This window comes from Cuculus canorus, chromosome 8, assembly GCF_017976375.1.
Source record: "Cuculus canorus isolate bCucCan1 chromosome 8, bCucCan1.pri, whole genome shotgun sequence".
In the NCBI taxonomy this organism is placed as follows: Eukaryota; Metazoa; Chordata; class Aves; order Cuculiformes; family Cuculidae; genus Cuculus; species Cuculus canorus.
Genome location: NC_071408.1, coordinates 12,171 through 73,118, shown reverse-complemented (window position 1 = coordinate 73,118; position 60,948 = coordinate 12,171). Strand labels below are relative to the sequence as shown.

The 60,948-nt window shown below is 44.8% G+C and overlaps 1 protein-coding gene across 7 annotated transcripts; it reads left to right on the top strand.

Moving 5' to 3' along the window:
• Window positions 1-9,244: 9,244 nt before the first annotated feature.
• On the top strand, window positions 9,245-37,440 carry SOAT1 (sterol O-acyltransferase 1). Of its 7 annotated transcripts, none has more exons than XM_054073705.1 (16): window positions 9,245-9,576; window positions 13,531-13,660; window positions 22,044-22,102; window positions 27,215-27,360; window positions 27,452-27,511; window positions 27,928-28,035; window positions 29,815-30,097; window positions 31,184-31,262; window positions 31,889-31,970; window positions 32,656-32,701; window positions 33,427-33,556; window positions 33,954-34,051; window positions 34,535-34,633; window positions 35,141-35,276; window positions 36,256-36,401; window positions 37,275-37,440. In XM_054073705.1, exons 2-16 carry the CDS (start codon window positions 13,537-13,539, stop codon window positions 37,329-37,331), a joined length of 1,653 nt encoding a protein of 550 aa, XP_053929680.1. In that variant the 5' UTR covers window positions 9,245-9,576; window positions 13,531-13,536; the 3' UTR covers window positions 37,332-37,440. The 7 variants fall into 7 exon arrangements, with proteins under 7 accessions (XP_053929680.1, XP_053929678.1, XP_053929676.1 ...); XM_054073703.1 differs by having other exon boundaries at window positions 13,527-13,660; XM_054073701.1 differs by lacking the exon at window positions 9,245-9,576 and adding an exon at window positions 9,930-10,070.
• Window positions 37,441-60,948: the final 23,508 nt, after the last annotated feature.

Genomic DNA, 60,948 nt, shown 5'->3' with positions numbered 1-60,948 from the left:
AGGTGAGTGTGACTGGGTGCAGAGAAAGCCAGCTCACTACAGCATCTCAGGCACCCCAACTCTTTTTTTTTATTTGGTCCTGTGGGTTTGTGTTAGGCATACTGGGTAACTAACCACCCTCATATCATAACTGTGTGGCTGGTCTGTGTGTACTTATCTTTAACTGTAAACAGCAGCACGTTAACTGTTCTGTGGTTCTGCATGCACTATGCCCCTCATGGTATAACCCATAACCTTTTCACAGCCTCCATCAGAGTAAAGCCCAGAGACAAAGAGACACGGAACAGGCAGATTACAGCATTTCTTCAGTAATTGTTTTCCTTTTCTGTAAGTACTACAGCTGCACTACCCTTCCCAAGCATCTATTTAGTGCATGAAAGGTTGCAGAAGGTTATGCTAAATAAGAACATTAAGAATGTTGTTTGTTTGCCTTCTTCTCTGGAAAATGTTGACTCTAGCAAACAAAAATGATGAGAAGACTCTGCGTCTGCTGGGAAATTAGTACTCAGCTTGCACAGTGTGCTTACTGGTGAACTACATTTGCTGAGGTAATATGAGGTCCCTTGACAGTGCTGGTGATGACTCAGGCTTTCAGGCACTCATCTGCAGGTGGGTCAATAGGAGTGTTTTGCCACCAGACTTCCCGGGTTGCCTTAGTTCATGTTTAGGAGCCTAATTTGTTTGTTCCCAATTTGATACTTTACTAGCTTATTGGCCAGCAAAGGGGTTCTCTGGTTTGCAGATGGAAGCTTTTTTTCCTGTGTTTTTTGTTTTCTCTCCCTAAGACAACTGTAGCCAGGGAGCTGACATTTAGATAAGGAACAGCAGTTGCTTCAGAGCACAATACTGTACTGCAGTACCTCCATCAATGCCTCTGAGACCAACCTCATCCCATTTCAGACTCCCCTGATGACTACTGTACTGCATTTGACTTAGAATAAGCCCCATGACATACCAAAACAAAAAAAATGGTACGGAATTAGAATTATAGAATTATTTAGGTTGAAAAGACCATTAAGACTCCAGACCTTTCTCTCCGTGCTCTTTGCTTCATGTGCTAGCTTACCCTTATAGTCCCTTCACCTCTATATTCTTGCCTCCTCACACTGTCACTCATGGTCAGAACACTTTGCCAGACAGTGAGTTCCTGGCACCTTCACTTGCCTTTTCTAAATCACACTGAAAACCATGTCTGCCAGATTTGCCCTTATTACAATGATCGATCTCTCTGTTATTGCTTTCCTGGTATTGTTTTGAGTCGTACACACTTATGATTTTAGTCTTCCATCCTGTAAGGAAGCCTGAGGGTACAACTTTTTGCAGGGTTGGTGCTCTGTGTTATAAATTTAGGATGGCAGGGATCCAGTCTTGTTCTGGACCAGTTTGGTAAATGCACGTGTACTATGGCCATGAACGATCTCACGCTCTAAGCGATAGTCCTAACTAATTAAATCACTTTTAAAAGTCAGAGTTTGGTCTAAAATATTGTTGTTATTTCATTCTACAAAGTCCAGATAGATTCTTCCTTGTCAGGTTTTTTATTTAATTATGCAAGAATTGTAAGTGATTATCTTTTAAATGACAAGGTGTATGTTCCTGCCTCACAGTTATGTAGTATCAAATATCACGATAGAATAGGTTGGGTTGGAAGGAACCTTGGGGGAGAAAGGGATGGAAGATCATCGAGTTCCAACCCCCAGCAATGGGCAGAGACACCTCCCACTGGATCAGGCTGCCCAAGGCCCCATCCAGCGTGGCCTTGAACACCTCCAGGGACGGGGCATCCACAACTTCTTTGGGCAGCCTGTGCCAGTGCCTCACCACTCTCATTGTAAAGAAATTCCTCCTTACGTCTAGTCTAAATGTGCCCCCCTCCAGTTTAAAGCCATTGCCTCTAGTCCTCTCCTCTATGCCAAGTCCCTCCCCAGCTTTCTTGCACCCCCTTCAGGTAGGGGCTATGATGTTTCCTCAGATCCTTCTCTTCTCCAGGCTGAACAACCCAAATTCTCTCATCCTGTCCTTGTATGGGAGGTGCTCCAGCCCTTAGATCGCCCTTGTAGCCCTCCTCTGGACCCATTCCAATAGCTCCATCTCCTTCTTATGGTGAGGATTCCATATCCATGCTTTTCAGATTCCTGCTTTAACATTTTTTCTTTAAAAAATGCTCAGTAGCATGAAACTACTCTAAGGAAAAGTGTAATTGTACAACTGAAGTGGGAGAAAGCATCAGGGTTTTGTAAGATGTTTCTGTGAATGCATATGTATGTGTGCATGCGCACAGAATAGACTGGAACCCAAGAAAGCAGTGTATACATTTAATCAAATCTAACTGAAGTTTAAAACATGTTCCTTCTGTTAAACATGCAAATATTTAATTTCTTTTTTGGAAATTGTGCCTTTCTACTCATTACCAAACCTTTCAGAAAAGACATAAGCCCAAATCTTCCTCTAATTCATCTCTTAATGTGTTTTGTGTGGTCTTTAGACCGTAAACTTGCTGAAGTAGGAAACATCTTATAAAGAACTAACTACGCTGTCTCAGTTCACATCCAAATTCTTCTCCTGTACCAGCTGTGTGTGTTTGCCTAGCAGCAAGTCTTCTGTTAATGAATGACTTGTTCTCATTAGCTTGCCAGGCTGTAGTTCCCACTCACACAGAACAGTGCTCCTTCCCTTGTAGCTTCTGGTAAATCAAACAATGAGATATAACAAAGCCTTGTGTCTCTGAGCGTGACCTTTGTACTTGTAAAGATTAACTAACACAGACTGCCAAGATAAAGTAACCAGCTGCTGGTTAAATGTATTTAACATAAGCAGAGTCCTGTGGACTGCCTGGGTGGGGAGTTTTGCAGGCTTTATCATCGGCTGACACTTTAAAAGACGGGAAAATCAATTCTTTGACCTGCAGAGCAAAAGGAGTTGCACTTGAGACATTTGTTTTGTGAAGCCAAGGTCCAGAGTGGATTCTCTGACACCTCAGAGGTTTTCAAAACAAAGCCCTGAGCAGCCTCATCTAACTTGGAACCTGGCAGTGCTTTAAGCAGGAGATCGGACTAGATGGGCTCCAGCGATCTCTGCCAATTTAGATGCTTATTGTAATAAAAGCTGGGTTCCTCTGCAGGTTTCCTCCATTCAAAGGATTAATTAAGACTCTGTGCTCTAATTAGGCTGGATTTTTCACAAAGCTCGCGGGAACAGAATATTTCTGGAACCTCTGTCTCTCTGTCTGATTTGTATAAAATTGTCCAGCAGTGACTGGGAGGTAAAAGAGCTGGGGCAGACAGACAGACAGACACTCCCTTCCCCTGCACACGGGACAACTGTATAAGTCTTATTTTCTTAAGGAAACCTTTAAGTTTGTGCAGAAAACTTGTCAAGTGTGCACTTAATGAGGCCTGAAGTCATGCTACGTACACCCAGCTGCAGCCAACCTGAAATAATACCTCCCCAGAGCCAACAGTGCATTTCACACAGCTGAGGTATTCACTGCACAATCTGAACTATGCAGAGAAGTTGAGACATTGAGGAGTGAAACCCCAGCATCTTCTTTCTCATAGTCAGAAATGATACCGTCATGCTCACCCGAGCGTGTGTTTAAGTCTGCCTGGTGCCTCATCTGTCTCCGCTGGCAGACAGGAGAGTATGTCTGTTACCTCTCTGAGTTGTCCTCAACTCTCCCGTACCCGAGAGTGACAGAAAGGGGAATTTGACCTCAGCATGCAAGAGACTGCCTGTCTGTCTGCCTTTCCCTTTTTGTCTACTCTTTCTTCGGATGTAGTCACACAACAAAATTACCTAGAGTCATCTGCCTTGGAAGTGTGATAAAGGACAGATATACTAGGTGCATTAATAATCTGCACTGCTAGGGGAGAGGCTGATACAGAGTGAATCCACTGTGGATTGTATTGTGCTTCTGAGGTTTCCCTCTACCTGAGCCAACTTCACATCCCTCTCTGTCTCTTCTGCAAGGGACCAGTTCTATAGCTTCAGTCCACAAAGCTCAATTTATCAACCAAGATATTCCTTTAGCAGACAAGACAGCAGATTATTCCATTTCCTTTTCTCCCAGTTTGCAGAGAATGCACTTGTCTTCCTCTGCTTTTCATGGTCCCGGAAAACATTACTTCTGTGTTCATGCGAAAGAGCTTTGGAGCACTTATATTTTCTGCCTCACAGGGAAGCAGGAGCTGTGAAATTGTCAGCATCCTCTGTTTGTATGTCCCCTGGAGCTGTTATACTGCACAGTCTGAAATAGCAATCTGCCTTCCGGGAGTTGATAATGATATATTCGGTCTCAGCATGGCACATGCTCATTCCTGGGAAGTTACTGAGTTAGCATTTATAGTTTTACACTTTTCCTCTGAGTAGAGGAAACCCTCTGATTTTCCCTCAGCGCTGAGGTCTTGCATGTTGGATTCTCTCCTCATGACAGCTTACTTGGAATGCCACCAGAAAGCTTTCAGCCTGCAACTCTTCTCCTAAAACCACAGACTGCAGTAACATCACAGCAGTGATTCTTCTGTACCTTGGTGTCAGATAGGCAGGTGACAGGAAAATGAGGTCTTGTAAGACACAGTTTCAGAATTGTAAAACAAAGACTTCTGCTCAGAAGAAGGGTGATTGCTATTGTGGGCTCTGGAAGCCTTTTGCAACCAGGTGAACAAGCTCACAAATGGGAAGTAAGGAGCAAGCAGTGGGTGAGGAAAGCACAAGTGGAAAAGCTGTGGGAAGTGAGCACTGCTGGCTGCTTGATGATGCTAACGTGTGCCCCTGCTGTAGAGAGATGGCAGTGGCAAAGGATGAAGTGAATGCACTTGAGGTTTACCCTATTCTCTGGTTGGTTTGTCAGTTCATGTTTCTCCAGCCACTTTATACAATGAGGGATTTTTTTTTTTTTTTTTTTTTTGCATGGGCAAGGGTTGAACAGGACCATTTTACTGTATTTCATATTAACTTGCTAGTGAAGACAAGACCTCTCTTGCATGACCTACATGCCTGAACTCAGAATCTCTCTCTTGGGCCTGCCACCTTCAGATTTAAATCCTTAAAACAAGCTCAAGTTTTCATCTCCTCATCCCTATTTCCAAAGCATGTAAGCCTCAAGGCGCTAAGCCAACAACGGAATAGGGCTGAGCACAAAGATGTTTTTGTAACCACATCAACTGAGCCCAAAGCAGACCAACTGCAGCAAACCCTGCACATTGCTTCACCTCCCAGTGTAGTTCCATTATAACCTTCCATTTTTGCTGCTCCTCAGCTGAGGTTAGAGCAAAAGCTCCTCTTTCAGCTTTGTAACTCTAACTTTTTTTTTTTTTTTTTTTTTTTTTTTTGCTTTCAGTGAAATGCAAGAGAAATGCCAGAGACTCAGCTGCGACACAGAGCTATCTGAATTCAAGGTTTTGGAAGTGTTCCTTCTCGCTTGCCATCTCCTTCAGTAAGCACCGCATTGTATCAGGTTTGTACATTCTTTACTGCTCTACTTGTTTCTATGGTGAGAGGTGCTGAGTTTCAGTCCAATTCTTCTGGGAGACTAGACAAAAATCTGGATTTTCTTTCTTCCTGCTTTGTTTATGCTCCTGGCTCCTACTGTGTTCTCCCTTACCATCACCCAAAACTTCTTTCCAAGGCAGGAAAGTTGGAAACCACTGCCCCCTCCAGTCCCTCAACTTGTATAACCATCAGCAGTCCCTCAACTTGTATAACCATCAGCAGTCCCTCCTTGGACTGAATCATTGCAGAAGAGAAGTAACCGCCCTAATTTAAACAAACAAGCCCCCAAATATTACACCAGCCCAGCTGGCAATATTCATCCTATTACTTCGAAATGGATGGAAAAGGAAAAATCATTTGCTCCCCAGAAAATAATGTAAGTTTCTTTTTTCAACAATGGAATCACAGCAATTAAGTTGGCTGTTGCACTTCTTGCTCGGTTGTGGGAGTGCAGTGATAGGATGAGGGGGAACGGTTTTAAGATGAAAGAGGGGCGATTGAGGTGACATCTTAGGAAGAAAAATTCTCCTATGAGGTGGTGAGGCACTGGCACAAGTTTCCTGGAAGAGTTGTGACTGCCCCATCCGTGGAGGTGTTCCAGGCCAGGTTGGATGGGGCTTGGAGCAACCTGACCAAGTGGAAGGTGTCCCTGCCCACGGCAGAGGCATTGGAACTGGGTGATCTTTAATGACCCTTGCAACCCAAACCATTCTGTGATTCTGATTCTATGATTTCTGAGCTTGTAGAGGAAGGTAGCACCTGCTGGCTGGCAGCAGGGCTTCACTTCTTTTTTTCAAAGGATGATTTCAGTACAGTAGCAAAAAGTTGTACAATGCCTGAGTGAGGATACAACTGCCCTCTGCCGAGAGAGATGCAATTGTTCCTTTCCAACTGTTTCACATGCCAGCAAAACCAGCAAGTTCATTGCTTGGAAATTAAGAGTGCGAGGAATTGCTCACTGAAGTTGGAGTTTCATTCCTGCTGCTCTCTCTTTTCCCGAACGTCTGCTGATCTGAATCTCTTTCATCAAATATTTTGAATACACTACACCTCATGCAAAGTGAAGAAGAGCAAGGGTTGTTACACATGAAATCTTGACGCAATGATAGCAGGAACAGTGAAAACTTGAAGCAGAGTTTTTAAAAAGCAATCTTTATGATTTGTAAACACTTCAGGCACCCTCAATAATGTGATGTCTGCTGGAGCTAGTTTTCATTTTTCCTGCCAAAATTCAATCATGCATTAGCAGAACAGGCTGAAGTCCTCCAGTGTCTTAATTTTTAACTGCAGCACTTTCCTGGCTGAGTTTTGGACGTAGTCCTACATCCACAACATTTTTTCTGTTTATGAAAAAATGAAATATCATTTATTGCTATATTTATAACCAGCTTTACATTATAGATCTAACATTACTGTCAGTTTGGTTTGGTTTGATTTGGTTTAAAGAGAAAAAATATTAAGTGAAACTTGTTACAATATCTTGTAACCACCTGAGGGAGCTCTTTCATTTATATTTTAGGCTGTTGCTATAGTACATCATGTTGGGAAATTACAAACTGGAGTTTTAAACAGCTTATTATAGGACATACAACACTTTACTGAAATACGTGAAAGTATTGAGGCTCTCAGGTCACTGACTTTAAAGCCCAGATAGATGCTTTCAATGAACAAATCATTCTGGTCAATAAATGCAGGCATCAGAAACAGACACAGCTACTTGGTCCCAGGGCTGACTAGCACCAGAAATGTTAAAATAGAAAGTAAATTAGAGTTTTACAGAATTAAAAGTAGGCAGCATTGATCACATCTATTTTGCAGCAGTGCCAAAGATGATAGGAAGGAACAGGATCAGGCACAGATTTTATAGAGGGCTTGTGAAAGCCTCATCCCTCTGCCTTGCCTCCCATCATCCCAACCTCTCCATGAGAGGGGACACCACAAGCCACGCTGCTGCCTCCCCAGTGCCTCCCCTGGCCTGGACAGACCCTACCAGCATCATATGGATGTATCCATCCACCCTGGGCTGCACATAGGCATTAACAACAAGGGCTTTTCCTTGTGCTCCCACTGAGCGGATAGGCATAAGGCAGGCTTAGCCCTACAGCACTACATCAAGCATGTCTGCAGTCACCAGTACACAGTGCGCATATGAGATCTGTAAATTGTGATGCAGGCTGCCTGGGGAGGGGGGAATAGAGAGAGAAAAGAAGGAAAAGGGGGAAGCAAGCAGTGCTGCAGAAATCAAGTTGCTGCCTGGCACTGGATAGGTGAGAGCAAGTGAAGCTTAAGCAAAAGGCTGAGGTGTCAGGGCCACAGGCTCCCACGTCAGCAAACGACCACGCAGTGAGTCAGAAAGGAGTGCTTGGGAATGGCTGTGGTTAGGCAATGGTTGAGTAATGCAAGGACCCATGGAAAACACTCTAAAGCATCAAGATTTCAAGCACCATGGTGACAAGCAGAGTAAATGATGTAGCTGATGAAACACTGCAGTAATTTGGACCAGTGAAGACAATGGCAGAGGTGTAAGCTGGAAATGCCTTCTTCCAAGTTCTTGTGCAAAGGATGGGAAGAAAAGTAACAAGAGCGGCTGTTTTGATTTTCACCCTCAGCGAGCTGCAGTAAACAGCCTCCAAATGGGAAGGGAAGGTAGGCTGTGAAAGAGCTCTGCTGAGGAGAAACAAGGAGCCTGGGGGGGAAGCCCGGTGCCCATAGCACTGTGCTGCTTTGGCCAGGGAGGTTTGCCAAGAGTCATCAGTGAAATCTGATGGCACTTATCCATTGCCTCTTCAAGGCAAAATAACGAAATGAAACTGACCAGCTCTGAAGGTTAGGTGCACTTCACTTTGTATTAAAGGTACCTCATCTTCCCTCCACTCAGAGTTAAGGATTTGTAATTTTGATGAAGCACTCTCATCGACAATTTGTTGAACTCTAGGAGAGTTTTGGATGTGGTATTGTTTTTTGGTTTTTTTCCCACTGGTGCTGGCACCACATGACACTTCAGTGTAAGTAGCTAGCACAGTATTTTCAGCACAAGGGCAACAGCGATCACGTACAGCCTGACTTGAGAGCCTCTGTAAGCAGCATTGTGCTAAAATTGACTTCTTAAGAGCGGGGCAAAGTTATGTGAAAATTCCTGATGCTATCACCCATGCTGATGTTTGCACTTCAGCAATGACAGGATTTTTATTTTTTATTTTAATTTTTACAGCACCTTTCCTATTAAGCATCATAAAAGAGAGGTGGTGGGATAATTGTGTGAATGCACATTGCAAACCAAATCCATTCTAGACTGTCACTCCAAAGCTCTGCGTCTCCACAGGTTACTTAAAACCACTTTGGAACAGTTCCAGCAGTTAAAGCTGTGTCTTGGGTATGTGTTGGTCCAAACAAATTTATTTTATTCAAAAGTCTGACGAGATGACACGCAATAGAGATGTTTTAATACCTCACCGCAGCTTTGTACCTTGGTTTGGGATGCTCTTTCAAGGCACACGGGGTTACAGGCCGTGCACAGCATAGCCCTGGAGCCGTGAGGAGGAAAGACGTGTACCTGCCAGTAGGAAATTAGTGGCTTAGTCCTCCTGACTTTGGGAAAACGTTCCCGTTTGGGCAGTAAACGCGGCTCCCGAGAGGTTACTGGAGTTTGTTAGCTGGTGACGCGTTCCAGTGACTCACGGACTGTCACGAGCCTGGGGAGAGAGAGAAAGCTGGGGTACGAACCCAGCCCTACACCCAGCTTTTGGCCCTTCGGAGCACAGGACGGAAGGAGCCCTCCCCAGCCGGGGTCCCCACTCGCCCTTCGCAGCTCATGCTCCCCGGGTAAAACCCGCGAGGACGAGCACCACCCTCCGCTCCTCGGGAGGTGGGGACGCCCCTCAAAGTGGCAGCTGCTGTGGTTTAACTTTCCCCTATAAATAGCCCCTGGCTCCCACAGAGCCGCTCTGCAGACACTCCCTGGGGAGGACTCCCGTCTCGGCGTTTGTTGGACAACTCCTGCGATCCCTCTGAAGGAGAAGGACGGAGGAGGGTGCCAGGTGCTCAGCGCTCCCAGCCTTGACTCCCGTGTCCTCCCTGTTCCTGGCAGTGAGTTTTCTTTCTGCGGGGGGTGTAGGAAGGAGGGGTTTTCTCCTGCCCGTGGGTGCTGACTGACCCCGCCCGGGGTGGTCACGGCCGTCTCGTGTTCCCGGGGACGAGGCGCACCTCTCCCTCAGTTTTAGGACCGGGATAAAGTGCCGGGGAGCGACCCCATCCCGCAAAGCTGGGGGAGGGAAGGCAGGAAACAGCGGAGGGCGCGCGCCCCACGTGCGCGCCGCGCGCCCCCGCTACGCCGCGGCCCCCTCCCCCGAGGCCGCCTCGCAGCCAATGGGCGGCGCCGCTTCCGCCCCCGAGGCCGCCTCGCAGCCAATGGGCGGCGCCGCTTCCGCCCCCGAGGCCGCCTCGCAGCCAATGGGCGGCGCCGCTTCCGCCCCCGAGGCCGCCTCGCAGCCAATGGGCGGTGCTGCTCCCCCCGCGCGGTGATGCGCGCTCTGGGCAGAGGCCCCGGCGGGAAGCGGAGGTAGCGGCACGGCCGCCCGCAGGTGACGGTCCCGGGAATTTGAGGGGGGGTTCGGTTCCCGCAGCCTCTCCGCAGGGCTGGGCCGGGGGGCAGCGCTGCCGCGTGTTGGCAGGGAATCGGCCGGGCGGGAGCCGGCTCCGAGGGCTCGGGCGTGCCTGGAGCCCGCGGGTTCCCGTCTCATTTCCTTTCCCCTCCTGACGCCGCAGGTGAGCCCCGGGGTGACCTTAGCTTCGCTGCGGCGCGAGAGTGGTTACGGTTACAAAAGTGGAGTATTTGTGATTTAACCTAAAGCGGAGTTTCGCCTAAGTTATTGTATTTTTTGGAAGTTAGACAAAATGTCCCTCTGAGAGCTTGTGTTCTTTCTCTGATAGCATGTTGTACTTTTTCCTCTGAGAGCAGGTTTTCTTTCAAACAGTATTTTTCCAGACTCTGTTCATTCTCTGCAGGTGAGAATGCCTTGTATTCGGTGTGATCTGTGCTGAACAGAGGGATATTCTGCGATACCCTCTGTTCGCCGTTTCTCCCCATCTCAAATGCAAGGTCAGACAGGGCTGGACCCAAAGCTCCAAATCGGCAAGACTTTTGACTATTGTGAAGTTCATAATAACGTTTAAATTAGACCTTGGAAAGTAATAGAATATGCATACAATTTCTGGCAAAATTTATCCATGTGCGTTTAAGTGGGAAATATGTTCTGTCCTAGCTCTTGTTGGAGATCACTGCCTCCTGTTGCCCAGGCCTGACAAGGGATGCTTGCTTTCTAAAACTCCAAAATGAGTCATAGACAGTTCATTTGCTGGTATTTTCCATGTTGCTGCCCACCCCGGGATGGAGCACACTCGGTTAACGCTATGACCAGGGGCTGAAGGAAACGCTGGGAGACCTGGAAGGTGTTGGGATAAGGTTATTGTTTGGTATAAGTGGTGTTGGAGGGAGGAGGTGGCTTTCTGGCTCCCAAGCCTTTTGAAACGCAAAGATCTGCTTCCCATAGGATGTTGTTCTTCTCCTAAAGCAGGCTTGTCATTACGGGTGTTTGGAAAGGGAAGGTGGAGAAACTTAAAGTATCTCTACATCTTTTACGAGTGTGTAACACAATCACGCCTATAAAATCACGGAATTTCTGCTGGGAGATCTGATCGTGGGACGCGTTTGTGGCTCCATGTCCTGCAGAAGTGCACTGACTGGGGTGAAAGGAGCAACTGTGCAACTAGTTGTGAAGAGTGGTTTCCTTTTGGTGGAGAGCGTTTTGGACCTATTATGGCATGGCATTGTATGGTGGTTGATGTGGTTCTAGCAGAGATCTGAAGGAGCAAGGTCTAATGCCTTCTTTAGGTGCTGATGGCTGCTTAGGTACTGTAACGTTTTACCTCTAGTCTTATGTGAACTAGACTTGGAGAAATGTTCAGTTATGTAGATTCGCCCTTGAACAGTTCTTATTTCATGTGAAAAAGGCATTTTTGTGATCCCTTGGTCTATCTGAATTTAATAACTCTTAACTTAAACGACTTCATTTTATTTTCTCCCACACATGATTTTTCCTACCCCCTTCCTGTGACTCTTGAATTCCTTCCTGTTAGCCCTTCGGTCGAATACTCTAACCACTCTGCACTGGAGAGGAAGGAGTGATGCCGTCACCTCTTGAAGGGATTGAAAAGCATACTAAGAAGAGGATGAAACTTGTGGCCCACTGTTAGATCTGGAAAACCTACACCTTTAGGACAAATTTGGCTCACAAGCACAGGTTAAACTGGATCAGAGGGCAGTGGAGAGCTTGCCAGTGGTCTAGGGAGTAGCTTGTTAGTATGTGAACATGTATGGCAGCTTGATTTAAAGACTGAAATTCTTTCCTATCCCGATCTCTGCCTGGTTATAAGCCCCAGGTGGACAAAATGATCCTTTGCTCTCATGCTCTCTCATCATGTGGCTGTACCATGTCTGGGAAGAGCAATATCTTCATGATGGTGAGTGATCTGTGCTTTAAGAGGGTTGTTCAGGAGTGTTGCAGCAGTAACTGTGTACAGAGCTGATAGAAGTGAGTATGTCCTGCCAGCCACCTTTCTGTGCTGGTGAGCATGGTTACTGTAGGAAGATTTACCGTATTATCACCTGGGTCTTTCTGTCCTTCATGTAAATGCTTTTTGTGTTATGTAAATGTCATAATATGAGCTATCAGATACTATACAAAGCCAGCTGGGAGCAGGAAGTTTATTGTTTTTATGTTCTTTGGTTTATATCTGTAGACCTGGCTGTGATCTCCAGAGGCAGTGAGAGCTAGGAGGAGAGGCAGTGCTGCAGGAAATGGTGTTGGCTATTGTGTTAATGATCTGTTATTTAGCGTTGCAAAAGGGTTTTTCTGGTATATGCTGTGGTGCCTGAAAGGAGAATGGGAGACGCTTCTAGAGGGAAGAACATAGGAAACTGAGTCCTGAAAAACCTCTCATCCCAAGTCTTGTTTCCCTTTTGCAGAAGTGTCAGCCTGAGTAGTCTCAGGAAATCTGTCCTTATAAGTTCTGTAGCTTCTCCACAAGTGCATGAATTTTCTGTGCCCGTCTCTAACAGCTCGTCTGTGCTGGTGCATGTATTCTGTTCACTAGCAACAAAGCATGCGTCTATTTAAGAGTTTGTGCCAAGGTGAAAAAATACATCAAAAAGGAGAAGCGTTAGTTTGAAAATGTGGTTGCATACTTGTCTGTGTGGGGTTTAGGAAGTCCGATTCTGAAAATTTTCCCTGGTTGTAGCTACATCTCTGAGGTTCTTGAACTGAATTTTGTGGAGAGTGTGCGGGAATGTCACTTTGTGACCAAATTAGAATCTCTTTTCCCATTTTCAGTAACTGAGGACTTTGTGTTTTCAGCCACGCTGGGGTGATTCAGGTGTTCCCCGCTAGCAGCAGTGACCTTTGTCATTGAATCTGGCGTAGTTCACACCTGATCCTCTCTTCCTGAGTTCCCGTGGTTTGCAATGCAGCCGTTGTCTGGCCGAGCAGAGTCTGAGGAAGCTACTCTTTCAGGAACTGAAGACTTGGCAGGGAGGGGCTTGACTCAGGTGAAATAATGCCGGTGATTCTGCAAAGCAAACCTGCCAGAGCTACCTGCAGACAAACTGTTCTGTCTGACTGGCAATCAGAAAGCATTTTCAAGGGCTTTTTGGACTTATAAAGATTTCACACAGGCTTAAGTAATTTTAAATACTTAGGAGGACTGTAGGGGAAAGGAGAGAGCTGTGAGTAGGTGTTTTGGTGGTGGATTTTGCTTGGTTACATAGTTCCTTTACTTCTTGTGGTAAGGGAGCGTGATCCACCATAAACGACTAACACAAATGTGTGCTTAATTTCTTCTGCCCTTGCTCTGAATCCATAAGGGGAGGAAGGAAGTCTAACTTTAGTGTAAAGGGGGCTATGTAAATTTATTCTTGGACAGTGTAAAGAGTAAATGAGTTTCTTTTGTCATTAATTTTCTGCTATCCTTTTCTGGTCTAGCTAGGCAGTAATGGCAGGTGAAGACTGTGTAAGGAAACGCCAGCCTGGCTCTGCTACAACCTGCAAGACCCCTGAAAATGAAGAAACCCAGAGGATACCTGAGAGCGAGAGGTCGCTTCAAAACTCAAGCAATGGTAAGATTTTTTCACTCGGGAGTAGTTGCAATCTCTAGCATGTGAGCTCCTCTAAAGAGTCCTTTCTGCCCCATCGTCCTTGCCTCTCTGCTCTTTTATTTCAGTTTTTCAGCTCATAAGAAGGCTCCAAAGATGGAGCTCCCTGTGTACTACCTGCACTTTTTCTGGAGGTTTGGGTGGTTTGGAGTGCTCTCCCACAGAACTTTCCCTTGGGGGCTGTGTACTGCGGTGCTTACCAGGAGTTAGAGAGTGATTAATTGTCGCAGGGGAAATGTGTTTGAAGAGGAGATGCTTTAATGCTGTAAATGGTGCAAATGCATCTTGACAACGATGCTGAGCAATCCTGTTAAATTACTTTTGTGGGGACTTCATCTTGCTTCTTTTACAAGCTTCAAGTATGCATCTTTGTGAAGATGGAACAAAATGATCTTTAACATACCAGGCAAAGGTGGTGTATCTATCCTGACAGACAGATGGAGGTAGGATGCCACAAAAAAATGATTCTCTGCTCCTACAGGGCTCTGATAATGTCAGAACAGCTCCCAGTTTGAACCTTGGCTGCCCTAAAAGGTGTAGTAGAACAGTCAGCATTTGGGTTTGTATTCATTTATATTGTGGTCAACTTAAAAGTCACGTGGCTTATAGCTGGCTTTGTGGGAGGGTCACTGCTGCGTATGTCCTGTCCCTGGAGTTGCAGGGACAGTTCTGTGGCAGCTTGAGTGGTTTTGCTTGTGGACTCTGTGGACACAGTGACTTTCTCCAATTCTTGAGTTATGCTGTACCACATTCCAGCCCAGTGATAAGAAGGTTGTTTCCTTTCTCTTTGGGAGACAGAATAAGCAAAAGGTAAACTAGTTTATTGCAATGTGCCATGAGAATCTAAGTTCCAAAACCTTGGTGCCAGTGACTCAGGGAGATATTTCTTACTGGTGTGCCTCTGAATAATGTCTCTATTTCACAGATCTTTTTTCAACTGAAACGGGAGTTGGAGCAAACTTAAATTTAAGACAAGTCAGGTTTCTTCTTGCAAAAAATAAGTTGGAGACACCCTATCCCACAAACTAGTAGGAGACTTGGGATTTTAAGCTGTTGATGTTACCATCATTTAACTGAATTAAATGGGACAGTTCCATTAATGCGAGTTTTGGAAAATTGTGAGGATTTGATATCTAATGGAAATCGGTTACAGTGGGTTTAGAAGCAGACTTCTACCTTTTTATCTATAGAAAAGGCCTTAATGTTACATGTGAGTAGATGGATGTGCCTGTCTTTGAAAGTCTTCCATTTTAATACCTCTGAGATGTGACACAATGTCAGTGCAGGTGAGGTACTATGTGTGAATAGCAAGTAAACATTCTGGGACAGATGTGTTGAAAGTGTGCTGAGCTTTCATGTGTGTACACGTGCCTGGTGGACTGGCTTAGAACAATGAGATGTGTTTCAATACGGTATAAACTGCAGTGGAGGACAGCTGAGAGGAATCACAGTTTGTTCAGAGTGCCTCCTGCCTTCCAGGGTTGCTGCAATTCAACAGAAGTGTCACAGAAATGCTTGCCAGTTACCAGTTGCTGCAGACTCTCAGCACAGTGATGGAAACAACAGGAACACCATAAAGAGATCGGAGACATGAGTCACTCTCTGAGGCCTGACCACGTTACAGGCCTGGGAAGAAGGTGATTTTGTCTGGTCAGGAATTCCTCTGTGTGGTGGGGTCAGATCAGTATCTCTGTCGCCCAAAGGCTGAAGCTGAAGTGTTCACGTGTTCTGGGTAGTGGCCTCTTTGTGCAGTCCTGTAAGCTTGTGTAAATAGATAGAGCTTTCTGTGAAAGCAAGCTGAGGTAGAAGAATTTCTCAAAAGAAGTTGCCTTAGACTTATTTTCTTACATTTTTGTCCTAGCCAGTCACTTCTGAATAGCTGTTTCTAAGGCCTTGGGCCTGCTGTACACAAAGGCCCCTCAGGCTGCTAAGTCTGGCAACATCCTCTTTATACTTTAATATCTGAACACTCGGTGTTGTGTTGAATTTTAGACAAGATGCATGCTTATTGCAGTCAAGGGGTTCCACCCAGGTCAAGGTGGTATCTGGTATGCCAGCAAATATGTAATGTCTTTGTAACAATTATTTCTGTAGAAAAACTAAGTTGCTAATGTGATTTCCCACCCTTGATCCTGATTAGCGAACACAGTCTGCTTTTTAACTTAAGAGTTAATGTGTCAAGGGCCAACTGACTTGTTTCCGGTGAAGTTATGCAGAAACTTCTAGGCCATTAATCCTTTCTTTATTAAAACTCGGATGCCTTGGCTGATCTGAAATTATTTGGAGGAATAATTTTATTCCATATATTGACTTTAGAGCTACGTTAGGTCTGACTCTTCCGTTTGTATGGTTTAGATTATTTTTTCCTTCTCATCAATTCTGCTGAAAACCATCTCATTGCTTGCTGAGTTCTAAGACTGAATCATTGTACTCGGACACCCCTGTATTTATAGCAATGTGGAAATATTCAGTGCTTTAAGATTGCTGTGAGAATTATTCTGCCCCTTGATGTGTTTGTTTCTTGTAATCACTCAGCCTTTTCACTTTGACAGATTAGTTGAACTTCAGTCTCATATATCACTTCTCTTCCTTGAACTGGGTCCAGTGTCATAGTTGAACAACTAATTTGGTCCTGGCATAGAGTCCACAGGTGATCTAGGAACCCCTGTCAAAAGCTGGGCTTCCTTAATAAAATTAGCCTTATATGTTTTCAGCTGGAGATGCATAAGTATGAAACTCTCCTGCTTACTGGGATATTGATATCAGGCAGTACCAGTTGCAAGAAAACTTACCTGAAATGAGCTCAATACGAACTGGGTGGGCAGATCTTGATAGGTTAGAGAGGATATGGCTCTGAAGCATGTATCTGAGTACCTCTGAAATGCGAAGATTAGACCACTCAAAACAGTAAACTGATGGTTGTGGAGTCTGCCCGTGTTCCCTCAGAAATCAGAAAAGGATTAGAAGTGTATCTGGAGGCTGGTCTGCAAACAAGCTCTGTGACATCTTTGTTTGGTGTGAGTAAGCCTGTTGTTGGGCAACGTTGGTCTTAGGAAGAGGTTGTTCTCTTCCAGTGGAGGGGTTACTATCGATCATTCTCCGTGCAAAAGTTCATGAAGCTGCGTTGAATTGTGTGGCTACTGATAGATGTAGGAGGAAGCTCTAAAGCAGGGAGCAATACCAATTTGGAAAGCTTTAGGATTTGCTGTCTGACTCACAGCAATAAGCGTTCATTGTATCAACAAGCTTTTCTTACAGATTTTGGGATTAAGCTGCCTGGATAGAGTTTCTTGGATGTGATTCAGGGAGGCGGATCAAACAGAGCTGTCTTGTCTGAGACCAGATGGATTCTGGTAATTGCAAAGCACTCATGCTTTGCAACCCATTGGTTTGGTGAAGGCTGAGCAGCTTCTTGTGAAGAGCCTGTGGATGTGGTGGCACAATGAAGAGAATGATGGTGTTTCCTCCTGCTGGTGAAGAGGCTGTTTGGGTCCCAAGGCCCTCTAGAAATACTTTTTAGCTGAATTCTTTGCCCAACTGCAGCACAGTGCTCTGTGACCTGTGCATTCTTTAAGCAGATTAGCTGAGCTCTGGGAGGGAACTAGTCATAACTTGCATCTGTTTGCTGAGTGGCCAAATAAATTACCATAAGTCAGAATAAGGCTTATTAGCATCAGATTATTAACACATGTTGTGTTGTACAAGGTATGGAATACTTCCACTCTTTACAACAGCCTTGCACTAGGTTGGCTTTAACATTGTTTTCCTTTACGTAACATCTTCAGTGTTTCTAAAGATGGAGCCTCTGAATCCAGGTATCCAACAGGAACAGGGGATCCTTCTGCCTGTGTTACTTTAATCTCTTGAGAGGTAAGTTGTCTGATCGAGAAATAATGAAGATAGTCTTTTTAAACCTTTTAGGGAAGAGCAGTATTTGGTGCAGTTTGTATCTGATTTTCCAAACAGATCCTGAAGCCAAACAGATCCTGATGTCATTAGGAGAAAATGCTTCTTACCTGTGGGTGGTGTACTTGACTGTAATGAAGTGGCCTTTTTTGATCAGTGGCAAGAAACTGAAGTTTGTGCACTTTTCCTAGCTTTTTTTTCTGAAGAGACTGAATCCCTATGCAGAAATTTAGATTGCAGTAGTCTCCCTGCATTGTTCAAACTGCTCAATAATAAGCCAGGGTGCTGGAACAGCTCGAGTGGCAGTGGTTCAGAGGGCTGGGTTGCAGGCAGCTTCTGTAGAACCTGTTTTTTTGTGGATCCTAATCTCCAGCGCTAACAGGTCGTATGAAAGGGGATGCTTCTCCAGTCATCTCCAATGAGATTGCTCGCTTTTTTCTTCTGACTTTTGAACCTTCTTGGAATTAGTGTTGCGCAGAGGAGTTGCATCCTGCAAGGATCAGTTTTTGCTGATGGGAGGGAACACAACTCCCATTAAGTTAAAACTTCTTCCTGTGAGCAAAGATCTTTCAGAGCGAACTTTGCTTCCATCTCTTGTGAAATTTGCTATTGTTTCAGACTAGTCTCCAAAGATTTTCTTCCTCGTGACTTTATACTTCCCATTTTCTTAAGCATAATCAATCTTGTTTTAACTGCTAAGATGCTCTTGCTTGTATTTTGTAGCCTTGAGTCCATTTTTGTAATGATGTTGCAATCTCAAAGTGATACAGAAGGGTCCAGTCTCCATTTTCAGTGTCAAAAATGGTGATTTGGACTTTTCAGCAGAGCAAGGGTTGCTAAAAATCATGTGATGATTCTTTTCTTGAATGACCTTTTGGAACCTAAGTAGCAGCTTGCACAATAGAAGATGAGTGATTCGAGAAAATGACAAGTTTGTTTTATCTGGTATTGGCCTTGTTACACAACTTTAGTTTATGGTGTGATGCAACGCAGCAGAATTAGCTGGTTTGGGATGAGGTTTTTTCCTACAGGAGACACTTTGTTCTGGAAGAGAAGCAACAAGCTTACAGGTGATTTGACTTTGTTATAGGAGATGCATACATACACTGAAGACGCTAAATATCTTGTTTGTGAAGACTTCTAAAAGATGCTACATTTCTAGTCTAATCTGTGCATATGTACTCGCGTGAGGGTGAATAAAGCGTTAGGAGGGGCACTGAGTAGAATTTAGCAGTTACAGCGTCAGCAGGTCAGAGACTGGCCTCATTTCCTATACAACCAGGAAAGCTGTAGGTTAGGTACCTGTAAAACTGTATCCATCTTGAAGGCCTTCCAAGTCAAAAAGTGTGTTTTATTTCCCTAAGTAGCCAAAAAGAGTGTTTTATTTCCCAAATGAGCCACTCCTGGGTGGTTGTAATAGCTGAGGCTTTAAACACGAGATTTTACAGGAAATACATGGCCGAAACAGTGGTTCTTTATTTTTAGCTTGGCTTACTAAGGAAATAGCACAGTCACTTAAGTCTCATGTATCCTGTCCTCTTTGGCCTTGTTGGGTAGCTTCAAGCAAACTCTAGAGTCCTGGAGAGTGGCAGCTGGGTAAGAGACACAAATTCTTGCTTCTTTGCAGGAAAAGGTTTGTTGTACTTTGAGCTCTGGTCTGCCTCTTGGCCCGTGAGGACAAGGTGGTTCCTAGCGTAGTAGTGATGGGGAAGGGGCCCAATAAATAAAATTGTGGAGAGGCACAGTTGGGGAGTAGAGCCAATATGAAAAGAATACAGTTCTGCTGCTTGTGGAACAACTTGATGTGTTTTTTTTTTTTATTTATTGGGGATGCGGGAAGGAAGTCCATTTGAGACCAGAAAAGTGTACAAGCTGAGTGGGACAAGCAACTCTAGTGGTATTTTACACTCTTCTCTCAAATTGTTTCCCAAACTGCTGCTGTTTGGCAAGTGTAACAGCATAATGGGGGTAAATACTGAGGTAATTTTTTTTGTTTTGGAGGTGAGATGCTTAAAACCAGGAATTCTAGTTTTGTAAAAATGGATCTTTGCATGCAGCCAAAAATTTGTGGTGTAAAGCAGTTTCTTTGCTTGCTATCGCGTTACGAGGCTACTAAGTAATCAGCTGTTGTTGCTGGTCTGTTCTTAACTGCTGCACAAGCCATAGGCTTTTTACAGACAAAATAGGATGATAGAATCACCAGGTTGGAAAGGACACACAGGATCATCGAGTCCAATCATTCCTAACACTCCCTTAAACCGTGTCCCTAAGCACTTCACCCACCAGTTCCTTAAATATCTCCAGGGAAGGTGACTCGACCACCTCCCTGGGCAGCCTGTTCCAGTGGCCGATGACTCTTTCCATGAAAAATTATTTTCTGATATCCAGCCTGAACCTCCCCTGGTGAAGCTTGAGGCCATTCCCCCTTGTCCTGCCCCCTGTCACTTGGGAGAAGAGGCCAACTCCCTCCTCTCCACAACCTCCTTTCAGGTATTTGTAGAGAGTAATAAGGTTTTCCCTTCAGCCTCCTCCAGGCTAAACAACCCCAGCTCTCTCAGCCGCTCCTCGTAAGACTTGTTCTCCAGCCCCCTCACCAGCTTTGTTGCTCTTCTCTGGACATGCTCCAGAGCCTAAAAATCATTCTTGTGGTGAGGGATCCAGAACTGAACACAGTACTCAAGGTGCGGTCTCACCAGTGCCGAATACAGAGGGAGAATAACCTCCCTGGACCTGCTGGTCACTCTGTTTCTGATACAAGCCGAGATGCCATTGGCCTTCATGGCCACCTGGGCACACTGCTGGCTCATAGTCAGTTGGCTGTCAACCATTACCCCCAGGTCCTTCTCTTCCGTGCAGCTCTCCAGCCACTCTTCCCCCAGTCTGTAGCACTGCATAGGGTTGTCGTGCCCCAAGTGCAGGACCCAGCATTTGGCCTTGTTGAACCTCATGCCATTGGCCTTGGCTCAGCGGTCCAGCCTGTTAAGATCCCTTTACAGATCCTCCCTACCCTCCAGCAGATCCACACTTCCATCCAATCATCTTCCTGCTTGATTGAGGGAGAAGGGGGAATTTAGTAATTGAGCACAGCTTCATTGAAGATAAAGCCTTTTTTTTCATTTAAGTCTTCTCCAATATTGGAATTGGAGTAGTCGCTGAAGCAAGTCTACCTAAACTTCTTACAACTGGTTGCTTATAAGAGCACCCTCAGACTAGCGTGCATCACAGAAGTGCTTGCTTCTATTAAAACAGCACACTGCATTTTGTGTGCTTTGGCTGCGCACACAGGAGGAGGACAGGACAAGGATGCTGCATTACTAACTGTGATGTTGCTATGAATCGATCTTCTTATTACGCAGCAGCACAACATTGACACCTCTGCTGTGAATCTGTTAGCTCGTGCTTTGCTGGAAACGTTACTAGAGAATCAGTTCAGTACCCTCATTTCTAAAAGCAGTACTGTTGTCTTAGAAACTGAATGTTAAGGTTGTAGTGCTAGGCACGTGTTACTGTGCAAGGCACTGTTGTAGCTATAATGGCTACATAATGCTCTGTTTTAAGTAACTTCTGCATTGTCCTTATTATTGGAGAAGTGAAACACCAGCTGGCTTGCCAGCACTCTGCAGCCATTGAGAACAAACCTTGTCTTAAACCTCAACTAGCCTGAAATGTCTGATTTGTGTATGTTCCGCTTGATGTAATCAGGGCATCTCAGATCTGTATAGTTCTTCATGCAAAAGAAAGGAGCTATCTGTGGCTTGGTGTGAGCCAATGGCATTAGTAATGGCTACAGTTAGACAATGTTCATGGCGTCGTTAGACTTGACTGTTTGCTTACATGATGGAACATACTGAAGAATAGTTAGACGTGTCTAACACTGCTTCTGGGGGAGCAAAGGAGTAAGAGTAGGCAGGTTTGAACAGAGAATAACCGTCCAACTTGCCATTTAGTCTCTTTTCAGGGCTGGTTATTTTACATGTAGTTGTGACTTGATTGCCTTGTCTGTTGGCAACGTAGAGACTTCTAGACAACCTGATCTTATGTCTGGTTCGCTCTGTGCAAGATAAAGTTCTGAATAAATATCAGCATGCTTGGATACGACCTTCTAAGGGTAGTTCTGATTGCTGCTTCAAGGCTGAATATGTTTAGGGACCTTGAAAAGACTTGCAGAGTTGCTGATTGAAAATAAAGCTTTAAAAAAATCCAGCGTGTTATCAGCTATTGAGTGCCTTATAGTGCTGTTATCCTAAATGGCTGTTAAAAGTACTGGGTCGTAGCTTCTGAATTTCCTGCAGCTTAGGTTTGAATTTATTGGTTCTTTATTAGAAGTCAGAAGCGCTAATCACAAATCGGTGACTGAGCTACTTACTGTATGTTGTGTTTTCAGGCATGCAAATTGCTTTACTGACAATGCAACTGTTAAATGTTTGCTTTCCTTCCTCAGGCCGGGTTGATGTTGACCATGTGATAACAAGGAAAATGCAGCTAATAGCAGAAGCTGAGGTGAGTGCACTGTAGTGCTTGCTTGTGTGGAGGAGTGGGATGCTTGACCCTGGATGTCTTTTGGAAAGTCACTAGTCCTGGAACACAAATATCCCTCCAGTCATCACTTGGGTGCAGTGACTTTGTACAGCCCTCTTTCTCTCTTCCTCTCTCTTGACTTTGCAGGAGAGTTGGTAGCATTACCAAATGCAGCTCTGTCTTAATTGACCCCAGTAGGCTGAAGTCCAAAGATAAGAATGCACTTTGAGGCCTGTAAATAAAATGGAGCTTCCCTCACCACTGACTTTTGGCAGTGTGATTATCAGCTGGCCTGCTTGCATATTTAGTTTTTAAAATGCTCTGTGTTCTGCTACCCATTGAATAAAGGGTAGCGCGTAGCATGTATCCCACAGCTTCTGTTGCCCTAGTGGTGGAGATGACCTTTCTGAGCCTTGGTCCCACTCTTTTTGTCAGTGAGAAATATCCTCAAATAAAGAAGCACTGGAATTTCTAACATGATCTGTGTTTGTGTGAGCTGCTATTGCCTTAGCTTACATTAAGGTGATTTACGCCCACATTAATTGAAGTTGGCTAATGATGAACTGCACCCTCCTTGTTAACCATTGTTCTGTAGCAGGTATGTTCTTCAGGGCAAATCGTCCTGCACTCTTGCTTCATTTTATTGCAAATAATCCCATGGTAAGGATGAAGTAATCTAGTTATGCCTTCCTTAGAGGGCAGAGAAAAATATCTTGCACCTTTGAGAAGCTTTTGTGCTTAAAGTGGGGGTTGGAACTAGATGATCTTTAAGGTCCCTTCCAACTCAAACTATTCTATGATTAAAGTCTTTGTTTTCACCTCTATAGCTGGTGTTATTTATAATAATTATTATATCTATTTATAATAGGTACAACTTTAAGTATGTTTAAATGTCTTCTGTAAAGGGTGTGCTGCTTTTTGTGTTGAAACTCCTGAAATTCCTCACATTAGAGGGACAGTCAGCTCTGAGTTTTATTTCATACATTGTCTTCTCTGAATGATTTTTACTGAAGACGTGACAGCGCACGCCTTATATCTGTTCTCTGCAATCAAAACAGCCGCTGCAAATTTGTTAGAAACAGAGGCTTGCATGACAAAGTTTTGACTGTTAAGCACATACAGCTTTAAGTTCTGGGTTCCAGGGAGCACTAGCTGGTTGCAAGAAGACAACTTGAGCTTGGATTTTTTACTTCAGGAATATCTCTTGTTTCTAAGTGCTTTTTCTGGCCAGCAGCTTTAAGGCACAGTAATTTGTAGGCAAATTGATTTCTTATCTGCCAAGAGAATTGAAGAAAATGGGCAGAGGTGCTTTAATTACTGAACTTTCTCCTCAAACAGAGTTCAGACTGAACCCTGAGTTAAGCAGCTCGCGTAACTCTCTAACTATTCCTATAGTTAGAAATAGCTATAAGACTAACTAAAGCGCTCCATCTACTGCAAAATTCCTGAGAATGCCTGGAGTGCCAGGCTCTTCTGTGGTGTAACCCACTGAATAAAGGCTTGGGTTACCTCTTAGGTGATAGGTATCTGAGGTCTAGACACATGCTTGAATTCTGAAAAGTGCTGGTTGCTTTGTCAGCTCCCACTGATTTGTAGATGTGAAGTGTTTTCATGCATAGGATGCCTTCATGCATTTGCAGTCCAGTCTGAAAATCTGTTCTTTTGTTCATCCTAAACTCGGTTGAGAATAGTGTGTTCCGTTCTTTGGCCACGGCTGGATGTGGTTATGTTTCAGTGACTGAAATTACTAAAACTGTGGGAGTGAGTAAATTTTGGGAACTTCTGCAACTTTCTATTTATATTTAAGCTACATGGTTACTCATTTCAACTTTCTCTGATTTCTCATCAGTTATTGGCCAGCTTCTGCTTCTTATGGCATAGCATTCTTTTCATAAATGCCCCCTCTTTTTGATTTTGTTATGGTCTGATTCTTTTTTTGAAACTTAATAGTGACAACAAGTGAATCTGCCCAATTCTTCATCTGAGACTTGAAGGTTACTTTAGGGAACGTTTGCTTAAGTGCTTTCCATTGTGGAAGCTTCAGCGACACCGTGGGCATCTGTGTCCTGTTACAGAGGCCGTGGGTATGCATGTCCTGTCACGGAAACTGCTGGTGGGAGGTGCCTTCTCTGAAGTTTCGTTTTTTTGCTGTCTGGCTGGGATGCGCTTGGCTTATTGAGCATTAGCAGTTCCTCTGGCAATTGCTCGAGTAGGTTGCACTGTGAGTGGCAATAATAGTGGATAATACAGTACAATGTCTCGCTACAAGAAGGATGTTGAGGCTCTGGAGCGTGTCCAGAGAAGAGCCACGAAGCTGGTGAAGGGGCTGGAGAACAAGTCTGATGAGGAGTGGCTGAAGGAACTGGGGTTGTTTAACCCGGAGAAGAGGAGGCTGAAGGGAGACCTTATTGCTTTCTACAACTACCTGAAAGGAGCGTGCAGAGAGGAGGGAGCTGGCCTCTTCTCCCAAGTGACAGAGGACAGTACAAGGGGAATGGCCTCAAGCTGTGCTGGGGCGGGGTTCAGGCTGGACATCAGGAAAAACATTTTCACAGAAAGGGTCACCGGGCACTGGCAGAGGCTGCCCCGGGAGGGGGTGGAGTCACCGTCCCTGGGTGGATGAGATGCTCAGGGGCATGGTTTAGTGGTTGATAGGAATTTGATAGGAATGGTTGGAGTCGATGATCCTGGAGGTCTTTTCCAACCTAGTGATTCTGTGAAAATGTTGTGTAGTTTTACTTTACAGAATTACAGTTACTGTAGGCTCTGTGCTCTGGTTGCATTTTCTTTAATCTCGTGAGAGAACTCATGCCATGCTCTCCCAAGCCAAACACATGCATATATCACGCACAGCCCTGGAAGGTTGTGTCAGGAGGAGTCAATCTCAGCAGAGTGCTAACTAAAGGGAAGATATAGTTTAAGGAAATAATTTTGTTAAACTTTTGCTGAACGGAGATGAGGCGGAAAAAATCGGGTGATGCTAAAAAAAACCCCACAGGGTTTGGTAGGACTGAGTAGTCCTTTGTTTGGCATGGAAATTTAAGTGCTCCAAGAGGTACAGGAATTTCTGTTTGACTTTCCTAGTAGTGATATACATGTGTGCTGTAAAAGCAGGCTGTGCCAGAGAGCACCAGTGTGTTCTGTTACAAGTCCTATTTCCAAAGTACTCAATGTCTGGGATTTTTTTTCTGTTGTTTTAAAAGGAACAAGTCCACATCTCTTGAAGACACCATCCTCTGCCTCCCAGAAATGCAATATGTAAGAGTAGCCAGCTCCTAGGAGCTTCTGTTTAATTAAGCACTCGTGAAGCTTGATTATTCTGTACTGGCAGCTGCCAAATACGGGGGAAAAAGTTATTAAGTTAAATATTAATCTCCCTCTCCTGCTGCAGATTGTGGTTCAAGTGATCCCTCTGGATCTGACTGCTATGAAACAGGAGGGATGTAGAGTTGTGATGCATCTTGACTTCAGGGTCTTCTGGTTTTACGTGGTCTCGTTGGTTTCTCTTGTATTTCTTGTCATAGTTAAGCTTGCTGACTTGGCTGCTGTTGCATTAGACAGTAGCGTCTGTTAAGAATAAGTAATCTATTGATGTATTTTGTTAGCCTACAAGTTTTGCTTCTGAAGAGGGCTTTTTAGCTTAGGTTTCGGGGGAATATACTGTATAAAATCAACCCAAGCATGCTTGGAAAACTAAGGCTGTATTATAGATGCCAAGTGTCCATAAAGAGTAAGAGGATTTGTGAGGCAGCAACGAGCTCAAGGTAGGACTTTGTGTAGAAATAAATAACTTTGAAAATTTTGATCGTTCATTTTCTTTTAAATGCATCTAGTTTTAAAAACTCTGCCTGGGGTGTCAAGATCAAGTCTTTAGAAATGCGTGTTATGAGACTGAATAGCAGTTCCAACTATATTGCAGACAAGAAAATACAGGAATGAATTACACGTGCTGTTCTTCAGGCAAAAGGATTATGAAAAAACTACTCAGCGTTTTACACTCTGCCTTTTAAGGATGAATTATAGTCCTTGGCTGGATAGCTTAGTATTGGGAGGCTTAAGTAATACATTCCTTTCTAGAAGAGAACGTCTGTGTCAGGTGAAGCAAGCAGCCTTTGACCAGGATGGCTTATGCTTTATCCACAGCTGATCATCTCCTTTATTGCACTTTATCAGTGCCTTTTTCAAAAAAGATTGTAAAGAGGTAGATGATCATTGACATTTTTTCATGCACCCTTAGAAGTCAAGGTCTCTAGTAAACCAAATGCTTCAGAAGTTGCCTAATAAAATGAGAGAAGAAAAATATGAAGAGGCTAAAAATGTTGCAGCTTGGTCACAACTAGCTGTCGTAGAAAAGGGAGCGTAAAAGATTCAACTGGGATATTTGATGCTCTCGCTTCTTCGAACTTCAGTCTTGTTGCCCTCCAGTTTTCTCTCTCACTGGTCGGTCTTAATGCTTAGCAATGTTACCCTTGTTCTCTTGCTTTAGTGAAAAATTTCTGTGCGGTCTGCAATTTCAGTGGTATAGAAAAGCTTTTGTTCAACCAGTGGTAGCAGTGGAACAGTAAGTTCGGTCCTTCTTCCTGCACTCACGTCACTGAGATCGCTTCTGCATTAATGCCTGAGAGCATCAACGGTGATTGCTTAGCCAGAAGCGTGAAAAGGTCCATTTTTCCTTCAATAACACTAAATAGGCTAAAAAGTAAATCTTCTTGTACTTGTTGTGTATGCTAAGGACGTGACTGGTGAAAATCGAGAGATGTATTCTGGGGCTCATGTATTAGTTTTAACTCAGCCTTGTTGGTACCATAAAATATATGAAATACCTGTCAGACATATATGAAGATCAGTGCGTTTACTTTGTTCCTCTGTGTTGCATCTGATAGAGAAGATAAACATAATTCAAAGTCCTCTGGCCTGAGGTGTGTGAACAAGCCAGGATAAGCGCCTGATCTTGTCCAAGTTGGCTCCAGCTGTTGGCAGGTGGTGCAGGAATGTTTTCTTGCTCTGTGCTCCAGGATAAAAAGGAATATAAATGTTTTATGAAAATTTATCGAGAGTGTTAAACAATTCTCTGCTCTGTTTTTACTCTATCAGCAGCTGAAGCCAGCTTTCATGAAGGAAGTAGACAGTCACTTCACCGAGTTTGTGAACAGTTTGGTAGCAAAATCAGCGCTCCTGGACTCCTCATCTTCATCCTCCTTCCCAGCCTCCTGCTCAGAGAAGGAACTGCACAAAGCCAAGTAAGTAAGTCTTATGCCGTCCCTACAACAAGGTTTTGTTTCCTGGAAGCCTTATTTCCTTTCTGGACTCAAATGTTCTCTTTGTTTGCAGGACCTTGAGAGCCCCTCCAGAACATGGAAAGATCTTTACTGCCAGAAGGTCCCTATTGGAGTGAGTAACTTGACATTTTCCATTAAATTGGCTGAAAATACCCTTGACAGCAAACTAGCTAGCCTTTGCTTTGAGGTCCCCTCCCCACCACCACCCATAGTCTTATGTGGACATAACCCCTGTGTCTAAGCTTCTCTGTTCTTTCTAAAACATCACTACTACAGCTTGCAGGCTTCCTCAATGTAAACTTTAATTACAATCCTCTCGTTACCACTAAGATATGGCTAATTATCCTTTGAGGATAATCAGAGGAAGTGTCTGTGTAGACTGGCACCCAAATTGTGTGTTAACTTCAGTCGTTTGAATTGGGATGGCAGGGATGTCATCTCGCCTTACCATGAAGCACTGAAAGCTGACGTGCTGGAGGTGTGATGTGTTATGCCAGTGGCCTGATAGCATTTGAATCTCTCCCCTAGTGAGCTGTTCGAAGTGAGTCACATCAGGACAATCTACCACATGTTCATCGCTCTTCTTATTGTCTTCATCCTCAGCACACTTTTAGTAGACTTCATTGATGAAGGAAGGTAAGAATGCTTTGGAAAGAAAGGGACCAGGGCTGGGAAATGCTCACTTCCAAAGAACCAGAGGTGCACGAAACTGTGAAATGGTGCAGAAGGAAGGGGAGAAACCTTCCTTGGGATGTTGATGGAAGTGGGTTTTCAACTTGCCACGCTTAAAATATATGCCAGAATTCCGGTAGAGGGTATATGGTCCTTTCTGATCAGGTAGCTAGATGTTAGAAAAACCCTACAGATTGGTGTATTCCGTTAGCATTATGGCCGATGTGGTTTGGCGTGACGTGCTTAGTTTGTGACAAGGTTGGCAAAAGAGAGGGGTCTTCATTGAATGTGGACTGCTGTAGGGGAATATATTTAATGAAACAGTAGCTTTCAGCTACTTGTGTTGCTTGAAGGAGGGCTGTGTTTAGAAAAACTTTATAAACATTTAATCGGTCCTTCCTCTGAAAAATGACAGGTCTGGAACACTGTACTAGTGATTAAATAAAAATAGAGCTTCTTGTTTTTCTCGGGGAAGAAATCTCAAGGGTATTGGCACAGCCTCTGTTGAGGTTGTGCTTTGTGGGTAGCCAGTTTGGAACAGGATTGTGAAAGACTGCCTTTCTCAAACTTGCTTGTTGCTTACATAGTTTCTTTTGGCAAGCTGTATGCCATGTGCACAAGCAGGATTTCACGGTTACCTTATCTGATCTTCACTGTACAAAACTAGAGCTCTCTCAATTATAATCATTATCACTCTTGTCTAGGTAGAACAACAACAGGCTTGTGCGCTATTGTGTATAATTTAGCTGATCCCAACTTAATAGTGTATGGACATTGGGGGAGAACAGGTATTTACCTTTAAAATCAACTAATAGGGACGGATTCTCTGACTACCTGAAAATTAAAAAAAAAAAAGAAAAAAGAAAACAAATCATTGTGATCTTCTTGGCCAGATCTAATAATTCAGATCCAGTTTGCAATTGAGCCTCCCAATAAGAACAAGTGAATTGTGTTGGTGTACTCTGGACTACCCCTCCTCTGACCTTGGATTAGAAGAGCCGCTTATGTGTAGGACTAAGTGACTGGTGACTTTTATAGCCAGTAGGGTTGAACATCCTTTTGCTTATGTCCCTGTATATTTTAAGCTTGATTAATGAAATAAAGTACCTGGCGCATACCATGTGCACGTATTTGGACTGACCATCTAATGACCCTAAGCCTTTTGGGTGACTTCTAAACTGAATCTGTGTGGAATGCCTCTAGTTTTCACAAAGCAGAATTAAATTGCATGTGAGTGCTAGATGTTAAAACACCTAATGCCAATAGAGGTGGGATAAAAGCCTCTCTAGATGTTAAACTCCTAGGAAAAACTGATTCTTAATGTAATAATGATGGTGTCTCGGGAGTGTTACCCAGGAGCAGTTTTGGACCTTGGTTCGGCAGTGGATTGTTTAGTCACGTGCTTGTTCTTATCAAGGATGAGCCTGAGCGTACTCTTAAAGCACAGGCTGATCTTAAAGATGTGCTTAAGCCCTGTGGGATTTGAGGGTAAGCTGTGCCTGGCACCATCGATGGCATAAGTCCTTTATCTATTATTTTCTGATGTGCTTGTGGGTGGTCACTTTAATCTGCCACAGGTAGCCCTCTGTATCTGAGCTGAAAATTGTCATAGTCACTTCTATCTAGACTGTCCGTTATGATCTTAGAATTTAACTATGCATTTTATAGCCTCTTATTGGAGTTAGAGCTATTCCTAATGAAACATTGGACACTCAGTAATGTCTCTCTCCTTGTGCCTTCTAGGCTGGTCTTAGGATTTGATCTCCTGGTCTTTGTTTTTGGAAAGTTCCCAATAGTCTTCTGTACTTGGCTGTGCATGTTCAGTGCCACAGTTATCGTTCCGTACAACCTTTTCATCTGGTGGGCCCAAGGCTACGGCAGTTCCTCCCATCGTGCAATCCACTCTTTCTTCTATGGGATGTTGTTCACGCTCTTCCAAACTGCTGGGCTTGGATTTGGACCAACCTATATGGCTATATCATATGCCCTGCCACCAGCTTCCCGTTTTATTGTAATACTGGAACAGGTAGGTCCCTGCCCAGTGTCTTTGGATATATTGAGTCTTGTTTCAGAATGGAAAAGGGTCCTTTTCTTCTAAGGTGTCAAGTTTTGTTTGTATTCCTTAATTCAAGGCAGGGCCGTGGGTGGACTTGGTCTTTTACTTGAAGTCAGACTTACATGCAGCAAGTCTGGAGAGAAAAAATGGATGGTAAACTTCATTTTGAGCTGGAAACCACTTGTTCTTCTTGCCATGTATCAAATATTTTACTGTGTTTTTTTTCTGAACATATCTCAAAGCTGATTAATAATAATTCCATTTATTTCTATTTGTCTTGTCACTGCTAAACACTTAAAACCAATTTCAGGAACATGTTTTGCCATAGTTCACAAGGAAGCTCTAACATTGCTCTTTTTTTTTTAAGAAAAGGCAAGTACATAGTCAACAAGTGGTTCCTGCTTCCCTTTCTGTTCCCAAGAAGCAGCTCTTTGTCCCGTAGTCAGAATTTTATTGAAAGTGGAATTTCCTTTTCTTGGGGAAGGAGGAGAAGAATCTAAGGAGCGTGGAGGATTGGTCAGACGATCAGATTAAAAAAAAGATGGTCTGAGATAAGATTGTAGAATTGAAGAATTAACTTTGAATTAGCCTTCCTTTTGGTACTTCAGGAACTACTTGTGTGGCACTACCTTGTTGCAGAGTACTGGTAGTTGCTGTAGAACACATCTGACTTGAAGGAGTCAGTTCCAAGACTTTGAAGCATCCTGGCCTATTGAAAAGGATAGAATTTTATATTTTACTTGAATTTTAAGTTAATTGGTTAGTGACTTACTAGTGTGATTGAGTCCTTGTGGATGCTGTGGTCTTATAAGTGTAAATAACATGTGTTTTGACTCTCCTGAGTCACGGTCTTACTGTATGTTTCACCTTTCAGTGTTTTAAATTCGTGTCAGTTGGACAGGCTTGTAGGTAGGGAATGCAGCCCTTTCCTTGCAAAAAGGATAAATTGAAGACAAACCAAGATGTTGAAGGTGTTGTCTTAAAATGGTTGATCCAGTTTTTATGGGGAAGTTGGGAAAGTGAGAGTATTAAACTGATATATTCTCGGTTTTACAGGTTCGTCTTGTTATGAAAGCTCATTCATTTGTCCGGGAGAATGTGCCCAGAGTCCTGTCCTCTGTAAAGGACAAGTCCAGTGAGTAACTTGCTTTGCTTAGTTTTGACAGCAATGCATAGCCAGCTCCTGTTTTCCCTCCGTTGCTTTCGGCTGCCCTCCCTCATTAATTGGAGAGGTGAGATTTGAGTAGATGACTTTGGATGGGCAGCCTGAACCTTTCCATTGGGTAATAGGCAAATAGACTGTTGTTCAGGTCAAAGTTATCTCTATCTTCAGTCTTGCTTCAGTGGGACTCCTTATTTCTGCTTTTACGAGACATGGTGTGTAGAGGCTGCCTGCACACCCCCAGTCCAGTGCTCTAGTTGAAATGACAAGTACAGAAGCTGTTTCAGCAAGGCCTGACAGCTGAATGTTAGCCCACATGTTTATACAAGCCTTACACCTTCGTCTTCCCTAGCAGGAAAGGAAATGTGATAGCAAGGTGTTAGCACTGCACTACCTGTTAGTCACCCTCACTTGTTAACTATGCTTCACGGCGGGTGATTCCATCTGAGCAGTCTAGTTTGTTTTATTTCCTGCAAATCCTGTACCTTTAGTTCCAGAGGTGGTAAGGGTTATATGTTGTGAAAGGATGCTGGGGAAACCAAACCTTCAGTAAGCAGAAAAATTGCAGAATCGTCTTTTTTTACCTCCTCCTCTTCCAGGCACAGTACCTATTCCCAGAATTTCTCAATACCTGTACTTCCTCTTCGCGCCCACTCTCATCTACAGGGACAGCTATCCCAGGTAATGTGAGCAACACCAACAGAACATTAAAGTGGTCTGAAAACTGAAGCCAACATTAAGCATCCCCGAATGTGGTTTATTCGGTTTGAGTTGGAGCTTTCATAAAGATGGGGTTAAGCCGGTAAGGTGGCAAGAACAGGATGCGGTCATGAGAACTCACTCTAATGCTGATGCTATTTTGACTTCACAGTTCTGGTTTTATTTCTTTGGGAAGCGCACTTGAAGTGAAACAGATTAAGAACTTGCTACATATCTGCTGATACGCAGTGTCTGCAGTAGGCTAGTGTGTTATGTGGTGCTGATAAGCAGCCCTGTCTCCTGAGTGTGAGGAGGTAGGATGAAGCCTTTAAAACTCCAAAACTTTTCTATGCTTTGCTGGGCTGCACTTTGACAGTGTCAAGTCAGCAGTCCTTTATGTAACTATCAGGCAGATCACCACCTCCCGCGTGATTGCAAAATGCTGCCCTACAGATACTTTTCCATTTATGGAATTGCCACAGTTGTCCTCCTGTAGTTCAACCAGCAATTTGGGCAGATAATTCTTGCATGTCAGGAGGTTAAGAACTCTGGAATTAAAAAAGCAGGTTTTTTTCAGAATATAAGTCAGTAAAGTCAATAACTGAAGGGAGGGTTTTGCTGCTTTGAGGTCTTAACTACATACGATATCATGTGTTCTTTTTCCTAGGAATCCCACGATTAGATGGGGCTATGTGGCTACCAAGTTTGCACAGGTGAATGAAGAGTGCACTTTCAGAGGTCATCTAAACTATGTTACTATACCCTTCCCCCTTTGGCATTAAATCACTGTTTACTTGGCATGAGCTTATCAAAAAGAATACTTTTTAGTGAGTAAAAACAGAAAGAGGAATCTTGCTGTACTAATGGTTGTGTCCAAAGTTAAAAACAAATACTAAATCCTTGCTTAAACAAGCCTTTGGACTCTGTTCCAAACAAACAGAAGTTTTGTGTGTGTGTGTGCGCGTAGCAATGTATCCATGCTCTGACCCTGTCTCTTCACACTGATGTATTGTAGTGTACTGGCACAGCTGCCTGTCTGAGATATTCAGACCAACTTTGCAATAACGAGGCCTGAAGTCCAAATCTTCACTGCTTATTTGAGCTTAAGGTTGACCTGATCTTCACGTTTCTGGGCATGAGCTTTAATAGCTTCTTGTGGATGTGTTTCCAAGTAATGACTTTACTTGGAATGTGCCCAGAGTCCTGTCCTCTGTAAAGGACAAGTCCAGTGAGTAACTTGCTTTGCTTAGTTTTGACAAGTAAGCCTTAGTAAAGGCTTACTTTCTGCCTGGGCCCTTAGGGAAATTTATTAGCAGAAATGTAAGAGAAATTATTTTTACTTGTGTTGGCAGCTGCTGTTCCTCTCCTAGAGCTGTCAAATCGTGATATTTCAATTGTGCATTTCTCTTATGGAATCTGATTTTTGGTTTTGCTCTAGGTGCTTGGTTCACTTTTCTATGCCTACTATATCTTTGTGAGACTCTGCATTCCTCAATTTCCCAACAGTAGTCAAGAAGCCTTCAATCTTCGAGGGCTGGTCCTCTGCATCTTCAATTCCATTTTGCCAGGTAAGACCCAGATTCATGAGTGACAATTGATGGAAGATGTAGAAGGGAGGAGATGTGCTTAGTGCGAGATGCATTTGTGGCAGTCGGAGACTGGCAACGGAGGTCTTGTGGGCAGACTTCAGTGTTATGTGGCTAAACTTTGGTCAGCAGCACAAAATTAAAGCTTGGGTTTGAATTTAACTATCTTGGAGGGTCAAGTTCTTGTCTCTTTGCAGCCTTGCTGTTGCCCTCTATTTCTCTGTGGTGAGAAAACAGAATTCTTCTACCTTTTTTTTATAGATAGCACAAAGCCCACCTGGGTCGGTGCCCATAAGAACAGTCTTGACTGCGTAACATATCCTTGCTTATTTCTGAGTGAAAACACCGCAAAACTAGTCTGAGTCTACCTTGTTTCTAGGTGTACTGATTTTCTTCCTGGTGTTCTTTGCATTCCTTCATTGTTGGCTCAACGCATTTGCCGAGATGCTGCGCTTTGCAGATAGAATGTTCTACAAGGTGAGAAGCAGGAGCTATAGTTTATAAAGCAAGCTTTATTCAGTCTCTAAAATTTATTTTCCTAGTGAAAAGTAAAGAGGAGGAAACTGAAAATTGTTTTACCGAATAAGGCATCTGCAGGGTTTTGCTTGGTTTATGCTGTTAGGGCTTAAGTTTGTTGCTGTGCTGTAGAAAAGATCTGATTCCTACTTGACAGCCTGAATTATTTTTAAGGTAATGTACCCTGTGCACAAACAGAACCAGCCACCAGACCTACCCAGTAGCTCTGCTAGCATGCTTTTTATTCTTTTATCATCTCTGTCACTGCAATTTGAGATAAAGCCAGACTTGGATGTATAGAGTATAATGTTGAAAATGCAACACAGCATAACTTATATTAGCTTGGTAATATTCTGATTTTATTTTTCAACTCGATATTCCAGAAAAGACCCATAGAATATTTTATGCTTGGTTATATTTATACTCTTTCAACTGTGCTTTCAGGACTGGTGGAACTCCACTTCCTATGCAAACTACTACCGAACCTGGAACGTGGTGGTACATGACTGGCTCTATTACTATGCCTACAGGGACTTCCTCTGGGTGAGTAACAAGCAGATGCATTCTTTTGGTTAATTAAACATTTAACCACCAAGCCAAGGCGGTACGTTTGCCAAGGTGCAGCATCACTGTCCATTGAGAAGCACAAAAATGTCTTGCCTCAGCTCTTTTGGGTGGCCACTGTGCAGTTGAGGGGTCCGTTGCTCATTTCCAGGTCCTTATGTGCACAAAAGGTGGGTCTGAGACATAGGAGTGTAAGGGTTGACTCAACAGCCTGAATTCATGTTGTGCTGTTTTGATGAGCTAAGGTAGATCTTTCATGAATGGGCTTAACTTGAGGTATTGTGCAGGAGATGAGGAATGTGCCTGAAGAAAAACACCTAAAATCTAAGCTTCTCTGTAAAGCATGTAGCATTTCATGTGTACCTCTTGGCTGGAGCAGGCACCTCCTTAGCTCAGGGGAAAAAACAAAACAAGAAGTGATGTTAAACCAAACAAACTAAACCCGTAGCAGATCAGCTTATAATACTTGGTGTTCTACTCTTGCAGTTTTTTGGTAAGAAGTCCAAAGCAGCAGCTATGCTGTCTGTCTTCACAATATCAGCTGCTGTGCACGAGTACGTTCTGAGCATCTGCTTCGGCTTCTTCTATCCAGTTCTCTTTTGCCTGTTTATGTGCTTTGGAAGTAAGTTCCTAGGGAGGGTATGGGAGTGGGTCGTGGGGTTTGTGGCTTCTTTTTAAAGCAAGCATGCTTTGCTCTTCTGATGCCAGTTATCCTCTAGGCACTAAAATGCAGAGCCGTTTCTTGTCCAAGAGTTGCAACTGTGAGTCCAAGTGTTGTGAGGGGACTTTTACAGCCAACTGGCTCAATAAATAGATGTACACACACAGTGGGTTTGCAAGCTTGGGACTTGGATCAGCAAGGCCTGGGTGGGGAGGAAGAGAGGGAGAGACTGCTGTTCGTGTGACACTACATATTTTAATAGCATTGCTTCCTCTTTGCCTAGACTTAGCTGAAGTGCTGCCCATTAGCAGGCTGGAGGTCTTCCTCTTCAAAGTCATAGAATCCTAGAATGGTTTGGGTTGGAAGGGACCTTAAAGTCCATCCGGTTGCAACCCCCTGCCATGGGCAGAGACACCTTCTGCTGGATCAGGCTGCTCCAAACCCCATCCAACCTGGGCTTGAATACCTCCAGGGATCGGGCAGCCACCACTTCTCTGGGCAACCTGGGCCAGTGATGTGTAAGATAAGAAAGGCTATGCTCTGCAGCAAAGGAGAGAGCCCATTTAGAAGTCAGAGCTCTTGCATTTCATTTTGTGGCTTTTTTGCTACAAGAAGTTAATGGGCTCTAGTAAACTCTAGGCCACCTCTGCCAGCATGTTTTGGTCAGGAGTGTAACACTAACAAAATTGATCCCCAGAGGCATACATCTGGGCCAGCTGGTTGGCAAGCTTGTTGGAAGTAAATGTCAGAATCAACTTCTGGTATTTGCTTTACTGCCAAGCATAATCAGATTTTCGTCTGCTGTATTGACTTCACGAGCAGCCTTGTTGCTCCAGAGATGAGGTGAAGGGAGGGAACGATACAGTGAACTCTGTCGGTCATTAATTCTTTAATTCTGAGTTTGTTTCTGAACGATGCTTCTCATTTCACCTCTTTCCAGTGGTCTTCAACTTCATCCTTAATGACCGTCGGAAAGGGCCCATCTGGAACGTGATCATGTGGACATCGCTCTTCCTGGGTCAAGGAGTCATCATTTGCCTCTACAGCCAGGAGTGGTACGCGCGCCAGTCCTGCCCTGCGGAAAATGTGAGTGGTTGACCTTTCCTTGGGGATAAGTGACCATGCAAGTGACTCATCCTTTCTTGCTGCGGGGACAGGGAAGAAGTTAAGTGACACAAAGCTTTCTGTCAGCGCCCTGCATCAGTTCATCAGGAGTTATTTAGACTAGAAACCGTAGAGAGTCTAGGAAAGCTTTTTCTAACAAAAGCGCTTTCATTAACACTCGTTCTATACTGATAGTATTTCACTACTTGAAACTGAAGGGTTTTTTTCCTACATTTTTTGAGGACGTGAGCCTCTACTTGAGAGTATGCTAGGCCATTCAGGGTAGGTGAATGGAACGGCAGCACTTCGCCAACGGGGCCTGGAGGAACTTTCCTAGGAGGCCCACAAAAACTGAGCCTGTTGTGCCTCTTCCAGGCTGGAGTGGGTGGCACTGAGAATTGGCTGCCTAGAAATGGTCAGTTCATGGTTTTGATGATGTTACTTTCTGTGACTTATAACTTATCTTCTTGGTACCAGGTTCTGTTCTACATAAGCTTCTTGCTAGCCTAGCTGATTTTGGTTTTAACCAAAGGTGCCCTCAGGCAAACTCTATTTTAGGTTTGATTCTCCTTAATTAAGAGCTTGCCATCCTAAATGACTGGCTTCTTGATACAAGATGCTTCTAGATACGGCATTTGCCTGATGTATCAGAACTGGGTGTAAGGAAGGTGGCAGTCAAACAGCTTCTGGATGTAGCTATGCTCCCACACGCTATTTAGTGAGGGTAAGAGTAGTGTTGCAGGACATAAGAAGGCGGTTTGAGCTTCCCTGTTAAGGAATTTTGACTTCAGCTGACTTCACCACAGCTGGTGACGTTTGCCTGTGACTAACTTGCTGCCTCTCCGTGTTTTGCAGTCCCCGTTCCTGGACTACTTAAAACCACGCTCATGGTCATGTCACGTGAAGATGTAAAGATGCTATGATCTGGCCGCATCATCACAGAAATTCGGAGTTGTCCTCAGAGTACTTGGACCAATGACCTAACTCACTTTGTACCTTTTCTAAGGGAAATTGTGCCTCCTGATTGCTGGGGAGAAACTGTAATTTTTTTAAACATTACTGAGGCAAACCAGTTGACCTGGATTGCAGCAGGCTTCATAGGCAGCACCTATATGTGCTGTCTCACTTTGAGCCATTTCCATGCCAGTAAAGCATTGAGCTGAAGGTGGACTCTGCTGGAATCCTTCTCATCCAGGGGTCCCCTCAAGTTGCTGCTCTTCTGGACAGTAGATAATCTGGTCAGATTTGCTTGTAGCTCATTTTTGGCATCCGTCCATCTTCCTTAACCAGGCCTTGGCAATTTTTTTCTCTTTTTTTTTTGGTAATGGAATGTCTACAAAACTTTGGTTCTTTGTGATCCTGCCTGCTGCTATGACACGATCAAGTGGCAGAGTAAAAGGGTATTTTCCTCTTTGCTCTTAAAATAGCCAAAGTATTCCTGGATGGCTTTAAACTGTATTCTATATGTTGACTGCCTGAAGATTTACAGAGGATTGTCAGTTTACTTGTGGCTGCATTGGAGATTCGGGTTCAGAAGCAGGGCACAGTGTGTGCAGTCTTTATGTAACTTTTTACACTGAAAATTTATGTTTTCTCCGTATTCCTTAAGTTCCAAGCTGACACATAGCATTTTTCTTCTTTGAGGGCCTTTGACTTGAGGAATAGTTTTTCTTCTAGCTCTTCCTTTCTCTTGCTCCAGATAATCAATTCTCTTAACACAATTAACTTGTAAAAGAGCTTTTGCTTTCATTTGGCAGGTGCTTTAAGGTATACAAGCTGTTAAAGCTGTCTTTAGTGCACAAGACTTGAAATGCTATGACCCAACTGTAAGAAAATGCAGTCAACTTTACAGGTACAGGGTGCATTCTCATCTGAAACAAATCCGTCCAGTTCAATGTGCCAGCACGTCTTGGTGCCTCTCACCAACCTGTATTGCAGCAGCTTCTGAGATTGTGGGTGAGAAATGAGAGTGGACCCAGCGGCTGGAGTCAGGGTTGCTTTTTCATCTGCCTATGCCTGCTCTTAAGACAAAGGGCACTTCAGGTGAAGACCAGATTCCTGGGTATTGCCCTCTTCTTTCTGAAGGAGGTAGGACATCCTCCTGTACACAGTGTTAAAGAGAGAAGCATTATGTGAATTTGGTGTTTCAATACCTATTAATCAGATGTTATGTCAGGTGCTGAGCACAAAAATTACTATATGCATTACCTGGGTATATATGTCTCCAGTTTAACTTGAACTGCAGCTTCCATTGTTGGAGAGGGAGGGTAGCCTGAAGGAGGTAATTGATACCAGCAGTACCAGGCCTGTTGATGGAATTGTCACCCAATCCAATTAAGACTGTCTTTTGGGCTTCTCAGGGTCAAAAGTGATTTCCTGAAAGCTAGGAGAAACTTGAACTCTTCCAGGTTTTCAGTTTCCTGTAAGAAGGGATCCCTCTCTTCAGAAGGGACATTGTGTCAGGTCAAATTTGCCAAATACAGCATTTGTATATGTGGCTCTCCTGAAATATTTCCTACTGGAACTTGTTTGTGGAAACAGTTGGCTTTATTTCAGAGGAAGGAGTTCCTGTATATACTGAAACTTGGCAGTATTAGTGCATAAAATCCTGAGGAAATTGATTATGTTCTCCTCATTCAGTTTGATTAATCTAAATTTTTCACAATACCTTTTGTGGGAGGAAGGGGTAGAAGTGCTGAAGCAACTAAGCTTCGTTGTTTAAAAAACTAACAAAAGCACCCATCCTTTGGCCAAACAGTTTTGTCATCTCCTTAGCATAGGGTGAAAGTCAGTCTGGTACTTCTTGGCTGTGGTGCTCAAAGCACTTGTATGGCTGTAATTGCACTCAAATACGGTGTGATGATTTAGGGACTTGATTTGTCTTCTTGATGCCTGTGTCAAGTCTTGCTGCTGTCTCAGTGTTCTCAAGAGGAGATCAAATCATGGCACTTTACGCCAGGTTTTGGTTTTTCTCTCGCAGCTGGCATTGTTATATTCCTCAATTATCAGCATTTACTGTGTCAGCCTCCTGGGTGTTTGAAGCCTGAGAGCTTGAGCATCTGGCAAGCAAAAAGGGAACCAGAAAGGGACGCTTGGCTGTTGGAACTAGTCTTATTTTTTGACAGGTTGAGGTTTTAAGCCTTGTAGATCAAGGCATCTGGCAACTGTGCTGTCAGGGCATTAACAATTGGGATTGCTTTCAATTTGTGGGTTTTTTTTAATTGCTTTTGAATGTGGGCTTATTTTCATGTTTCTCAAGAGTACTGGAGGGGAAATATCAAGTCTTTTGCATATTGCTTGTTTAATTAGAGTAAATTATGCCATGTTTGTTGGAGTTTTCTTAGGCTGAGAGTGTCAGAGCTAGCAGTACAGCATTCTGGTCAATAATGAGGGTGCTGAGGTTCACAACCTGCCCTTTACAAGTTCTTAATAATAGCGTAAGCTGCTTTCTGTGGTTCTTTCCAACACAAGAATTGTGCGCAGCTCGCTTCTGTGGTAACTCCCTCAGTTTTGAGGTAAGAAGCCTCCAGCTTTGGAATGTTGGCCAGTACAGTTGCGGCTCCTCGCTCAATAACGTAATGAAAATCAGTATTACTGTGGTGAAACATGTCCCGGTTTTCACACGAATAACGTTTCTTCTTAGAAAGACTCTGCAGATTCTTCATGCCTAGTGTGTCCTTTCTGTCAGGACATTTAGTTCCCAGCCTCCAGAGGTGAAGAAGTCCTGCATCTGAGCTGCTGCGTGCTATCCTGTGACAGCCATCTGAGTGAGGCCTGTGCTCCCTGCTGTGGTGAGAGAGGGGGAAACCCTGGTGTATTTTTGTAACTGGAGCTGGCATGGTTAGTGTGAATGAGTCCACCTGCTAAAGGAAATGGACTGTCTGAGCTCCCACGTCTTGAATGTAGATGGGCTGGAAGGGCAGCAGCCCAGCTAAGTGTGAGCAAGTCCAGTGCCTCTGAGCCAGCTGAGGTCAGCCTCATCTCTTCTCTCTTTGCATGCAGCTGGGGCTGAGAAGCCAGCACTGCCCCTTTGCCTGTTGTAGCAGGGGAGAGGGGCAGAGGGTGGCCCAGCACCTGCCGCCTGCTGCTCTGGGCCTGGGCCCCTTGTACACAACCTGTACCATGTTCTGTCATGCGAAAAAGCTGTTTATAATCTACTGTATTACAGCGGTTGAAATATATTTTGCTATTAGTAGAGAAAAAAAATATTGCCTTGGCTTGTTTCTTTCTTCTGAGGCTCCTGGGGGAGGAGGTTGCAAGAGCGCGGGTGGAGAGATGATGTGGATTAGAGCCTTGTGGGGCTGGAGAGGGAAGGCATCTTCCAGAACATGGAGAGCCCTCTGTTGCCATGGAGCCAGGGAGCAGCTGCCCAGCAGGTGTGGGGACCCCTCTGCTGCTCCCTGTATGGGTTAGGGTTTGCAAGCCAGTGCTGGAAGCTGTGCCCACAGCTCCGGGCAGTCCCTGCACAGCTGCCGCACAGCCCTCCCGGATGGGGCTTTCTAAGGGTAAGAAGGGTTGGAGGCAGCTATGCTGTGGCAGACCCAAGCCTGGAGGTACCAGGCGAGACTGCTGGCGGGTGAGGAGGTGTTGGTGGCTGGGTGCGTAGCAGGAAGCTTGTACACAGGTCTTCAAAAGGTCTTCAAAAGCAGCAGGATGCTTGCGGGTTGGTAAGCTGTGAATCGGCCATCACATCTCTGCGAGAGGAGAGGATGTCCTTGGAAGTGCTGGAGAGGAGCATGGGGAAAGAGCTGATAGCTCTTGGAACAGACTTGAGTTTCTAACCTCTTCCAATTTAATGCATATGGAATTGGAGCACCAGCCAAATGTCTATCATGTTGGGGATTTCTGCCTTTATTTGGGGCCTGAAAAGGATTCGTGCACCAAGAACTCATCTTGATATTTCCCATCTGTGTAGCACATGCTCTAGAGTCAAATCATGTCCGTGTCCTTGAGCTCTAGCTGCTACAGAAGTGATATTAATCTTCCCGTCCTTCCTGGTGGGAATGTTGTGTGCTGCCAACAGCTGTGAAAGCTGAAAAAAAACCGTTTTCTTCTGTCAGAATTTTTAAGCCAATTTTTCTGTTTTCTTTCCAAGAAACAATTTGCGCAGGAAGATGAGAAGCTACCTGGCGAGGTTACTCCTAGATTGTATGTATGAACATGTATCTGAAGGCAAAGGAATATCGTTAGCCTGTTAACAAACCGCAGCACACAAAGATACTGCTGATAAGGAGGTCAAAAAGATTTCATAGCAAAAGCATTTATAAATAATAATGTCTGTTGGCAAGGATAGGGGGGGAGGCTTTGGAAGACAATTTGTGGAGATTACACAACTAATGGGAATATGATCTGGTATTTCTATTAATAAGGTATTGCTGAGGAGAAAAGGTGGTAAGATTAGGAATTGCAGATAGGTATATCTCTTGGCGTCTGCGTACCTGACAGCTTGGTGCTGTTGTTTGACCAGTGCTCTTCCTCTCATTATTTTAAGGTAACTTGTTCTAGGCTTCACTGGAGATCTAACAACTGCTAAAAACTGGATTAGCTGCCGGGGTTTTGGATCCTGCCTGGAAGCAGGCACCTTGTCACAGTTTTTCGCATCCCTGTGTTTCATCAGTTTTGCTTTCTCTTTTCACCAGCAGAAAAAATGCTGTAGAAATGGTTCTGGCATGCTGCTTTCCAGAGACCCCTGAGCTGAGGAATGAGCAAGAATGCTTGGTCAGAAGGGGTCTGTTTCTTCCTCCCTAGAACGTAGTTTTGTTCCAGCAGAGGTTTTCTGAAGCCTGAGCTGTGCCAACAGTTCTCTTTACAGCCCAGAGCACGTACAGTTCCCACAAACCACCAAAATGCTGATGAGCTTCTGGGTGAGCGTGTTTCCATCTCCTGCCACTTCTGCCCAGATTAATCTCTTTATTGGGAGTGCGTGTTCATTTCCCGGGCAACTGGAAAGTTTGCCAACCTCGTAAGATAAACTTATCTTCTATTGCATCACTTCTCTCACCGTGCTGTTTAAAGCAGATCTAAAGTGCTGCTTCCCAGTCCCTGCAAAATGTGCTTGCACTCTGCTGCTGTGAAGCCCCTGGGGAGGCGCTTTTGTCTGAACAGTTTCTTTGGCCTCGAGAAAGAAAGAAAGACTTAGTCCTTGTTTAGACAGCCACCCTGACTTCTCCCAACCCCTGGCACTCCTCTTGTGAAGCAGTGTGACAGCCACACGTGCCTTGTGGGCTGCCAGCAAACCCCAGAGCGGTTTTGGCATTATCCTAATCTTTGGAGCAAGTTCAGACACTTGACGGAGCCCCCTGTCAGTGTGATGGGTGCTGGAAGGTGAGCAAAGGAGGGATAAGGAGCTGAGGGCGATAGAAAGACATTAGAGCTGGGAATGCAGAGCTAGATCTCTCCCATGGTCTTTTTTTTTTTTTTTTATGTGGTAGGTGGCTGTGCTGCCTGAAGTGGCTGGATGAATAAACCAACCGTCCTGAGTTTGGGCCTGAGAGTTTTTAAGGAAAGGTGGGAAAGGTGTTTTGGGATAAGTAAATAAAACAGTTACTAAATGGGTAATTCTGAGAACAGTCCTCCCGAAGAATTCCAGGCTCACAGGGAAGCTCTGATCCATGATTAAGATAAGAAGCTCTTCTGGTTTTAATGGACTTAGCAAGGAAAAGCTTTACCCTTTGTAAATAAGTGACGCTTAATGGCACTATGAAGTGAAAAATGTTTTGCCCTTTATCGGATGTTGGATATGTCCGTGATAGGATATTGGCAGCAAATGTGAAAAATTGTCTTCAGCCAGCAACAGGCAGTGCAAGGTTGGTCTGCCTAAACCCCATCATCTCATCCATCTTTTTTGGCCCAGGGGAGAGGGAGTCCTGGCATAAGCCTGACCTCAGGCTGAGCAGAACAAACCCACCCATAGTTTAGGCTGGCAGCAAGGGCTTGGTGGGTTGCCTGTGGCGTGGGTCAGTGAACAAGCTCTTCCCTTACATTTTCAGGGATGTGTCTTACCTGTGTGGTGGTGTGCCTGGTCAAGAAGCTGAGAAAGCAATGACCGGCTGCAGCTCTTCTGCTAAGAGTTGTTGGGACCAGAGAGGAGTTGTGGTTCAGCCCCATGTACTCCTACGGGTGCTGCCATCAGGTGCTGCTGTGTCTGTCGCTAGAAGGGAGGTCCTCATACATGTGTTCTGATGTCATCCTAAAAATTCTCACACTCTTGCTGCACCTTTTTACTGCCAGACATGCAGCATGGGGAGCACAGGACAAGGGCAAAGCCACCTCCTTTCCTTAGCACGTCAGGGGTTTATTGCGGGGGGGATGGCAGAAAGGGATTGTTGGAGCAATGTGTGTGCACTGGAAGAGGAGGTCTTCAAGACACCATTCGCTGTGACAGTAAGATGATTATGTGGGAGGAAGACAGCGCTGCAGGGTAGCAGAGACCTTCGGGCTGTGCTGTTACAGCAAGGCTGTTCCCTGCTGCTCTGGCAGCTATGTGAGGTACAAGAGCATGGCCACTAGGTGACCAGAGAAGCAGAGATAGCTTGAGAGAAGCAACCCGCAGCCATGCGGGAGGCTAAAGTGATTGTAAAGTGAGTTGCTTTGAAAGCTGAGGCTGGGAGATTGTCACAGCAAGCTGGTATTGTTCCCTCAGGGCTGTTGGGAAGGAGAGGTGAGGATTTCTTTCCTTTGGAGAAAGAGAACTTGGCTGTTTATTTAAATTTTTGCTATAAATCCTAAAGTCCTCGAAGGGATCAAAAGCTCTTCAAAACTTGTCTTCTTAAGATGTGAAAATTTTGTGTTTGTTGCTGAGGTGCCGACATTCCCTTTTCTTCACCCTACATTCACAGCTCTGGTAGCTCTTCCCGCACCAGAGTCCACAGCTCTGAACTGCTGAGGGCCTGCGGACATCCTCGGATACCCAAGAAATGGAGGATTTTGGGGCTGAGGCCAGAGCTGTACAGCTGTAGTCATAGATTTAAACTTCGGGTATTTCCCTGTACCGGGTCAGTTTTTCCTTCCTAGTCTTCCTGCTCCGGCCGATTCGGGGCCGGTTCGTGTCGATCCCCAAAATGGATAAAATGGTAAAAAAGGCGAAAATAGCTTCGCCCGGATCAGGGCGGCCGCGTTGTGGCCGCAGCGCGGTCCTGCAGCGAAGGGTTTAAAGATCCCCGCAGCTTTCAAAAGCCGCTCCTTTCCCCTTTTTCCCCACCCCAATGTCCCACCCCACTGGCTGAACGCCGCGTCACTCAGATCCTGAGCCAATCAACGCCGCAGAGCGCCGGAGGAGGCCTTGAAGGGAGCGCTCCCATTGGCTGAAATGCGCATCGTTCATAGATCGTCAGCCAATCCGCGCCGGCCTGCAGCGAGCGCTCCCATCGGCTGGGATCCCTATGCTCGGGACTGAACGGGGCGGGGGCTCAGTGCTGCCGTGCCGCGGCCGCAGAGCGGTACTGCAGCAGAGGGGGTTGGAGGGACGCGAGCAGAGCCGGGCTAGCCGGGAAGAGCGGGGGGGGGGGGGGGTGGTGCGGCGGGCGGTGCCTTTCAAAGACCGGCTCGGATGCACTGAGCTTCTCTCTGCTCCGCGCGGCCACTGGTCAGCGCGGCGCGTCTCGGCTGTTCGCTGCACTTCGGCCCCAGCCCCGGCCGCCTCCGGCTACGGCCAGTGAGATGCAGGCTGGGGCGGGGAGAGGGACGGCGCCCCCTGTCAGCCCCCGAAGCCCCCCTGTCCCTGCCTGGGCTCTCCGCGTCCCCTGTATCCCTTGACAGCCCCGTGAGTCCCGAATCGGCTCGGCTGCGTTGGGCTATGCTATTTTCATTTCTGTTGCGCTCGGCTGGGCTGCGTTCACCTGCGCTCATTATCGGCAAACTGCCAATGCGACGGAGCGTGCAGAGAACGTTCCCATTGGTTGAGCAGAGCGGCGCGCAAACTAGGGCACCCAATCAGCGCCGGGAGAGCGCTCGGAGGCGGGACGATGAGGGTTATAGCGCAACGCATGCGCAGTGGCTCAAAAGGAAACAGCCATGCTGTACGGAACGCATGCGCAGTAGATTCAAACGGGCATCGCCATGCTGTACGGAACTCCTGCGCAGTGGCTACAAAGGCCCGACGCCATGCTGCCCTGACCGCATGCGCAGTAACACGCTCTAGGGGCCGCCATGCTGTACGGAACGCATGAGCAGTGGTTCCAAATGGGCACCGCCATGCTGTACGGAACGCATGCGCAGTGGCTCCAAATGGTCTCTGCCACGCCATTCCGAACACATGCTCAATGACTTTAAAACGAGCGCCGCTACGCTGTACGGATACGCATGCGCAGTGGCTTCCCGGGGACTGATGCTCTCGGTTGCGCTCGGCTCGGTACGGCTCCGTGGGGCTCCGCTCAGTGCCGGCAGCCTGCAGATGGCACGGGCCCTGCAGGGAGCTCACCCATTGGCTGAGCAGCGTGTCGCTCAGAGAGCGGCAGCCAATCAGTGCCAGCAGAGCGACCAGTGGGTTGCCCCTCAAGCGACTGCGCCATTGGCTGAGAACCCTGCGCTCTCGATAAAAGGGGCAGTGTCTCAGTGCTGCCGTGCCGCGGCCGCAGCCCGGAACTGCAGGCGCGGTGGGCGGTAAGCGAGACGGGCATGACCAGGGGGTGCGCAGACTTCGCAGATCAGGTCGGATCCACTGATCAGGGACGGTCTAGCCGGGCGGGGCGGTGAGCGAGCGAGCGGGCGGTGCCTTTGAAAGCTCGGTTCGGCTTCTCTCGGCTCCGCCCAGCCACTGCAGGACATGGCTCGGTTCTGCTCTTCGGTGCACTTCGGCCCCGCCCGCCCGCCTCCGGCTGCGGACAGTGGGATGCAGGCTGGGGCTGGGAGAGGGACAGCGCTCCGTGTACCCCCCTGTCCCCCAGTGCCCCCGTGAGAGCGGGGCTGGGCTCGGCGTGCGGAGGCCGGGGGGGATCGCGGGGAGGAGGGCGGCGCTTCACAGCCTTTCTTTTTATGTCTACTTTTATTTTTAGATTCTCTATGATAACTATCGGACTTGAGTTTTAGCCTCATGACTCACATAAGACATGGCTGTATGTGATGGGAGGACTGCTGGGAAAATGGCAAGAGGAGGATCAACAAGAAACAGTGGAACCCGCCCTTTGGAGTTTGCTGCTCGTTTGACTGCTGAGAAGGAGGAGTCTCTGTGAATTCGCTACTGCCCGAGACAGATCAAAGAAGTTTAATAAAAGTCCGGTTCTACCTAAATGGTGGGTGGGAATATGCTTATGTAAAGCATATGGTACATAACTGTTATCAATATGCTTCAAAGCACTGTATCTCAGCAGCTAGAACATGGAAGGAATCTTTTAAATCTGTACAGGTTTTTAACGAGGATAATTGACATTTAGTGGCTTAATAACAGCTATTAAATCAAGCCTGGCTGTCATACATTGAACATTCAGTAAACCACCAACCTTTTCTATTTAGGAGTGACTTCTTATTACCCATCCTAAGTGGGATGCTAGTTTTGCTGTTAAAAGGGTGGGTCTTGTTCAAAAACCTCCGAAGGTAATAGTGGGGTTGGTTAAGTCTGTGCCACACCTGCGGTCAGCAATTCGGTACAGGTGAAGAGTTTGCCCCTTAAAAGGCTTCTCAATTTAGAGCTGAGTCTGTAGCCATGTCTGCTTTTCTTCGTGGTGCATTTGAGCCTTCTGTCATCATTTCTTCTGTGAGTTTCAGGTAATGATTTTGCTTGTGGGTTTGCTTTTTAGTCTTAGAGTGAAATTGGTTTGGAATGTGGCAGAGAAGGTTTGGCACAAACATTTGCAGTCAATGATGTCTTGTCTTTCCTTGCTCTTCATTCTGTTGTTAGAGGTAGGAATTTTTTTTGTTTGGCTTTTTTTTAATATTTTTTTTGTTATATTTATGCACAAAGGATTTAGGTTTGGCCTAAATGAGATTTCCAATGCAGTTTTTGTTATAGGTGTTACTGGTTTTCCCAGAGCTGGTTTGTTTAATTTGGGTTTTGTGTCGTAAGCACTTGAAAATTATGTTTGCCTGGAATTTTTTAGTAGAAGTACCCAAGGTAACTGTTAGCTTGCCTATATTGCTGGGATTTTTTTTTGCTTAATCTACATCAGTACCCGAGGACTCCAGGGAGGTAAATATGAGAGCAGTTTTAAAAACGCTTCCTAGGTGGAGAGTCGGTAAACTATTAATGAGTAAGGCTGTGACAACTGTGCCAGGCAAGGTATTAGAAATCGTAATGAAGAATGGAATTAAACGGTATGGGTATGTATGGTGTTTGTATCCTACCGCACGGATCTCAGTTTTTTTGAAGGAAACTGAAACCATGTAAATTAGGATGATTTGGTTGATGCTGTGTTATCTAGTGTTTGTATGGTGTTTTCTCAAGAGCAGAAAGAGAAAGCTATTCCTATATACTAGCTAAAACTATGTGTGGATTTTTTTGCCCACAGGTAGAACTATTAAGTTCTGTTGACTTACTGAAGGGGAGGGGGGCACACACGCTGGAATTTCTGCCCTGTTTTGCACTTTTCTGTTGTTGTTTAACTCCTGCTCAGAACTTGAAAGTGTTGTGAGTAGAGAGAACACAAGAGGTTTTAGATCTAGTGCCTATTTATACAAGAACTGTGTTTTTAGCTTATTTTTAGAAAATGTTTTCATTTGTGTGGTGACTGTTCCAAATAGTTTTGTGTAGAAAACGTTGCGTAAAAAGCAATGAATAGTGAGCTCTGGCAGGGGAGTTAAGGTTGGTCAGACAGGGTGAATGAATCTGGGCCAGAAACACTGCTTTTTTGGTCAAGTGAGCAAAACAGAAACTGCTCTTCCTTACCAAGCTGTGTGTGGCTGCGTGTTCTATCGTGGCATTTCTTGTGGTGTGTTTTCTCTTTAGGAAAATAGATCATTTGGTTTACGCTTCGATCCAAACGCTTTCCTGCACTGCTTTTCTGATAGTACTCTCGGGATAAAAATCTGAGTATTTTTTCATGGTTTTTAGGCTATCTATTTTACCTGTTGCATTACATGAAATTTCAGAATGTGATGCAGGACAAAATTGCTGCAGTTTTACTGTAAATATAGCTCAGCCCTAACTCTGTCTCTGCCGTTTCCAGAAGTTGTCCCAAAACCCTGATGTCGCTTGGCACAGTTAAATACAGTTGGTAATCTCTATTCTGTAAAGGTACTTAATGGAGCTGTTGTGCAGGATGAACGGTTTTTCACCTCTTGATGCAGTGTGGTTTATGCAAGCTAGCGCAGAGGCCACTGCCAGACCCGTCCTTATTGTCTCTCTCCACTGGAGTTGCTGTGTATTGCAATTCAGATTGAAAATGTCCTTGGCTTGGTTCTGGCTCCTGTGGTCCATTTCACACATCCTCCCTTAAAATTTCATACCAGGAGTAACCGAAACAATTGTATAACTGGAGGGAATGGATAATGCAAGCACCTTCCCATGGAGCTAGGGAGCACCCTGTGTTAAATAGGCTCCGTTTTCCTCAGCGGGGAGAGGTGGGGAGGGTTTGCTTGACCCTTTTACTTATGTGAGGCCGGAGATTATCGTAAGATTGGAAAGTGACCAGTGGGAGAAGCAAGAATGATAATTAACATCTGATGTAGATCATCTGCCTATGTCTTGTGTTTTTAGTCATCAAGGAAAGGCCAATCAAAAAATTCCTGCTTGCTGGCCCGTAGGAAGAAGAGTTTCTTGGTAGTGATGACAAATTGTCAAGTCTGGAATTCAGTGGCTTTATTAATATCAAGTGCTTCCTTTTTTCTTAATTCAATTTTAAGGCAGAGCTTCTGGAAACTATATAAACAGTTGGGAGGGGAAGGAACTGTCTCTCTGACCAAATATGTGTCTGCATGATCTAGGCATATTTCAAACTCCTTTTCCACTCAAGGTGCACAAAGGCTCCGTGCATTTCTTAAGATTTCTTTCTATCCCTTTTATTGGTATGGCTTTTTAATATTTGATCATTCATCAGTTTGGCTTAAATTGCAGGCATTAAAGGGGTTAGGCCTGAAGTTCTCTTTTGGAAGCTTACTGTAGAGCATCCCATAGTCCTGTAAGTGCAGTACAGCTCAAAGTAATAATTATCTGAGTGCTGTACTGTACTTTGTACTGTACAAAGCAATTATTCTGATAGTGCTTCCCTGTTGCTGGAATGCCATCCATCTTTGGCTTAGATAAGCAAAACCCCAACCATGAAAAGCTTTTGTCTTTCTCGCTAACTGCTGTTTTGAAAACAACTAAATCTCTTCAAATCAGACATGCTCAAAAATGAATTTTGAGGGGGGAAAAAACATCTACTACTATCGATGTGGTTTATGATGCTGAAAAGGCGGCACGCGCGAGTGTTAGGCATAAATGAATACTCTAAGCAGTCACTACTTCTAGAGGAAGGTGGCTAGAAGGCTGCCTGGAGGAGAAGGACCTAGGGGTGTTGATTGACAGATGACTGAACATGAGCCAGCAGTGTGCCCAGGTGGCCAAGAAGGCCAGTGGCATCTTGGCCTTTATCAGAAACGGCGTTGCCAGTGGGTCCAGGGAGGTTATTCTGCCCCTGTACTCGGCACTGGTGAGACCGCATCTCAAATCCTGTGTTCAGTTCTGTCCCCCCACTACAAGAAGGATGTTGAGGCTCTGGAGCATGTCCAGAGAAGAGCAATGTAGCTGGTGAAGGGGCTGGAGAACAAGTCTTACAAGGAGCGGCTGAGGGAACTGGGGTTGTTTAGCCTGGAGAGGAGGAGGCTGAGGGGAGACCTTATTGTTCTCTACGACTCCCTGAAAGGAGATTGCAGAGAACAGGGAGCTGGGCTCTTCTCCCAAGTGTCAGGGGACAGGACAAGGGGGAACGGCCTCAAGCTGCACCAGAGGAGGTTCAGGCTGGACATCAGAAAAAAAATTGTCACAGAAAGGGTTATCAGGCACTGGCAGAGGCTGCCCAGGGAGGCGGGTGAGTCATCATCCCTGGTGGCATTTAAAAGATGGATAGACGAGGTGCTCAGGGACATGGTTTAGTGGTTGATAGGAATGGTTGAACTCAATGATCCTAGAGGTCTTTTCCAACCTAGTAATTCTATGCACCTCGAAATATTTGAATATATAAAAGTAGTTAGAGCCGCAGGGAAATTTATGTGTGTATTTGGATTTGTAAAGCTTGATATATGGATCTAATGGTTCTGTACAGTTCAATAGATTTTACGCTTATCATGCCTTTTTAATTGTGCAAGGTATAACCCATGTGATTTAAAGATAGAAGAGGGGAGGGCGAATACATGCACAAAAACCGTAGCACTGAAACGTGAATTAAAGGTCCATCTGATTATTTCTGACCTGATGAACTGTTTTCTGAGCCAATACTCACTCAGCGGTCAAGTTTCACAGATTGAAATAAGTTAACAACTCCAATGGAAAGACAGACTCTTTATGGTTGTGCACTTCTAGCTGTATAGTGTGTTTTATAAATAAAATACTTGCATATAACTAAATGCAGTAATGAATATGACTTTGCAATTTCACTCGTGATATTGCTTGTTTTAAAAACTTATGTCACCATCAAATAAATATTTTGTCTTCTGTCTATAGTTTCAATGTCTTTATTTTTACTTCTTACTTTAAACTCTAACTTACTTCAAAATACACAGAAAAACCCACTTAAGCACTTATGAAAAGCAAATAAAAAGCTTATTTTGAAAGCTCTTCAAAGGAGAATCTTAACCAACTGATGTAGAAGCTTCAAAATTCATTACTGTTTTTTCTCTGATCGTTACTGACATAATGAAAATAAAATAATTGAATTCATATCATAGAATCATTTGCTTGGAAATAACCTTTGGGGGGTCACAGAGTCCAACTGTATCTGTCCACCACTAAACCATATCCCTCAGCACCTCATTTTAACTGAGCAGCCTCTTCTGGTGCCCAATAACCCTTTCCGTGAAAGACTTTTTCTTGATATCTAATCTGAAACTCCCCTGGTGCAACTTGAGGCTGTTTCCTCCTGTCCTGTCCCTAGGTTCTTGGGAGAAGAGACCAACATCTGCCTTGCTACAACCTCCTTTCAGGGAGCTGCAGAGGTCTCCCCTCAGCCTTCTTTTCTCTAGGCTAAACAGGCTCCCTTGGCCACTTCTCATAAGGCTGGTTCTCCAGCCCCTTCCTCAGCTTCATCGCCCTTCTCTGGACATGCTCCAGCCCCTCAACGCCAAAACTGACTCAGCCCAAGAAGGCGAATGGCTTCCTGGCCTCTATCAGAAACTGCCTGGCCAGCAGGACCAGGGAAGCGATTATGGCCATCTACTCAGCACTGGTGAGGCTGCACCTCAAATACTTTGTTCAGTTTTGGGTCCCAGGGAGTTCAGGAGGGCTGAAGAACTGTAAACAGGAACATATGCTGCAAAACCATAATTTATAACTTTTTTTTTTTAAAAAAAAAATGCTGCAGGTTTTATAAATTACAGAGCGCTTCTCACTACTATTTAGCAATTCAGAGGTATGGACATATTAAGATGGATGAGGTAGGAGCTCATCAGTCACATCGAGATCAGGTCAGCCTGGGCTGTGTTGATCACGCATTGGTGGAGTTCTAGGTCTTGAGGGTTATGGGACAGGCCACGAGTGTAGCCAGGACCCTATATTTTAGGGAAGCAAACTTCCAGCCCTTCGAGGAGTTAGTCAGTAGGATCCCCTGGGATATGGCCCTTGGGGACAAGGAAGCAGAACAGAGCTGGCAAATATTTAAGGATGCTTTCCATAAAGTGCAAGAGCACTCCATCTACATTGTAGAAAATCGGGCGGGGAAGGGAAGAGACCAGCGTGGCTGAGTCGAGACCTGCTGATCAAACTGAAGAGCAAGAGGTAACTGCAGATGTGGTGCAAGCAGGGACAGGGACGCTGCCTGATTGTGTAGGGATGGGGTCAGGAAGGCCAAGGCACAGCTGGAGCAGAACTTGGCAAGGGAAGCAAAGACTGAGAGGAAGGTGTTCTACAGATATGTTAACCAGAAAAGGAAGGTTAAAGAAAGCATACCCTGACTAATGGATGAAAATGATGACTTCGTATCAAAAAATGAGGAGAAGGCTGAAGTATTCAACGACTTTTTTGCCTCAGTCTTCACTGACAACCGCTCTCCTCAGCAATAGACAATGAGAAGGGGGAAGGCAGGGGAGTAAAGCCTGTCCCGCTGTAGGGGATGGTCAGATTTGTGACCACCTGAGGAACCTGAACATGTATAAGCCTATGGAACCTGACGAGATGCATCTATGTTTAAGATATTCGGCCAGCCCCACAACTGTTGTCATCTATATAGCTCTACTGTAGTTAATGAAGCTTTCCTGAGATGGCTGACACATCAATGTGTGTGCGTGTCTGAGCTGGTATTGTGTTTCACTCCCTCCCCAAATGCAGCTCATGTTCTTCCCTGTCTGCGTGGTTAAGACTAGAATTGTTTTAATAATTTCAAGTTGTAACATGGTTGAGTGTTTTAGGTTCACAAAATAATTACTATATCTTGAGATAGCTCAGATGCCAAAGGACAAGGAGTCAATTATCTTAGGATAAAGGTATTACCATATTTAAGAGAACACTGATATATTTTTCCAAAAGATTGTAGTTGTTCTCACCACCTTCCTCTGTTAGCTACTAAAACTTTTCTACAGTACGTGTGGACAGGTTTTCAAAAACTGTTCATCTGTATTTCCTCAAATACGGCTTTCACAATGTTTACCTTGTCTTTCTGCCTTGCCAGTTCAGCTTATATATATATATATATATATATATATATACATCAACTGCTTGTATGAAGCTTTAGTGCAACTCTTCTGACTTAGACGAACTTCAGTATGCTTTTCTGCAATAGCTGAGTAATTAATTGGGCAATAACATCGTCTCTCAAATACACACAAATATTTTTTTCAGTCAATTTGTTCCAAAAGATTTTTCTTTCATAGCTTATAATTGGGATCTAAACAAAAACATTAACAAAAACCCCTCCAGCTGGTCTGAATTTGCTTGTGATGATACATATCCTGCAGAGAAATCCACTCTTGAGCCTTGCAGTATATGGCATTTGGTTTACCACCACTCTCAAAACTTTCTGAAATCTCTAGAACATTTTGGGCAGCAGCTGTAGGCCTGGAGCACTGTAGGTACTGATACTAAGTCATAGCTTGCAGTTTTCAATTCTTTCTCAGTCTGCTTCCAAGCAGGAAAGGTCTCATTGGCTGCTCTTTTTCTTCTCTCTTTTTTATTTTTTTTTCCTTTAGCTGTTAGCTTGAAAAATCTTTTGCTGCTCATAGCCCTAAAATGTGAATGTATTATTGAATTATTCGTAGAGGGCATCAGGAATCAGCCTGCTATCTGAAATAAATAATCTATTTTGCTGGTATGGTGTTAAGTCCACCTACTGAGGGTGTTTGTACTTTTCCACTTGGCAGATTGCAAATAGCTGTAATGTTAGACTGGTTCTTGGTACCAGTGCTTGGATTCTTGACCCAAAGACCTATCAGTTGCTATTCTGGAGCTAAGTTGATTGGTAGCCTAGTAGCTTGGATGCAAGGACCCACTCCGTGAAGCCACATGGATTCAGCGGTGGTATGTGTCACTGTACCAGCTGACTACTGGAGTAATTTTGTTTATTGCTACAGATGTCACCTGGTGAAGGTTAGGTGACATCTAAGTTTGGGCTAGAGCCCACTTCTTTCTCACTCTTTCCAGAGACAACTTCAGCTCCGTCTTCGTTGCTAGACTTAAGAAATGTCCTAATCATTAGATGCACAGCCAAATGCAGGGGGAAGTTCAGGCAACATATTAGTAACAGTGGGATAAGAATTCGTCCAGAAACGATTTTTTTGTTATCGAAGGTTGAAGGAAAGCAAAAGGCTAAAGGAAGGTCAGCCAGTAGAGAAAGGAGTACATGGCCATGTAGACTCTGTCCTGGTACTGGCACTCAGAGAAAATCACTCTACAGTTCTGTAGCTGAGCAGACCTGCCTAACCTTGTGAGTGCTCAGAAAAGCTGTCCTACTGCACGTTGTGCTTCTGGTCGTCTTCTGCTAGCAAGTTTTCGGGTGGATCCAGATAAAATACCATCCCCTCCCCTCCCGTCATGCAGCCCTGAGTATCAGCTGGTGGGGTATCAGTTTGCTTATTACAAAATGTTAACCTCACTTTTGCGTCACTTGTAAATCCTGTATTTTAAGGTCTGTTTCTCAGTAGTAAGCAAAAGCAAGAATTAGATTAGAGCGAGATGACTTTTGTTTTGCCTCTGACATAATTCCCTAAGGTCTTGTCCTTTTCACAAAGGAGTTAGAGGAATTTTTTTCTCCCATTTTTACACTTTGAGCTTTGGGCAAAATGGTACCTGACCCTTGACCCTGTGACCTGTGACCCATGATCTTGTGACCACTTGACTCTGTGACCTTTGACCCAGCAACCTTTGAACTTTGACACAGTGACCTTTGAACTAGCAACCTTTGACACAGTGACCCTGAGACCTTTGACACAGTGATGCACTGACTTTTGACCCTGTGACCCTATGACCTTTTGACCCTATGAACTTTGACCAGTAACCTTTTACCTTTTGACCTCATGATACATAATACAGATTTGAGGAGGTTATTTTCTTTTAAAATTCAGTTAAACAGCAATTTTTAGGTCATAGCAAGTTAAGTAACCCTCATTAGACAGCAGTAGCATTTGGTGGGTACTAGAGAATTCCTCGCTGCTCCTCCATGGTTGGAGAACTCCCTCATCTCATCTGGCAGGAAGCTGGAACAAACATTCTTATGGCTTTAATGAAATCCTTACTAATCACACTTTAATGACTTCCTTACTAATCACACACAAATTTCAGGTTATTTGTGTGTTTGTGTGTAACTTAGGCAGAGAAGAATGCTTTGACCTTCCAGCTCTTCTGTTGTTACTGTAAACTAGAGTGCAGAGAATGTATGTGCTCCTATGGCAGGGAGAGAAAAACCTCCTTCCCATTTCAAAGACCGGCTGATAACAAACGCTTATACAATGTTCTTGTAAATGTTGCATCTTTCTGGTGAATGTGTGCCTTTATTCAGATGAGAAGCACGTATAATTGAAACTTGTAAAAATCAATGCGGTCCACCCTTTTGTCTCTAGAAGCTTGTAATTCTTTATGTGCAGTTTATTAAAGTCACACTGTTGGGTTTTTTTTTAAGCCAGTTCAATGTGAATTTATGTCTGCAGAAGCTTGGAATTCCTTGTGCACAGCTTAAATCAGGTCAGTTGCCAACTGATTACATTCCATACTGAAATGAACCTGGTTTAAGCCAGGCTTTAGAATATTGATGAGACCTTTTGTACTTCTTTTAACTGCCTCAATTGAAAATCTGCCTCCGTGTAAATGGGTGCATTTTTCCTGTGTGGACAAGCCCCGGGAGGAATGACTGATCTCTGAGCTGGGAGAGCGAGGCAGAGGATGTATATTCCAGGGGGCTAGGAAAGACCAAGACTCAAAGAAAGAACTAGCACAAAGGGTCGGAAAGAGCCAGATGAACAGGAAAGGGGACTGGGATGGCGAGGTACAGAGTGAAAAAAACCATAGCAATGGAGATCAATACGGAGGGACAGTGAGACAAAGAGAGTGATGGAAGGGGAGAGAGAGAAAGGCAGAGCATGTACAGGTGTAGAGAGGAAAAGAATTCCAGGGAACAGGCCACTGAAACTATGGGGGAAAAGAGAGTGATGCAGACTGGGACTAAGATGGAAAAAGAAAAAAAAACAACTATAGGTGCAGGACAGAGAGAGAAGTTTAGAAAGAAAAGAAGAAAGAAGAGAAGACAGAAAAACAAAAAAAGAGGGGTACAGGGAAGGCAGGGGAAAAAATAGCACAACAGCATGGCAAATAGAGGGAACCAAAAAAATCCAACCCTAAAATGTTTGCTACCCTGTCACACCACTGGCACAATAGACAAAATTGTAGTAAAAAAAAAAGCACATACCGTTATATTGCCTGGGAAGATCATGGAACAGATCCTTCTAGAAGCTATCCTAAAGCACACGGAGGACATGGAGGTGATTAATGGTAGCCAGCATGGCTTCACCAGGGGCAAATCCTGTGTGACCAGCTTAGTGGCTTTCTATGATGGGGTAACTGCAGCAGTGGACACTGGTGAATCATCAGATGTGATCTATCTGGACTTCTGTAAAGCCTTTGACGCGGTCACTCACCACATCCTTCTCTCTAAATTGGAGATATATGGACTTGATGGGTGGATGGTTCGGTGGATAACAAACTGGTTGGATGGTTGTATTCAAAGAGTAGTGGTCAATGGCTCCAAGTCCGGATGGAGACCCATGATGAGTGGTGTCTCTCAGGGGTCCGTACTGGTGCTGTTCAATACCTTTATTCATGATATTGACAGCGAGATTGAGTGCACCCTCAGTGAGTTTTCAGATGACACCAAGCTGAGTGGCGTAGTTGCCACACCGGAAGGACGGGTTGTCACCCAGAGGGACCTGGACAGATTGGAGAACTGGGCCTGTGACACCCTCATGAGGTTCAACAAGGCCAAGCGTAAGGTCCTACACCTGGGTCAGGGCAATCCCCGTTTTCAGTACACAATGGGGGAATGACGTGATTGAGAGCAGATAAGGACTTGAGGGTGCCGGTTGATGAGAAGCTCGACATGAGCTGGCAATGTGCCCTTGCAGTCCGGAAGGCCAACTGTATCCCGGGCTGCATCAAAAATAGTGTGGCCTGCAGGTCGAGGGAAGCGATTCTGCTCCTCTGTTCCTCTCTTTTGAGACCTCATCTGGAATACTGTGTCTAGTTCTGGAATCCTCAATGTAAGAAGGATATGGAGCTGTTGGAACGCGTCCAGGGGAGGGCTACAAAGATGATCGGAGGGCTGGAGCACCTTCCCTATGAGGACAGGCTGAGAGAGTTGGGCTTGTTCAGCCTGGAGAAGAGAAGGCACAGAGGAGATCTTACGGTGACCTTCTAGACACTAGAACAGGTTGCCAAGGGAAGTTGTAGAGGTGTTCCCTGGAGGTGTTCAAGGCCGGGTTTGATGGGACCTTAGACAGCTGGATTTAGTGGGATATCCCTGCCCATGGCAGGGGGGTTGGAACTAGATGATCTTTAAGGTCCCTTCCAACTGTAACTATTCTGTGATTTCTGGGAAGAGTCCTTTTGTTCTTTCGGTGCTTTTTTCGCTGTAAACTTAAAGCAGATAAGATAACTCACAGCTGCTCCTCTGGCCCTCTTTATTGTGCCTTTGAGGGGTTAGCCCTGCCCTATTCCCAGGTGGTGGGCAGAGAGGCCCAGGGGTATATAAGCCACAGGACTTTCATGAGGAGTTCCTTCAGCTTCTGGTCTTCCTTGAGGTTAGTGCTCTGCTGTTCTTTTGATTCATTGCAGATTTTGAGCAGGTTAAGCTATTTTGGTAAGCCTTTTTTTTGCCTTTTAGAGAAGCAGAGGCACCTGTTGGAGGTAAGAGCTTTGGGAAGAGTCCAGGCTAAGTAGCATACACAGTTGAAAGTACATCAATTCTATGCACGGGGTGTGGGTGTGCACACGTGTGTATGTGTTTGTTTTTAGGTCAGTAACTTCTTGTTGTGGGTGGCAAGGTATTTTAATAGTTTGCTTTCTTTTTATTTCATTCTAGATGCTTTGCCTTTGCCTAGAATTTCTAGTTATGGGATGACTTGTTGCTGTTCCTCATTCTGTGTGGAGTGATGCATTGTCCGTAGAGCCTTTGCAGTTTGCAAGAGGCATCTTATAGGTCTTAATAGTCTGAAACTTACTTTGCTAGCCTGCAGCAGGAGTTGGAGTTTGTGGGAGAGGAGAAGGTAAGAGGGGCTGGCAGAATGCAGAGAAGGGCTCAGAAGCACAGCTCCCAAGGAGCAGCGATAGAGAAGGGTCTAGGAGTGCAAATACAGGGCAGGAGCCGTCAGGAAGGAGCGGGGCTTCTCTAACAGTTCAGGAGTAGAGAAGGACTTTAGTGTTTTGGGACTTGGAGGATTGTGCATCCACAGGGGATAGTTAGGGGAAGGGACGTGGGTGCATCAGTCTTTCTCAGGTTGGTTTTGCAGTTGAATGTGAGTGCCATTTAGGTCAGTCCCATTCTAATCTCTCTGCACCTGATGTAAGGTTCGAGGAAGTCAAGACAAAGTGTGGCTCACTCGGGCCTTTGAATAGCAGTTCTCAGGTTTGAACATCGCAGGAGTTTCATCTTGGAAAGCATTGGGTGCACTAAAATATACCCTCCAGGGCTCTGAGATCACTGCTCCCCTGTGCCTTTTACTCACCCCATTCCCCGACTGACTTTTTTGCATCTGAATGTCAGAGACGTCGCTACCTAAAGGTGTGGACTTGGTGTTTATCTCCAGTGTAGGATTGTGTGCTTACTTAACCTTGCAGTTCCTAGGAAAGAGGATGGATGTTATTTAGGCTTGTAACAGTTTGCAGCTGAGCGTCTCTTCTTTATCCGTTCTCTGAGCACACAAGCGTTACTTATCCCAGTTTTAGATTTTTCCTTAACTTTTCAGTGAGGTTTGCTCCAGTATCGATCACAGCAGTTGTTACCTCATCCTTGTTATCCATTGTGGTTTTTAGCATCATTTTCTTATGGTCATTGAGTATCCATTTTAGGTCTTTGAGTAGTCAAATTCCACCATTGTGAGTTTTTCCATTGGCTGACCGCCTCCATAATTTCTTGGGGGGGGGTCTTTGTAGCTTATTGGACTCATCACCTCTTACCACTGTTGCCATGGGTCTCTCATCTTCTCTGCTTCATCTTTTGGATTATCTCCATTGCTGCATGGTATGAGTCTCCTGTGTTTGCATGCCTTCTGTGTTTATCATCTTAGTGGTTTTTTTCTGTGTTATTTCTGTGGGTAAAGTCGGGTCACTTTCTAACATCTGGATTCCCATGGCTCACCTTCCTTTTTTTGTCCTGGGTATCGCCACTGTTGTGTTCCTATGACGGGAGCGGTGGAGAGGAGGGGAAGGCAGAATTCTTGGAATTCTGAGGCGTTGGGGGTGGGGGGGTAGTCAGGCTTATTCCCATCATTATGGGGTTGACTGTGAGGAGGAAGTTAAGTATGTCTCTAAAGTATTATGTGGCAACTCGGCTAAGTATTTACCTTTGGTTTTGTGGGTGCTGTGCAGGCTGCCTTTGGAATGGGAAGACCATTTGAGATGAGCTGTTGAATGGGACAGATTTTTCAGAAGGGCAGTGGTAATTTTCTCTTGTTATCTTAGATGACCCAGGTGATGATGGCTGCAGCATCTGACACTAGAAACTGTGTGGAGCAAGTGAGTGGAAAAACATAGCAGTTTTGCAGAGCCAAGGTGTTGTGTGAGACCTGGTGACTGTAGGATCATCCCAGATAGCTGATGTCATTGGAGCTTTTGTCTACCAAGGATGACTTTGGGCCCCTGGCCTTCTGAAAGTTAAGTTAAGGGATAGGGTCTGGGAAGAGGGGAGAAGGTTGAGAATGGCAGGGAGGGGTTTTAAAGGTAGTAGAGTAGGGGAGAGGGCAGTGCAGGAGGAGTCTGCTTTGAACTGGAAAAAGTGGAAGGTGATACTTCTCAGCTCAATGCTGGCGTGTACTGGGCAGGGCAGTTCCAGCCTGTGTCTGTGTTGTTGTGTGCTTTATGTACCGTTTGCTGCGTCTCGGATGTTTCTCAGGTCTTGATCTCCTCTTTGCTTTAAAGGAATGCAGCACGTGCATTGGGCACCATTGCTAGGATCTCAAATGCCTGTATTCATTGGCACAGTGCCAGTCGGGCACTGCTTTCCTTGCATTTCAACCTTAAAGCCTGGATCGTTTTTGTGGTTTTGAAGTTTCTGTGTCCATCGTCTTTTGTGGCAGCATTGCAGTCTACATCAGCATCCCTGATCATTAGTCATCCATTTCCTCGGATCCCTGTTCTGGGACTTCTTCCATGCATCTTCTGTCTTTAGGCCTTTAAGCAGGGCTTCTTGCACATGCATTCTCTCAGTAGTGGCCATATCTCTTTGTAACAGGCCACGGTCTTTCACTTTTCCAGGCCCACCATAGATTGTACTACAGAGCCCCTTAGGTCTTCTTGCCCTATGGCATCTCTTGTCTGGGAGTAATTATTCTTACAGAGTTTGGGTTTGTGTCTAGATCATGCACTTTGTCTTGTGTGTGGTGTTGGTCTGTATGTGTTTGTCTGGTTGGAGCTGCTCTGTCTGAGGAACAGAAGCGATAGAGTCAGCAGAAGTAGAACAGTAAATTTTATGGTCAATAAGTTGATATGCCCAGACCTCATAGGCCAGGGACGTACAGTGCACTGTAGAACAAGTAGCCATAGATGCAGCAGGTGAGGAGGGAACGTTGTCCATAGTTGTAAAGCCACAGAAGGGATGAACAAAGCCGCCTGGGAGAAACTACTGGAGTGGTAATAGAGCAGTCTGAATGCCAAGTGTGTTAGTTCTGTTATGTGTGGGATACCCTTTGGCTTGGGTTGTGTTTTTTTCTGCCTGGCTGTAGTGTGAAATAGACATGATGTTCCCAAATGGAGGCAAGTTGTCTGGATTTT

Coding starts and splice junctions, on each gene's coding strand:
- SOAT1 (XM_054073705.1), top strand. CDS start 13,537: ATGGCAGGTGAAGACTGTGTAAGGAAACGCCAGCCTGGCTCTGCTACA. Junction 13,661..22,043: donor GCTTCAAAACTCAAGCAATG/GTAAGATTTTTT, acceptor TTCCTTCCTCAG/GCCGGGTTGATGTTGACCAT. Junction 27,512..27,927: donor GCCAGAAGGTCCCTATTGGA/GTGAGTAACTTG, acceptor TCTCTCCCCTAG/TGAGCTGTTCGAAGTGAGTC.